Source organism: Hyperolius riggenbachi, chromosome 12 (assembly GCF_040937935.1).
Source record: "Hyperolius riggenbachi isolate aHypRig1 chromosome 12, aHypRig1.pri, whole genome shotgun sequence".
Lineage (NCBI taxonomy): Eukaryota > Metazoa > Chordata > Amphibia > Anura > Hyperoliidae > Hyperolius > Hyperolius riggenbachi.
The window spans coordinates 190,756,826-190,828,914 of NC_090657.1; the positions used below are offsets into that span (position 1 = coordinate 190,756,826).

Below are 72,089 nucleotides of genomic sequence, written 5' to 3' on the forward strand. Positions count from 1 at the left end.
TGTAACAGGAATGCAACGGCATGGGAAAGTGGAGCCACACGTTATCCACACCTTGCATTGCATACAGTATGTTTCACTGCCCTGTTAATGTGGGCAATATGCGGTAAACACAATGCATGAATAACATTGGGATGCCATACTCCATCAGACTGCACAGATCAGCCGCACTGTAAATGTCACATTGCTTTTGCTTTGCAATGCTCCACTGTAAACCTAGCCTCAATCACACCCTTACTGCCAGGGACGTAACAATAGGGGCTGCAAGGGATGCCACCCAGGGCTGTTTTGGGGGGCAGGAGCCAGTAGGGGATGCAGCGCATGAAGGGGGAGTGATGCCCACACACAGCTGTGGGGAGGGGGGGGCAATCCCCCCCCCCTGACCTTGGGCTCCCCTATCAGCGCTTCCTCCTCCGGCATTAATTAGCAGTAGTGGCGGCAGTGTAAAGGGAATGCGGACTTACTCCCGTGTTTCACGCTGGAGGATCTTCTCTGAATCAGCGCCTGATGGCGCTACTTCCTGATAAACAGGAAGTAACGTCATCGGGCGCTGTTACAGAGAAGAATCTCTGGTGTGGAACGTAGTAGTAAGTCTGCGTTCTCTTTCCAGTGCTACTGCTAATTAATGCCGGAGGAGGAAGTGCTGATGGGGGAGCTTTAGGTGAGGGAGGGGGTAGTGGCCCCCCTCCCCACGGTGCCGCTGTGTGTGGGCATTGCTCCCACTTCATGTGCTGCATCCCCTCCTGGCTACACTGAGGGTACCTATCCCTGGCTACACTGGGGGCACCTATACCTAGCTAAACTGGAGGCACCCATGGCTGGCTACACATACCTAGCATAAATGGGGGCACCCATACCTAGCTAAACGGGGGGCACCCATGCCTGGTTATACTGCACGCTCCCATGCCTGGCTATACTAGGGGCAAACATGCCTTGCTATAATGAAGGCACCTATACATAGCTATACTGGGGGCACCCATGCCTGGCTATACTCGGGGCACCCAAGCCTGGCTAGTGGCTATACTGTGGGTACTCATGCCTAGCTGTACTGAGGGCACCTATACCTAGCTATACTAAAGGGAACCCATGCCTGACTTTACTAGGGGCAAACATGCCTGGCTAAACTGTGGGCACCTACACCTGGCTATACTGATGGCACCTATACCTGGCTATACAGGGGGCGGGCACCTATACTGGGGGGTGGGGGCCCCATCCAAAGTTTCGCAGGGGGGCCCAGGGCCCAGACCTGGTATACTCTTTTGCTCCCAAACCATCCAACATTGGACTCCTACATAGCGTTGTCTTTCGCATTGGACTCAAATCCTGATATGATTTGGCAAAAGACTTAAAACTGGGGATTCGTTCAGTGAGTTTGTAAAAAACATCTAATGTTCTGCCCCACCTGCCTCTCCAGGAATTTGTAAAATATAAAGGAAATGCATTTGTGTTGCCCCCCCCATAATGACATCCACAAGCAGGGGTTATTAGCAGAGGTTTGGGTTATCCCCCTCCCCCTCTTTACAAAACCTGTACTGGCCAAAAAACAATTCCAGGTCCAACCCCCATTGTACTTGGCAACATAAATAATTCTGATAGTGTGGTAGTATATGGGTACTCAGGCTGTAAAACCTGGGTTTGAATCACAGTGGTAGCAGTCTTTTACTTGATGCTGTGTAGAGTTGATGATCCATGAAAAATTAAGCTCCTAATATCTGCTTTGCTAAGAAAATCTCTGCCAAAGACTAAAGTGTAGAATACCCAAGTTCCAGCCTTCCTGGCTTTTACCATGTTAAGTCTTTCTAGTTTCTACCAGTGAAATATAATGAGTGAGTTTAATACCTGGACGGACTCCAACTACGCTGCTGAAAGACCTGAGTTGTAACTCCTCTGAGTGGAGGCCTTGTGGCCTTGGACAAGCCACCTATGTCACTGAATAGTATGGAACAGGCCATTGCTTGGTGGTATATACAGCTGACAATTTTTTTTATTGGCTGCTTTGCTCAGGGCTACCCACTTCAGAAGTTCTAAATAAAAAAAATACTTCCTATATCTGTCTAATCTTTACAGCAAATTACTTTGACTGCTCTATCAGTAGGACATTTGGAACCACAGGGCTTAGAACCCACAATTCCACCGTAAGCAAGAGCAGACACCAGTTCCTCTCCACAGAAATTCCCCAGTTAAATAAAAGTAGCATTTTTTTTTTATTTTTTTATTTTTTAACCCTTTCGGTGTGTGTGTAGACTTGATGATCCTTGAGAAGTGTCCTAGCATTTGGTTTAAATTAATAGCAACCAGGAAATGCATTTGCAAGGTGTATTAAAAAAAAAAAAAAAAAAAAGGTTCAAGACTTGGTGGCTTTTTATGAAGTTAAGAATTATTTCTGCTAGTGAAGAATGATGGACGGGCACATATAGTCAGGAGAAGGAGATAGCTCAGTGGTATGGGCAGGGCCGCGCCTGTGCGGGTGCTGCGGGTGCATTGCACCCAGGCGCCTCTCTCTGACAGGCACCGCTCGGCAGTGTTGCCAACCGTCCGGATTGCCCATAAATATACAGTTTATTTAGCCTGCCCGTGAAATCCGGAAGCATTACTGCGGCATCCGCAAAAGTACATCCCTGCGGGGGGCGGGGCGGCAGCCGCAGCATCATTGCCGCACAGCTGACAGAGAAACAGAGCTGGCTGAGAGGGAGAGAGACTCCAGTCCCGCCCCTCTGCTCAGCCATCCAACAGCAGCCCAGCTTTTGTCTGTCCAAGCCTCCCCTGTCTTCCGTTGGCCAGGCCCCACCCCCTTTCTCTACCACATGGACTTCGGAGGAGGCAGCCAGCATTGAAGTGGAGTGCTTCTGCAAATAGAGGTTTGTGCTGATTGAGCCTCCTCTAACGGGAGAGGACTCCTCTCCCCCCTTTATCTGTAATAGCTGCTAAGTTTCTGTGTATCACTACCTTCACCAGCCCCTTTCTGCAACTTGAGTGACCCCATGTGCTGCTAGCAGGCAGAACTGTTCTCCCTGTCTGGAAGTATCTCTTCTCTCCTGGATTCTTCATCATCCCCCACCTCCCACCTAGACTGGCATTCACTTGTCTCTGTTTAATATTCCTGCAGACACTGCTGACACAGGCAGGAATCATGGGGGGAGGTAGGGGTTGTAGATTCGCAACAGTGCATGCTGAGACTTGTAGTGCCTCATTAGTGCATGCTGGTCATTGTAGCTCTTCAGCAGTACATGCTGAGACTTGTAGTGCCTCATTAGTGCATGCTGGTCATTGTAGCTCTTCAGCAGTACATGCTGAGACTTGTAGTGCTTCACTAGCCAATTCTGTATGTTGTAGCTCCCCAGCAGTTTATGCTGGGAGTTGTAGTGCCTTACTAGTGTATGCTGGGTGTTGTAGCTCCTCATCAGTTTATGCTGGAACTTCTAGTACCTTACTAGTGCATTCTGGGTGTTGTAGCTTCTCATCAGCTTATGCTGGGACTTGTAGTGCCTTACTAGTGCATGCTGGGTGTTGTAGCTTCTCATCAGTTTATGCTGGGACTTGTAGTGCCTTACTAGTGCATGCTGGGTGTTGTAGCTTCTCATCAGTTTATGCTGGGACTTGTAGTGCCTTACTAGCGCATGCTGGGTGTTGTAGCTTCTCATCAGTTTATGCTGGGACTTGTAGTGCCTGTCTTACTAGTGCATTGTGGGTGTTGTAGCTTTTCATTAGTTTATGCTGGGACTTGTAGTGCCTTACTAGTGCATGCTGGGTGTTGTAGCTCCTAATCAGTTGATGCTGGGATTTGTAGTGTCTTATTAGTGCATGCTGGGTGTCATAGCTCTTCAGCAGTGCATGCTGAAACTTATAGTCCCAACCTGGTGTATTCTGGGTGCCATAGCTCAACGGTTTATGCTGGCACTTGTAGTGCCTTAATAGTGCCTACCAGAGGTTGTAGTTTTTCAGCTGTACACGCTGGGAGTTGTAGTGCCCAACTAGCACATACTAGATGTTGAAGCTTCTCTGGAATCATGATCAGGCCCGGATTTACATCACAGGCGTCTATAGGCACAGATGTCCTGGCACCCTGGACTTCTCCCTTCATGAACCTACAAACCCCTGCCGAACTGCAAGTGTTCTGGCTGTCCTAGCTGTTACTTCTTCCTTACTTCCCTTGCCTGTCATAGGTAGTTACTGGTACCCCTTAGTATTTGGTAGCCAGAAGTATCCTCAATATTAAGTAGCTATGAGTTCCCCTTAATACTGAGGGTACCTCTGGCTACCTAATGCTAGGTAGCTAGAGGTAGGTGCCCCTGACTGAAGGGAGATCTCGTCAGTGGAATGCCGAGAGACGGTTAAAGGAGTTATCAGGCAACCTAAAGAAAATAAGTGCTACTTACCCAGGGTTTCCTCCAGCCCCAAGCTTCCAGCATGTCCCTTGCCGCATACCCCTCGTCAGGGCGACCTCCAGTTCGACCTGTACTGTGCCTGCGTGAGCGCTGCTGTCAATCACCACCACGTGGGCCGGAGCGGACTTCGCAGGTGCAGAACTACTCCGCTCCGGCCCACGTGGCGGTGATTGACAGCACTGCTCGCGCAGTACAGGTCGAACTGGAGGTCGCCCTGACGTCATCGCCGGGGACCGGGATGGAGCTGTGGTGAACGGCTGCAGGGAGAGCTGCGACGAGGGATGTCCTGGGAGCTTGGAGCTGGAGGAAGCTCCCGGTAAGTAGCACTTATTTGCTTTAGATTGCCTGATCACTCCTTTAGGTAACCTCTCTTTCACACTGTCGTCAGCACTCTGCATAAGGAAGGAGGGAGGCACTCGGGAAGGGGAGTGGGCCGCCTTTCCATCATCAGGCACCTGTAGACACGTGCCTACAGTGCCTTATGGTAAATCCGGCCCTGATCATGAGGGAAGGGACCCTTATGATCTGCACTCTCTGGCCAGCATGAACTGGCGATCCTTAGTTTCAGCTTCCCTCCTGGCACTTATTTTGCTCTCCTTTATTCCTATTTTAACCCTTAACAAGCACTCTGGAGCAGGAGTTTGGGACTCGAGTCATGTGAAACAGTGTGGGTGGGGTGCAATCGTAGAAGGGAGAGGAGTGACAATCTGTCACTGAGTGAAGTGAGGTGGTGAGAGGCAGTGGCGTAGCAATAGGGGTTGCAGAGGTAGCGACCGCATCGGGGCCCTTGGGCCAGAGGGGCCCCGAACGGCCCTCCCTCAACTACCGTATTAGCTCTCTATTGGTCCTGTGCTCATAATAATCACTTCTATAGATACTTTGAATAGTGGTAATCCTTAACAAACTGTTTCCCATCCCCTTCTTGCACCTCTGACACTGTAGTTGCCCTTGGCAGGTTTTGATGCACCGTATCAATTGTTACGTATAGAGTGCTAGGGGGGGCCCATTGTAAAACTTGCATCGGAGCCCACTCTTCCTTAGCTACGCCACTGGTGAGAGGCCTACTGGCTGGGTATTAGGAACACAGGAGCTTACATTCTCATAGCTGCTCAGCATTACATCATTACTTCCATTTGGAAGTCTAAGGAGCCCCTTAGTACAGATCATCTTATAGCTTTGGTAACTCAAAAATTGGTTATGGAAAGCCAATTACAAAAAAGGAAGGACCCCAAATAAAATGTATTCAATAATCCCTGATAGCTGGAAGGTAATTGACAAAATTTGATGTTCTCTTCTGGGTTCATTTTATTTAAAGTGGAAATTGTGACCACCATGATATTCTGTAATTAGATTGTGTTGACGGCCCATAGTAGGGCCTAGTTTAGGCTACAATTATATACATTGATGTTGTCTTACGGCTACTATATGTATAGGTATGGTACCATACTCCCTATATAAACTACATTACGTGGTATCCCTGCATATCTCAAAGTATAATCACAGCATGGTTTGACCTTTCTGCTCTGTCATCCCTAGAAAGCCTTGCGTAGGTACCATGTCTGCCCAGCCATTTAGGCCATGTTAATGGTCGGATGTGGAGCCGCCATCTCTGGGCAATGCATACTAAGCTTTCATCCCACAGGAATGTATCATAGGTCTTTAGGTCTGTTTCTTTTATTTGGTTGTAGGAAGAAGGCCATTTTTATTCTTATTTTTTATTATATTTTACTTCTCTCTATTACTATGGTACTATGTTGACCTGATAGCACTGTTTTCTTTTTGGATGCCATATGAAGTCCTATGATGTCTTGCTTTATTATGGTTGTATCTCAACATTAATGTTGATGTCGATTTGTAATGATTTTTGTAAGATTAAACAAAAAAAAAATCTTTGTTGGGGAAAAAAGAAACACAGGAGCTTGCTGCATTTCTGTTGCTGGGTAGAGCTTACAGTAGTGGCCTGAAGTGACTGCTGGGCTTTGCTGCTCTTAGGAAAGTCCAACTCTGGAGTAGCCTCCCTCTCATTCACGGCGGCTGCAGTCATCGCAATTTTTGATTGGTACATGTGTATTTGAGGTGGAAATGCTGCCGGAATTGTATTTTGGATGAAATGCTGTCATATTATGTGTATTTTAGAGGGAAAACACTGGCAGATTAGATGTATTTTGGGTGAAACACTATGGCGGCACTCAAAAAGGAAAAACAGCACTGGGCACTACGTACATATGCTTCCAGTGAAAAATGTATTTGCAGGTATACATACAGATTTCAAGCCAAAGGGGTAACAGATCTAACAGCTGTTTTGCGGAAAAGTTTATTTATCTTTAGAAAATGGATTGAGTCATTGCTATGCATAGAAAAGGGGTAGGAATGGGGTATCACATGCATGTGTAAAGAGGTGGAAGGTGTGGGTGTGATTAGGCAGGAAATGGGTGTGGTTATGTGGTTGGGCGTGGTTAATTTAGCCACTCCCATAGGCGCCAGAGAAAATCTTGCACCCAGGTGCCAGGCACCCCAGGCTCACCCCTGGGTATGGGTCTCTTGCAGCAGTGCTGAGAAACCTGAGTTCAATCCTGGTGGATGCTGCTAGAGATTCTGACTTTGATCCTGTTGACTCTTTATTAAGCTGACAAGCTGTTCCACTTGTGAAATATGATGGACGAGCATATCTAGTCTGAGAGAAGGTGATAGCTCAGAGGTATGTGTCTCTGACAGCTGTGCTGATAAACCTGAGTTCAATCCTGGTGGACACTGTGTGAGAGTCTATTCTCTTGTCTCTTTATTAAGCTGTCATGCTGTTCTGCTTGTGAAATATGATGGATGAGCACATATAGTCAGGAAAAGGAGATAGCTCAGAGGTATGTGTCTCTGACAGCAGTGTTGAGAAACCTGAGTTCAATCCTGGTGGACACTGTGTGAGAGTGTATCTGCTTGTCTCTTTATTAAGCTGTCATGCTGTTCTGCTTGTGAAATATGATGGACGAGCACATATAGTCAGGAGAAGGAGATAGCTCAGTGGTATGTGTCGCTGACAGCAGTGCTGAGAAACCTGAGTTCAATCCTGGTGGACACTGTGTGAGAGTGTATCCTCTTGTCTCTTTATTAAGCTGTCATGCTGTTCTGCTTGTGAAATATGATGGACGAGCACATATAGTCAGGAGAAGGAGATAGCTCAGAGGTAAGGGTCTCTGACAGCAATGCTGAGAAACCTGAGTTCAATCCTGGACTCTGACAGCTCTGCTGAGACGCCTGAGACCAACCCCTCTGAGTGAAGACCTTGTGGCCCATGGACAAGCCACCACAGCTCCTGAGTCCCAGGTATGACAGGGGTGCCTGTAACATGTGTCAACGACACCAGATAGCCTGGGGCCTCTTCCCCTTACCCCATGTCTATGTGGTCTATCCATCTGACAATATTTGGAGTGGGCTGTCTTACTCAGGACAACCCACTTTCATACTTAGAAAAATTTCCCCCAACCCTTTTTTTTTTTTTTTTTTTTTTTCTTCTTCTTCTTCACCCCGCTTCTCTTTCCTCTCTACCACACAGGTAGGGAGGAAGCTCACCAAATAATGTAACCTTTGCACATTATTTCAGAAATACTCAGCCACCAAGGGGATCGAACGCAGGTCTCCAGCACAGCAGGTCAGACCTCCAACCACCTGAGCCACCAACTCTGGTCATACACAGTTCTCTTCGTCCATCATACTTAACATCTACAAACACGTCAGTATTCTCCAAAGCACAATCTGTATGTTGTCAATCATATTAAATTGACTGCCCCTTATGCACACATACCTTTGTCCTAATTTCAATTGAAATAGTTTATCCATGTTTATAAATGCAACACTCACTCATTGGAAAATGAACTCAAATTTCCCACAGATAAATTCTAAGGTTTCCTCCTGAGCCATTCCATAATAGAAAGTCACGTCTCTCCATTGTAATGTTTAAGGATTACAGATGGAAGACCTGGCTCAGAAAAAAAAACCTAATAAATAAATGTAGAAGGTTTTGAACCCGAGTGAAAATGATGGCAGTCCAAGCTTTCAGCTCCAAGACACTGTCTCTTCTGGAGAAAGAAGAGCTCATACATTTTGGGAATCTCGGTCTCTTCTGGAGAAAGAAGAGCTCATACAGCTCATGCATCTATCAGTAGGGCTGTCCATGCCTGCAGACCAGTAATATAAACTATGTCTGAGATGGACACTGTAGAGGCAGTGAACGTAGTCTGGGATAGCTCAGAATTATAGAGTAGATAGCTCCAGTATAAGCTACCAGAGCCCCTGTTTCTGCGTTCAATGAGGAACTCTAAAAGATTCAGACTTCTTTCCATTTTTCTATGCTGCTCCACTTTCTTTTTGGTTTCTGCAATTCAGGTTTCTTTGACCCTAAACTTGTTTTCCCTCCATCTCACGCTAGGCTCAGCGCATTATAACTAAGTGAAAACAGGATTAAAGCCATTTCCATCATCTTAACACAAAAATATAACCTTGAAATATGACAGAGATGCAAGTATTCTGTGGACTCAGGACTTCATTGAAACATCTTTGGAAGCAGTCACAGGCGGAGGTCTGATTGAAGAGTCACACACACATGGATCTGTTTTTTTCTGCCAATCTTCTCTGCATTCAACCTTCCAGAGCTTGGGAGGATCTACATAGTACTGGCAGGCACTCGGCTGCAAGTATTTTAATATCGGTCTAGAGGATTTAGATTGTGCAAAGTATGGTCTCTACCGTCCCGTTGGAAGGAGAACCTCTGGTGCAGTTTGAAGTCCAGAACGCTCTGGAGCAGGCTTCCAATATCCCAAAACTATACTTTTGCTGATAAAAAAAAAAAGAACTCAATCTCCCCAGTTAAGTACATCAGCTCTGTGCAACTAATTGCCCATACTGGAATATGGGATTTGATGGGGTCACGTCTGAGCACTGCTCTGACTGCACTCAGATGTGACTCTATGGAGGGGCTGCCCGTCCATCTTCGGTACCCAGCACTTCCCAAGCACCCACCAGGTACAGGAGATCAGCTGGCACAGGGTGAATTAACCACCTGACAGCTGTCCGTCTGAGGCCAGTTTTACACCTGGCCAGTGCGTTTGCGCTGCAATGCCCTGGCCCCGTTGCAGAGCACATTGACAGTCATATGCATAGCACCACCACTCGCCCAGTGACATACTCCCTGCTGGATAGGAAGTATGTCACTGGGATTCCCAGGTTTTCTGTTGTTCTGCGCAGGCGCACCACACCGCCAACATGTTTAAAATTTCTGCATCGCCCATTGACTTACATTACTTCTGCCAATAGCTTTGACTTTGCAACAGCTCAGCGGCGGATCGGGCACTTCTGATGCAACATGGTCAGTGTACTAGGCCCCATTGCTGTTGTGTTACCCTACGGTAAAACAGCAACGTAGCACAGGTTTGCAGGGCAAGTGTAAAAGGGGCCTGAAAGAGGCCTTAACCATTTCAGGACCACAGGCTTTACCCCTCCAAAGACCAGGCTATTTTTTGTGAAATAGGCCACTGCAGCTTTAAGGCCAAGCTGCAGGGCTGCACGACACAGCATACATGTGATTCCCCCCCCCCCCCCCCACCCCCTTTTCTCCCCACCAACAGAGCTCTCTGTCAAATTGCCCCCCGAATGTTTGTTTGTTAATGTTTATTTGTCCATTATTTTAATACATTTTCTTGTTTTTTTAACATTTGTATGTCCTGATTGCTAAAAGCCATTAGCCAATCAGCAAGGTCCGTGTCATCACCGGACCTGATGGGGAACTGTCTCTCTTATTGCCCATTAGACGCCAAGTACTGGGTCCCTCCCCTACCACATTCTCACACTATACTGCACTGAGGGGCAGTCCACATCTATCCGCATTTGTGCATAGCGCCAACTAACTGCGCCGCCCACCGCAGTTATTGACGGACCTGATGGGAAATCGCAGTGCGGTGACGTAGGTGGGAGCGGCCTGCCAGGCCGCCCTCACACCCACTCAACTATGCGGCCAATGGGAAAGCCGCAGGGGACCCGCCTACCGCATCACGTATGACACTGTTTACTGCAGGTAATCCCCACGCTATCCCTTGGCGGATGTTAATGCGGAGCTTGCGGGAGAACCCATCAGCAGTGTACATACAATCTTATGCAATAGAATAAGTTAGTATTATCAGCTAATCGAGGAGGACAATTTAGAAAACGCTGAAGTGGTTTCAGGTTAGGGGACACATTCCATTGTATTATTTCAAACATATAAGGCTTGATTCACAAAGCGGTGCTAACAGTTAGCACGCTGGTGAAAAGCCCCTTATCACGCCTAAACTCAGTTTAGGCGTGATAAGTTTAGGTGTGATAAGTTTAGGTGTGATAAGTTTAGGCATGATAAGTTTAGGCATGATAAGTTTAAGCACCAACTGGGTTAGCACCGCAGTGCACAGCTGATCAAAAGTTTTGCGCTAGCAAAGTCTGGTGCACTTCGCATAGAGTTTAATGGTGCTGCTTTGCGCGCGATCTAAACTTATTTAAACTTATCACGCCTAAACTTATCACGCCTAAACTGGCTTTTCACCAGCGTGGTGTAATGGTTATCACGCCTAAAGTCTTTTACTGGGTTAGCACCGCTTTGTGAATCAAGCCCATAAAGATATAAAGCGTAGAGGTAAATATATACAAAAGACAGATCCTCAGATAAATGGAATAAGGTCTAGTTCTCGATCTCGATTGAGATCTTTAGGCCTCTTTCACAGTGTGACGTTAAAGTCGCACATTAAAAGAACATTAAACGCAGAATAACTCACTGCAATGAAAAATCAATGCCCCATTCACAGTGCACATGTTGCGTTGGTGTCTAACGTTAAGTGAAAGTACTGCATGCTGTGCATTATACACATCATTCACTGCGCTGAACTGTTTGCACATGCTCAGTAATGACTTGGAAACATACTTTTCATTGCCTGTATGCGCTACTGTATGCGACCATAACGGGGCATTAAGTTGCGATGCAACTTTTTTAGTGCATTGCGTTGTAATTTGCGTTGCGGCTTTAACGTCGCTTCAAACCGCAACGTCCTACTAGGAAAGAGGTCTTAGGCAAACACCACCTCTTCTAGGGGGCATAACCTGCTCAATGATTTGATACCTAAGTTGGCTGACATTATGTCCTGCCTGGACAAAATGATAGGGATCAGCTTGTTCCACGAGACGTTCTCTGATCGCAGGTTTATGTGCTGAGAGGCGAACTTTAATTTTCTGCGTGGTCTGGCCGACATAGATCATCCGACAAGAGCACTTCAATGCATAGACCACATATGTGGAATCGCATGTAAAATAATCTTTTATTTTGAATTTTGTGCCTCTGAAGGGATGTCTAATCTCACCCCCTTTAATTACAGAGCTGCAATGCACACGATTTAAAGAAAACCTGTAAGGAAAAAACCCTCCCCTGGTGGGTACTCACCACAGGTGGTGGAAGCCTCCTGATCCTATTGAGGCTTCCCCCATCCTCCTCGGTCCCACGGCGGCGAGGATACAGCTCCCCGAACAGCGGGGATGTAAATATTACCCTTCCCGGCTCCAGCGCAGGCGCAGTATCGGCTCTCCACTCGGAGATAGGCGGAAATAGCTAATCACTGTCGGCTCGTTCTGCTGTGCAGGAGCAAGTCTCCTGCGCAGTAGGGTGGACGCGACAGAGAACGGCTATTTTCGCCTATCTCCATGCGGAGAGCCACAACAGCACCCCCGCTGAAGCCAGGAGAGGTAAATAAATCAGCGCTTATCAGTCTTGTCAAGGGAGAATTGCCGGACACTTCGGGGGAGCCAGCGCTGGATTGCCTGCAGCTACAGGGGAGGGGGAAGCCAAATTGGAACCCTGAGGCTTCCCCCTCCCAAGGTGAGTACCCCCCAGGGGAACTTTTTTTTTGTTACAGGTTCTCTTTAAGCATGGAAAAGTGCCCCTGTGGGACAATCCACGACGCCAGACCCTGCAGCATGTCTATCTGCATGTACCAACTTGTTCTAGGAGCTTTTTCATAAGAAAAAATAAGGATATTTTTAAATTGCTGAATATCAGGGAAACCGTCTGCCAATAAGTACCAATGTCTCTGTATAATTTTCGCAATATTAATCGCTCTCAACACTATACCTAGATACAAATGGAATGCATATAGTGTGAGAATGTGGGAGCGGAGGGACCCATTATTTGGCGATCAATGGGCAATAAGTGAGACAGTTTCCCATCAGGTCCGGTAAAGACTCCAATCTTGCTGATTGGCTTATGGCTTTTAGCAATCAGGATTGGTTGATAGCCCATTGTGTTTGGTATATAAATGAATTAATTGTGATTAAATGTGTAGTCTGTATATGCCTGGCTTGAGAAAGGAGCTATGCTCCGAAACGTCACCACTGTGATATTGGCTGTACATGACTTCTGAATAAAATAAAAGAGCTACAATACCACACATTGTGCCGGTCATTGCTTATACTTTGGATGGTAGTCTGTAGTGCTGACAGACAGACCCGGCACGTGGACAACTTCAGCTACCGAGGTGTGCTCCACCATACACAATAACTATAAACAACTTTACAAACAACTACAATTAAAAAAGTTGGAAAAAGACGTCTCGGTGTGCAAACAACTATTATACACACAGAACGACTTGACGGACAACTTGACTAACAACTAAAAGTTTACATATTGTTACTCAACTGGTGAACTAATATGTTCTAGTTAGTAATGTAAAGCCCCATACACATGCTCAAATGTGGTATTTTATGCAGCACAATTATCAAACAACTTTTGTTGTAAAACAAGTTGAAAAAAACAAAAAAAATGTGTGTGGAAATCTGCTGCCAATGAGATTGCATTTGTGGGGAAATGTGCTGCCAATCTCATAGCATTTGTGGGGAAATGTGCAGCTAATCTCATAGCATTTGTGGGGAAATGTGCAGCTAATCTCATAGCATTTGTGGGGAAATATGCTGCCAATCTCATAGCATTTGTGGGGAAATATGTTGCCAAGCTCATAGCATTTGTGGGGAAACATGCTGCCAATCTCATTGCTTTTGTGGGGAAATCTGCTGCCAATCTCATTGCATTTGTGGGCTAATATGCTGCCAATCTGATTGCATTTGGGGAAAAAATCTGCTGTCAATCGCATTGCATTTGTGGGGAAATCTGCTGCCAATCTCATAGCATTTGTGGGGAAATCTGCTGCCAATAAGATTGCATTTGTGGGGAAATCTGCTGCCAATAAGATTGCATTTGTGGGCTAATATGCTGCCAATCTGATTGCATTTGGGGGGAAATCTGCTGTCAATCGCATTGCATTTGTGGGGAAATCTGCTGCCAATCTCATTGCATTTGTGGGCTAATATGCTGCCAATCTGATTGCATTTGGGGGGAAATCTGCTGTCAATCACATTGCATTTGTGAGGAAATCTGCTGCCAATAAGATTGCATTTGTGGGGAAATGTGCTGCCAATCTCATAGCATTTGTGGGGAAATGTGCTGCCAATCTCATAGCATTTGTGGGGAAATTTGCTGCTAATCTCATTGCATCTGTGGGGTAATATGCTGCCAATCTGATTGCATTTGTGGGGAAATCTGCTGCCAATAAGATTGCATTTGTGGGGAAATTTGCTTCCAATCTCATAGCATTTGTGGGGAAATGTGCTGCCAATCTCATAGCATTTGTGGGGAAATCTGCTGCCAATCTCATTGCATTTGTGGGGAAATCTGCTGCCAATCTCATAGCATTTGTGGGGAAATCTGCTGCCAATCTCATTGCTTTTGTGGGGAAATCTGCTGCCAATCTGATTCCATTTGTGGGGAAATATGCTGCCAATCTCATTGAATTTGTAGAGAAATATGCTGCCAATCTGATTCCATTTGTGGGGAAATATGCTGCCAATCTCATTGCATTTTGTTGGGAAATCTTCTGCGAATCTGATTGCATTTTGTGGTTGGCCAGCCCTCCACCATGTGGTTTGGGGAAAAAAACGGCCCTCCATGCCTGCGAAGTTGGACAGCATACTGCTAAGGTCTTGTATATTTGGCCCCACCCATGACCACACCCACATGCTGTTGTGATCGTCCTCTTTTTTGGAAATCAAAATATGGTCACCCTAGGTAACCACACCGCGTCCGCGTGTCACGCACTGCCACCCGTGGGAATAAACAGCTGCCTTGAGTAAACTGCAGCCGGAAGGCACTCAGTGGCTAGCGGACAGGACAACCACACAGGTCTGTTTACCAAGTGAAAAAGGCCTAAGGGAGGGACCACGTGCAGTTCAGCAGTGTTTACCGAAGTGCAAAAATCCTATTTGTAAACACATAATAATCTTCTGCGGGGCCGCTGCCTTTTCAGGAGGCATTCTGCATGCTGTAATCAAGGATGCATGCATTAAAACGTAGGCAAACGCACATAAAGTACGGAAAACCGCTTACAGGGAAGATCCCTCCCATATGCCTGGTACACTCGAATCCATTATTTCTGATATGTCCGATCTGCTCTTAAATTGAAAACAGGATCGATTTTCAGAGTACTGTACATAATCAATCCTGTTCTCAATCAGGAGCAGATTGGACAGGTCGTAAATGATTGATTCAATCAGTCTGACAGAAAATTCTGACAGGAAATTGCTTTGTGTGTACCAAGCATTAGCATGTGTACACACATCCAGTTTTGATTGGCCCATTTTACCACCTCCATGTAGTATAAGAGCTTATCTACACAATCTGCTCATAGTATTCACAATCTGTCACTGTCAGCCCTCATACTACACAGAGAAGGTAATATTGGCAAATCATTGGCCAATCATAACGAGATATGTGTATGCCTGCAATACTGCAGCAAACGACCTTGAGCTACGTAAAAAAAACATCATTCCCCTGTAAAGCCTGGTACACACTTTCAATTATGATTGGACAATCACTTTATGTAGTATGAGGGTTTACCTACTCAATCTGCTCATAGTAGTCAATATCTGTTTACTCTCATACTACATCAAGGTGGTAAAATTGTTCAGTGATTGGCCAATCATAATTGAAAGTGTGTACCAGGCTTAAGACTTGTATACCAATTATAGAGGTCAAAGCTTTTTATCAGTCTTGTTCTGTAGAAGGACAGTATAAAACGCCAGCTCATTTTATCCAAATAGTTTATTCGGTACACATTGTGAATTGAAATTACAAACTATGTACACAGCCCGATCCTATCCAAACACCAGTTTAACCACTTTGCTACCGTCAGTGAAAGCAGCTCTCAGTACCGGAGCATTTTTTGCCTTTGGGAGTGTTACATTTCCACAGCTTATAATTCTTCTGTACTTTTTCCGAAATAGATATTCACTTGCAGTTGGGGAGAGGGTTGCCCTCTAGGCCCCCCTGCAATGGCAGGGGTTGCAGGGGCGATTGTTAGGTCCATGCCATTATATGAATGGTGTTATCTGGAGAAATGTTCACTATTGGAATGTGCACATCAGAGCGAGATCGAGTGACAATGACAGGTCTAAGGTGATAACCACAGCCAATTCTCATATACAGCTATCAGGCACTAATAATCCTTTGTTGCAGCCACTTTAAAAAGAAAGTTCCAGTCTTGTTAATGAGAAGAAATCTTGATGTTCCGTATACAGTATAGCTGCTTCACAAGCTGGAGAGGAGACGGTACAAGTGGCTGTACAATCAGCTGACATTAGCGATCAATCGCAATCTGCCTTTGCCTGACTGCTGAGTTTTACCCACAGGCCTCCAGTGAGTGCACTGCTCATAGTTCATCCATGGAACAGGCAAAGGGCAAACAGACACCCAGAAATGTGCACAGTCTTTGTGCTTTATCCATCTGCAGAAAGTAACAGCCGGAACAGGACCCTCCAGTCTGAAGCCACCATTGCTGTACTCCACTTTGGGAATCTCATCATGGACAGATGGCTCCTATGTGATCGCAGGTCTCCATCTACTGGTGGGACACACAATCTGAAGATCCTGTGGAAACAGCATGAGAGGTGTGAGGAACAGGCATGTATTCTACTCAGTCCCGGAAAACAAAATCATTATTTCACAGTAAATTCTATAAGCCTGTCTTTAAAGCAGACCTGGACTCAGAAATTCCACTCTGCTCTAAAAGATAAGCAACAGCATAACATTTAAAGAAGAACATTTGTTACAGCTGATACAAAACCTGCAATAAATGTAGTGCATGCCTACTTCCTGCTTTCATGGACGCAGACAAAGGGTTAATATCCTGTGTTTACAAATTAGCTGCTCTGTCGAGGAAGACAGGTCATACAGCCGAAAGATCAAATTACAGCTTGTGATTAGTCACACATGAGGGGGGATTAGACAGGCTAAACTCTCTGAATACATACAGGGTGCATTTCGCTAGGTTTTCCTTCTGTCCTGTGCAAGAGTTCAGGTCCACTTTAAAAAAGGCATACAAAAAGGAAATGTTTTTAGATTCAATGTTCAATAAAAATTAAACCATCTAATTGAAATCAGCTCCCAAAAAGCCAGCAGTGGTGGTATTCCAATTAATATCAAATCAGATTTTTACCAAAATTTCACACATATCAAGTAATTCATGGTAGTCAAACAATATTCTTGTATAACTTGCTTTACTAGTAACCCAAGTTTCATTCTATTACTACTATGGTGTGGCTGGGTTATATCTAGTGGTGTAGAATCAGGGGGTTGCAGAGGTCTCGACCGCACCGGGGGCCCTTGGCCAGAGGGGGCCGCCGTAGGGCCCTCCCTCAATTGCAGTATTAACCTTTTATTGGTCCTGTGCTGGTAATGCTCACTTCTATAGATGCTTTCAATGATACTAATCATTACCAAGCTGTTCCCCTTCCCCTTCTTGCACCTCTGACACTGTGGTTGTCTTTGGCAGGTTTTGGTGCGCCGTCTCAATTGATATGTATAGAGTGCTGGTGGAGGGGGGGTATGTAAAGCTCTCACCAGGGCCCATAGCTCCTTAGTTATGCCACTGGTTGCATCAGTACTGTGTTTATTGCAGCCCAGTTTCTAGGGGCGAGTGGGTAGCCACCTGGGGACCAGTGCCAGAGGGGGGAGCAGCAGGCCCAGAGACAGAGCCGGCCTTTGGGGGTGGCAAGTGGGGCAATCGCCCCAGGCCCCGCGTCTGAGGAGGCCCCGCACCCTCTGCAGTGCTGGGGAGAGCGGGCAAAACTCACGTGTCTCCGATGCTCCAGCTACCATCTATTTACTCTCTCAGCATTTGTGTATTGGTAACAGCGCCCCCTATGACGACGTGACCGCATGTCACCACAGGGGGGCACTGTTACCAATACACAGATGCGATGCTGGGAGAGGAAATAGATGGTAGCTGGAGCATCGGAGACACGTGAGTTTTTGCACTCTCCAGCACTGCAGCCACCTTGCTATCTAACCTGTACTGCGGGGCACCTACCTATCTATTCTATACTGCAGGGCATCTACCTATCTAATCTATACTGCAGGGCATCTACCTATCTAATCTATACTGCAGGGCATCTACCTATCTAATCTATACTGCAGGCTGGCACCTACCTATATAATCTATACTACAGGCTGGCACCTATCTAAATTATACTGCAGGCACTTATCTAATCTATACTGCAGGGCATCTACCTATCTAATCTATACTGCAGGGCATCTACCTATATAATCTATACTGCAGGCTGGCACCTACCTATATAATCTATACTACAGGCTGGCACCTATCTAATCTATACTGCAGGCACTTATCTAATCTATACTGCAGGGCATCTACCTATCTAATCTATACTGCAGGGCATCTACCTATCTAATCTATACTGCAGGGCATCTACCTATCTAATCTATACTGCAGGGCATCTACCTATATAATCTATACTGCAGGGCATCTACCTATATAATCTAGGCTGACCATGCGTCCTCTTTTGCCCGGACAGGTCCACTTTTTCAGACCTGCCCAGGCTGTCCTACCGGATTTCTGAAATGTCCGGTGAAGTAAAGAGAGCCGAACACACTTGCAGAGATCCATTGGGCTGAGATGAGCCGAACACTGCGAGCCAGCGACATAAGAACCGCTTGCAGAGATCCACTGAGGCTGAGATGAGCCGAATACTGCAAGCCCAAGCAGCAGAAGAACCGCTTGCAGAGAATCTCTGCAAGCGGTTCTTCTGCTGCTTGGGCTCGCAGTATTCGGCTCATCTCAGCCTCAGTGGATCTCTGCAAGCTGTTCTTCTGCAGCTTGGGCTGCAGGAGAAGTGAGCTAGGAAGTGCCGACAGCTAGGGGGAGGAGGCGGAAACAAGCCAGCGGCAATAACACACAGGCTGTGTGACTCAAAGCAAGTCATCGGAATGCTGGGGATAAGATAAGGAAGCCTCAGATGGGAGGGGGAGAAGAAAAGTGGACAGCCTGACACAGGACAGAGAGAGGAGGCTGAGATTGGAGGGGGGAGAGGTGAGCTGACAATAGAGGGAGAAGCAGAGTGCAGCCTCAGCCACTACTAGTGTTCTGCATGCTGTGCACTGTGTAGAAACCTCCAAGCCCTTGCCAGCCACAGTACTTCAACACAAGCTGGACACTTGTTAGACACCCTGTATACATGCTTGTTATATGCTATTAAACCTGTAATGTCTTAAAAAAAAAGTCCCTTTGTCTCCTGTTGCAGCCAAGTTTTATTCTCGCAAGTCGATGTCCCTGGCCATGCGCATCTACGTTTGCGTTCCCTTCTCCATGAGTGTCCTGCGCGGGTGCAGTGCAAGGTTTTCTCATACTGTGCAGGATGCTCTTGGTGATGGGAGTGCGAATGAGGACTTTTGTGTGGCCAGGGGCAGTGGACAATGACTTGCAAGTCCGAAAGAACAAAACTTAGCTGCGGCGGGGGACTGGTGGATCGTTCAGAGACGGTGTGTGCCCACGGAGGCTGCAGGGGGCTGGCAGAAGCTCCAGGTAAGTGAAACTTTTTTTAAAGACATTACAGGTTTCCTTTAAAGGAATTCTGAGATGTTTAATAGTTTTGTTTTCGTACTTACCTGGGGCTTCCACCAGCTCCATGAGGTGCGTGGACTCCCTTGCCTTCCTCTCCAGCCACTCTGTTATCTTATTATCCCCTCCAATAATCTGTCCAGTCGCACTCTTTGCGTTGGTGACTTGGTCAGAGGAGAACGAGGGAGGTATATTTAGGCAGCCGCACGCAGCATGGGGGAAAGAGCATTTTGTGGGGAAATGTGCTGCCAATCTCATTGCATTTGTCTGGAAATGTGCTGCCAATCTCATTGCATTTGTGGGGAAATGGGCTGCCAATAAGATTGCATTTGTGGGGAAATGTGCTGCCAATAAGATTGCATTTGTGGGGAAATGTGCTGCCAATCTTATTGCATTTGTGGGGAAATATGCTGCCAATCTCATTGCATTTTGTGGGGAAATATTCTGCGAATCTGATTGCATTTTGTGGTCGGCCGGCCTCCGCCATGTGATCTGGAAAAAAAAAACGACCCTCCATGCCTGCGAAGTTGGACAGCACACTGCTTAGGTCTTGTATATTTGGCCCCACCCATGACCACGCCCACATACTGTTGTGATCGTCCTCTTTTTTGGAAATCAAAATATGGTCACCCTAATATAATCTATACTGCAGGCTGGCACCTACCTATATAATCTATACTGCAGGGCATCTACCTATCTAATCTATACTGCAGGCTGGCACCTACCTATATAATCTATACTACAGGCTGGCACCTATCTAATCTATACTGCAGGCACTTATCTAATCTATACTGCAGGGCATCTACCTATCTAATCTATACTGCAGGGCATCTACCTATCTAATCTATACTGCAGGGCATCTACCTATCTAATCTATACTGCAGGGCATCTACCTATATTATAATCTATACTGCAGGCTGGCACCTACCTATATAATCTATACTACAGGCTGGCACTTTTCTAATCTATACTGCAGGCACTTATCTAATCTATACTGCAGGGCATCTACCTATCTAATTTATACTGCAGGGCATCTACCTATCTAATCTATACTGCAGGGCATCTGCCTATCTAATCTATACTGCAGGGCATCTACCTATATAATCTATACTGCAGGGCATCTACCTATATAATCTATACTGCAGGGCACCTACCTATATAATCTATACTACAGGCTGGCACCTATCTAATCTATACTGCTGGCACCTATCTAATCTATACTGCAGGCTGGCACCTATCTAATCTATACTGCAGGCACCTATCTAACCTATACTGCAGGCTGGCACCTATCTAACCTATACTGCAGGCACCTACAGTGGTGTGAAAAACTATTTGCCCCCTTCCTGATTTCTTATTCTTTTTCATGTTTGTCACACTTAAATGTTTCTGTTCATCAAAAACCGTTAACTATTAGTCAAAAATAACATAATTGAACACAAAATGCAGTTTTAAATTATGTTTTTTATTATTTAGTGAGAAAAAAAACTCAAAACCTACATGGCCCTGTGTGAAAAAGAAATTGCCCTTTGAACCTAATAACTGGTTGGGCCACCCTTAGCAGCAATAACTGCAATCAAGCATTTGCGATAACTTGCAACGAGTCTTTTACAGCGCTCTGGAGGAATTTTGGCCCACTCATCTTTGCAGAATTGTTGTAATTCAGCTTTATTTGAGGGTTTTCTAGCATGAACCGCCTTTTTAAGGTCATGCCACAACACCTCAATAGGATTCAGGTCAGGACTTTGACTAGGCCTCTCCAAAGTCTTCATTTTGTTTTTCTTCAGCCATTCAGAGGTGAATTTGCTGGTGTGTTTTGGGTCATTGTCCTGCTGCAGCACCCAAGATCGCTTCCGCTTGAGTTGACGAACAGATGGCCGGACATTCTCCTTCAGGATTTTTTGGCAGACAGTAGAATTCATGGTTCCATCTATCACAGCAAGTCTTCCAGGTCCTGAAGCAGCAAAACAACCCCAGACCATCACACTACCACCACCATATTTTACTGTTGGTATGATGTTCTTCTGCTGAAATACTGTGTTACTTCTACGCCAGATGTAACGGGACACGCACCTTCCAAAAAGTTCAACTTTTGTCTCGTCGGTCCACAAGGTATTTTCCCAAAAGTCTTGGCAATCATTGAGATTTTTTTTAGCAAAATTGAGACGAGCCTTAGTGTTCTTTTTGCTTAAAAGTGGCTTGCGCCTTGGATATCTTCCATGCAGGCCGTTTTTGCCCAGTCTCTTTCTTATGGTGGAGTCATGAACACTGACCTTAATTGAGGAAAGTGAGGCCTGCAGTTCTTTCGATGTTGTCCTGGGGTCTTTTGTGGCCTCTCGGATGAGTTTTCTCTGCGCTCTTGGGGTAATTTTGGTCGGCCGGACACTCACTGAAGGATCATCACTGTTCCATGTGTTTGCCATTTGTGGATAATGGCTCTCACTGTGATTTGCTGGAGTCCCAAAGCTCTAAAAATGGCTTTATAACCTTTACCAGACTGATAGATTTCAATTACAGTACTTTTGTTCTCATTTGTTCCTGAATTTCTTTGGATCTTGGCATGATGTCTAGCTTTTGAGGTGCTTTTGGTCTACTTCTCTGTGTCAGATAGCTCCTATTTAAGTGATTTCTTGATTGAAACAGGTGTGGCAGTAATCAGGCCTGGGGGTGACTACAGAAATTGAACTCAGGTGTAATAAACCACAGTTAAGTTATTTTTTAACAAGGGGGGGCAATCACTTTTTCACACAGGGCCATGTAGATTTGGAGTTTTTTTCTCACTAAATAATAAAAACCATCATTTAAAACTGCATTTTGTGTTCAATTAGGTTATCTTTGACTAATAGTTAACGGTTTTTGATGAGCAGAAATATTTAAGTGTGACAAACATGCAAAAGAATAAGAAATCAGGAAGGGGGCAAATAGTTTTTCACACCACTGTATCTAACCTATACTGCAGGTTATATCTAATCTATATTGCAGCCACCTTGCTATCTAACCTATACTGCAGGCACCTACCTATCTAATCTATACTGCAGGCTGGCATTTATCTAATCTATACTGCAGGCTGGCACCTATCTATCTAATCTATACTGCAGGCACCTATCTAATCTGTACTGCAGGGCACCACCCTACCTACTCTATACTGCAGGCACCTATCTAATCTATACTGCGGGGTACCTACCTAACTAATCTATACTGCAGGCACCTTCCTATCTAATCTGTACTGCAGGGCACCTACCTACCTATCTAATCTGTACTGCAGGGCACCTGCCTGTCTAATCTATACTGCAGGGCACCTATCTATCTAATCTATACGGCAGGCACCTATCTAATATATACTGCGGGGTACCTACCTAACTAATCTATACTGCAGGCACCTTCCTATCTAATCTGTACTGCAGGGTACCTACCTACCTAATCTGTAATGCAGGGCACCTACCTGTCTAATCTGTACTGCAGGGTACCTACCTACCTATCTAATCTGTAATGCAGGGCACCTGTCTAATCTATACTGCAGGGCACCTACCTATCTAATCTATACTTCGGGGCACCTACCTATCTAACCTATACTGGAGGCACCTACCTATCTAACCTATACAGAGTGTGGGCTTCCACAACGTGTGTATCCACAGCATATATCTCTAGGCCCCGCATATGACACTTGCCCCAGGCCCCGCGTACTCTAAGGCCACCTCTGCCCAGAGAGAAGAGTCGGGAAGAATGCAGGGCTGTGAGGGAATGGGGAGGAGCTTCTATGTTCCCTCCCTGCGCTAGTGTTGGGCGAACAGTGTTCGCCACTGTTCGGGTTCTGCAGAACATCACCCTGTTCGGGTGATGTTCGAGAGTTCGGCCAAACACCTGATGGTGTTCGGCCTTTTAAGTTCGGGTTCGCCCCGAACTACTAAATGGCCGCGAACAGGGCCGAACAGGGCCCTGTTCGGCCGAATACTGCCCCCCTATGGGGTCGCAGGCATAAGGGGGGAGCATGCCCCAATCATGGGGGGGGTCGGAAATTCCCCCCACCCCCTCCGCTAGCGCTCCCCCCTCTGCCCGCTACCCCATACAAAAGTTTAATGAAGTAAAACAGTACCGGTCCGGTGGTAGTGGGTGGCTGGCAGTGGGCGGCACTGTTTAGTGAGTGACTGAGGAGGAGGAGTCCGGAGAGTGACGCGTTGAGGGAGGCCGGGCAGCGGGCGGTTCAGCAGTAGTACCGTACTACTGCTGAACCGCCTGCTGCCCGGCCTCCCTCAACGCGTTACTCTCCGGACTCCTCCTCCTCAGTCACTCACTAAACAGTGCCGCCCACTGCCAGCCACCCACTACCACCGGACCGGTACTGTTTTACTTCATTAAACTTTTGTATGGGGAAGCGGGCAGAGGGGGGAGCGCTAGCGGAGGGGGTGGGAGGAATTTCCGACCCCCCCGCGACCGGGGCATGCTCCCACCTTATGCCTGCGACCTCATAGGGCCCCCAAAAGCGGGATGTTCGGGGAGTTCGGCCCGAACATGCCGAACATCGCGGCCATGTTCGGCGAACTTTCCCGAACCTGAACATCCAGGTGTTCGCCCAACACTACCCTGCGCACGTATTGTAATGTTGCCAGTGAGCTGGGGGCAGGGTGAGCCGAATGACAGCTCTCCCTGCTGCTGCTCTAATTCCCAGAGGTGTTCAATACTATTCCTCCTCCATACTGCCCTGTCTGACCACCCTATACTGGGCTAAGTATCTGTTTGCACTATTGCCTGCTCTGCACTTTATTCTATAGGCTGTTCCAACATTTTTCAGTCTGACATTAGACAGACTTTATTCACCTTCTTAGAGGTGCCACTTTGATTTATTTATTGATTGAATTTATGCATATGTGTTTTGCACAAAATATTTAAGATGTGGTCTGTGATGTAGGTCTATATGTACACTATATATCGGGTTTGATTTATTGTACTACTTGCACATCACTGAACCTGGATTCATCCCCCTGTGGGCTTAAACTTGAGCTCCCAGAGGGAATATATTTCAGATTATACCTTCCCTTCCCATGTAATAACCCCACATGCTTGGCCTGCAAATTTGTCAATCCCACTACCTCATTTTCATCTATAGTTATCGTATTTTCCGGAATATAAGACGCACTTTTTCTCCCCCAAAAATGTGGAGAAAAAGTCCCTGCGGTCTCATCTGTCCCCGGGCTTCTTCCGCTCCTAGCTGGCTCCCTGTCAAAGATAGAGTAGTGGCAGAGCAGCTCACCTCAGCCAGCGATTCAAGTGCTGGCGATCTGCAGACATATCCTCTGTCACATGGCTGCCTCTAGCGAAGGCTTTTGTTGATGACGCGTCATCAATAAAAGCCTTCACTAGAGCCGAGGCAGCCACGTGACACAGGAGATGTCTGCAGGTTGCCAGTACTGGAATTGCGGCTGAGGTGAGCTGCTCTGCCGCTACTCTATTTTTGACAAGGAGTGGAGAAGACCACCTGGGAGCGGAGGGTACCAGCCGGGGATGGAGGAGACCACCCCGCGCTGGGAAAGGAAGCCACGCTATTTAATTTTAAACAGGGAGCTGAGGAGACAAGGGGTGAGGGGCAGGGGGACCAGGGAGAGTCAGTGGGACAAGAAGGGGACATGGGGACTGGGAAAAGGCACATGGGGACCAGGAGGAAACATAGGAGGAGACACAGGGGGGAATAAGAGGAGACACAGGGGGACCAGGAGGACACACAGGGGGACCAGGAGGGAACACAGGAGACACAGAGGGACATAGGAGGAGATACAGGAGGACCAGGAGAAGACACGGGACATGGGAACCAGGACGGGACAAAGTGGGACCAGGAGGGTACACAGGGGGACATTAGGGGGCAAAGGAGGACACAGTGGGACACACCAGGGACAGAAGGGGACACACAGGTAGAGCAATGGAGGACAGAAGGGGACATAGGAAGACACTAATTCGGGGGAGAACAACTGGAACATGGACGCACCGGGTTTAGTATATTTTTTTTTTCCCCTGGATTTTGCCCTCTAAACCGAGGTGTGTCTTATATTCCGTAGCGTCTTATATTCCGAAAAATATGGTACTGTAATGATCCGCTCAGCTGTCTGCATAGACAGACAGCTGTTTGCATAGACAGACAGCTGTTTGACCATTCCTTAAGTCTGAGGGCTGCAGGTCTCTGGAAAAGAGACCTGTCTTTGCTTTGCTGGTTTCAGACCTGTTCTGCTGCTGAGGAATTTGCATACATTCATTATGCAAATCACCTACCTGCCTCCTTTGAAGGCTGGCAGTATAAATACCATGTTCTCCCAGAATCCTTTGCTGGTCATCCTTCATGGTTTGTTACTGATGAACTCTCCTAGAGTATCAGCCCTGTTTGTTTGCTAAAGTTTATCTTAGAGTAATTCTTGGGACTGCACTAGGCAGCTCCTCTAGTGCAGTCAGGTTGCCTTATCTGTTTTGTCTGTGTTGCCTCTCTGCTGCAATTGTCCTGTCGCCAGCGGTGGTCGACAGGAAACCGTTCTGCTTATCTAGGACTAGAGCTGGTATAATGGCACCACCTGGTGGAAAAACATATATATATATATACACACACATTTTTCACAATCTATAATGAAACCTGTTATGTGGCATATACTGTATATTGCACTTGTTGTATAGACCCTAAGAAAATATAAATATACTGCAAGTGACATGAGCAGGTAAAATAACATAGCAGAACATGAGATAAGGTGCATGTGCAATGATAATAAAGTACATCATGTTATCATCTACATATGAATAAATACATTATTATATTTTCCTTTTAGGTTATAAAGAACAGAATAAATGCCCGAATTGAAACATTATAAATATAGCATTGAAAGAAGACAATACATATAATTATTAGTTCTAGAGCAAGGATATAGAAGCATATATAAAAACCAAAGAAAAGTTAATAGAAAATTAAAGGTACTCCAAGCACCTCTCATGGGCATGCCTTTAAAGGAAAGGTTCAGGGTAACGTGGAAAAAAATAAAAATCCATATCCACTTACCCGGGGCTTCCCCCAGCCCGTGGCAGGCAGGAGGTGCCGCTCCAGAGGCTTCCGGTCGTCTTCGGTGGCCGACCTGACCTGGCCAGACCGGCTGCCAGGTCGGGCTCTTCTGCGCTCCACGGACGGGCTCTTCTGCGTCCCACGTCAGGCTGTACTGCGCAGGCGCAGAACTACTGCGCCTGCTCAGTACAGCCCGGAGGACGTCCGATGACGTCAGCGCGCCCGCGTGGGACGCAGAAGAGCCCGTCCGTGGAGCGCAGAAGAGCCCGACCTGGCAGCCGGTCTGGCCAGGTCGGGTCAGCCACCGAAGACGACCGGAAGCCTCTGGAGCGGCGGCGAGGGCACCTCCTGCCTGCCACGGGCTGGGGGAAGCCCCGGGTAAGTGGATATGGATTTTTATTTTTTTCCACGTTACCCTGAACCTTTCCTTTAAAGGCATGCCCATGAGAGGTGCTTGGAGTACCTTTAATTTTCTATTAACTTTTCTTTGGTTTTTATATATGCTTCTATATCCTTGCTCTAGAACTAATAATTATATGTATTGTCTTCTTTCAATGCTATATTTATAATGTTTCAATTCGGGCATTTATTCTGTTCTTTATAACCTAAAAGGAAAATATAATAATGTATTTATTCATATGTAGATGATAACATGATGTACTTTATTATCATTGCACATGCACCTTATCTCATGTTCTGCTATGTTATTTTACCTGCTCATGTCACTTGCAGTATATTTATATTTTCTTAGGGTCTATACAAAAAGTGCAATATACAGTATATGCCACATAACAGGTTTCATTATAGATTGTGAAAAATGTGTGTGTATATATATATATGTTTTTCCACCAGGTGGTGCCATTATACCAGCTCTAGTCCCAATTAGAGTTGGGCCGAACGGTTCGCCGGCGAACGTGGTTCGCGCGAACGTAGGTGGTTCGCGTGCGGGTACCGCACGCGAACTTTTTGCGGAAGAAGTTCGGTTCGCCCCATAATGCACTGAGGGTCAACTTTGACCCTCTACATCACAGTCAGCAGGCCCAGTGTAGCCAATTAGGCTACACTAGCCCCTGGAGCCCCACCCCCCCTTATATAAGGCAGGCAGCGGCGGCCATTACGGCCACTCGTGTGCCTGCATTAGTGAGAGTAGGGAGAGCTGCTGCAGTCTCTCATATAGGGAAAGATTAGTTAGGCTTAACTTCTTCCTGGCTGCATACCTGTTCTGTTCAGTGAGCCCTCAGCCCACTGCATACCTGTACTGTGATCCTGCCACTGCATACCTGTTCAGTGAACCTGCCACTGCATACCTGTTCAGTGATCCTGCCACTGCATACCTGTTCTGTTCAGTGAGCCCTCAGCCCACTGCATACCTGTACTGTGATCCTGCCACTCCATACCTGTTCAGTGATCCTGCCACTGCATACCTGTTCTGTTCAGTGAGCCCTCAGCCCACTGCATACCTGTACTGTGATCCTGCCACTGCATACCTGTTCAGTGATCCTGCCACTGCATACCTGTTCAGTGATCCTGCCACTGCATACCTGTTCTGTTCAGTGAGCCCTCAGCCCACTGCATACCTGTTCAGTGATCCTGCCACTGCATACCTGTTCAGTGATCCTGCCACTGCATACCTGTTCAGTGATCCTGCCACTGCATACCTGTTCAGTGATCCTGCCACTGCATACCTGTTCAGTGAACCCGCCACTGTATACCTGTTCTGTTCAGTGGACCCGCCACTGTATACCTGTTCTGTGAACCCGCCACTGTATACCTGTTCTGTTCAGTGGACCCGCCACTGTATACCTGTTCTGTTCAGTGGACCCGCCACTGTACTGGGTGGCCACACTACTAGACCCTCGGTACAGGCACAAAGTGGCGGACCTGTTACCAACTCACCGGAAGGTGGAAAGGATGCAGCACATGCAGAACCAGCTGTCAACTATGCTTTACAATGCCTTTAAGGGTGATGTGACAGCACAACGCCAGCAAGGTACCACTGCCACTAATCCTCCTCCCGTGTCCACGCAGTCAAAGACAGGACGCTCCAGCGATCTCATGGTGATGTCGGACATGCGGACGTTCTTTAGTCCAACGCCTCGCCGTAGCCCTTCCGGATCCACCCTCCACCAACGCCTCGACCGGCAGGTAGCCGACTACCTGGCCTTAAGTGTGGATGTAGACACTGCTGTGAACAGCGATGAGGAACCCTTGAACTACTGGGTGCGCAGGCTTGACCTTTGGCCAGAGCTGTCCCAATTTGCCATCCAACTTCTCTCCTGCCCTGCCGCAAGTGTCCTCTCAGAAAGGACCTTCAGCGCAGCTGGAGGCATTGTCACAGAGAAGAGAAGTCGCCTAAGTCACAAAAGTGTTAAGTACCTCACCTTTATCAAAATGAATGAGGCATGGATCCCGGAGGGCTGCTGCCCGCCCCAAGACTAAGTCAGTCCCCGCACACACAGCATCTCTGCCTGCACGCCGTGTGACTGGCTGACTGGCCTGCCCCAAAAAGACTAAGTCGCTCCCAGTCCCTCCACACAGCATGTCTGCCTGCAGGCCGCTTCACTACCTTCTCTGCCACCACCAACAGGGTCCGGGACTCCAGGCGGATTGCTGAATTTTTTAGGCCGCTGCTAGCAGCGGCCGCTGTAATAATTTTTATGGTGCGTGTACATGACTGCCTAATTTTTCTGGCTGCACTGAGGGCAGCTGCAACAACAAAAGAAAAGGCATGTACATGCGCCCATTCCCCTTCGTGATCATTACCTTGCCGTGGTGAAGGGGCTTGCGTATCACAATGAAGCAATGACCGGCGCCTAGATGAGTGTCTCGGGGGGCACACAAAAGATAATAAGGTCGTTGCTTCATTGTGGTCAGACCAAATTTGATCAGCTGGACAGTCACTGTTCTGTCATTCAGCTACATCAGCCAGGCCGACCATATGGGCTGTAAAGCCACCAAAACCTGCACTCTCGCCATGGTGCGCACCAGTCCAGCACGGCCGTCACTAGTACAAACAGCTGTTTGCGGTGCGTTACACGGTGAGTTTGGTGTGTCAGTGTGAAGCAGTACCTTAATTACACTACCTGATTGATGTATACACATGCAAGATGTTTTAAAGCACTTTAGGCCTGTCATTTAGCATTCAATGTGATTTCTGCCCTTAAAACGCTGCTTTGCGTCAAATCCAGATTTTTCCCGGGGACTTTTGGCGTGTATCCCACTCCGCCATGCCCCCCTCCAGGTGTTAGACCCCTTGAAACATCTTTTCCATCACTTTTGTGGCCAGCATAATTATTTTTTTTTTCAAAGTTCGCATCCCCATTGAAGTCTATTACGGTTCGCGAACTTTAACGCGAACCGAACGTTCCGCGAAAGTTCGCGAACCCGGTTCGCGAACCTAAAATCGGAGGTTCGGCCCAACTCTAGTCCCAATCCATGTATGTACACATTTATTATTCTCATACAATACTCCCCACATCACATTCTCTACCTCCCCTCTTTATCCACCGTCCTATATTAATTCCCCTCATGTTATCATTAACATGTTTTTTACATGCCTTTTTTTATTCTCTCCCCCACCACCACTTTTTCCTCCCCTGGCATAATTCCCCCTTTCCTGGTAATTTTTTCATTATCCACACATTCCCTTTGCCCTTAGTTTAGACCTGTTTAGGTAATGGCCCTTGTACACTCCACACTTTGGCCGTGCATGCGTGCAATATTATGCATGCGCATCTATGCATGGCGACCCGCCCACCACCAGGAGCATACAGGTCATGGACATCCGCACATATGGCAAATCTGGACTGCTAACAACTCCCCCCCCCCCCCGGCCGCCCGCTGCCCCCTCCCCCTGGCCGCATACCCGTGCGGCCAGCAGGAAGGGAGCAGCGCAGAGAAGAGGGAGAGCTGTGGGCACAGTGGGGAAGGGGCCCATCTCCCCCCTTCCCTCACCTTAGGGCTCTCCCTTCCTTGCTCTCCCCTCCAGAACTAAGTCTTGTGAGGTGGTTGGCAGCGGGCGGAACTTACCTCCGTCTCGCTCCAAGCGCCAAAAGTTCTGGTGCTGCTGCTCTGGTCTGGACCAGACCAGACTAGCGGGAAATCCATCCGCCGCCTGCAACGAGACAGAGGTAAGTTCCGCCCGCTGCCAGCCACCCGCACAAGACTTAGTTCTGGAGGGGAGAGCGAGGAAGGGAGAGCCCTAAGGTGAGGGAAGGAGGGGGGAGATGGCCCCCCTTCCATGCTGTCCCCACGGCTCTCCTTCTCTGCGCAGCTCCCCTCCTGGCTACTTATTCTGGGGACATTGTACACATATACCCCTGACTACATATACTGGACACATATACCCCTGACTACATATACTGTGCACATATACCCCTGGCTACATATACTGGGCACATATACCTCTGGCTACATATACTGGGCACATATACACCTGCCTACATATACTGGGTACATATACCCCTGGCTACATATACTGGGTACATATACCTCTGGCTACATATACTGGGGACATATACACCTGCCTACATATACTGGGCACATATATCTCTGGCTACATATACTGGGCAGATATATCCCTGGCTACATATACTGGGCACATGTAACCCTGGCTACATATACTGGGCACATATACACCTGCCTATATATACTGGGCACATATACCCCTGACTACATATACTGGGCACATATACCCCTGACTACATATACTGGGGTTCTCTATACCTCTGGCTACATATACTGTACACATATACCCCTGACTACATATACTGGACACATATACCCCTGACTACATATACTGTGCACATATACCCCTGGCTACATATACTGGGCACATATACCTCTGGCTACATATACTGGGCACATATACCTCTGGCTACGTATACTGGGGACATATACCCCTGTCTACATATACTGGGCACATATACCCCTGGCTACCTGTTCTGGGGACATCTATACCACTGGCCACCTATTCTGGGGGTACCTATAGACCTGGGGCTACCTATTTTTGGGGAACCACTGCTGTCAGATTGAGTGTATTTTGGGGAACTGCTGCCAGGTGAGAGGTGTCTACCATATTAAAGGGGCATTCTGTCTATTTATGTGAAATGCTGTCTATTTATGTGCCTCATGACTGCTGAATTTGTCTTGTTGGGGGCCTCATGGTTACTGAATTGGTCTTGTTGGGGGCCTCAAGATCGCTGAATTTGTCTTGTTGGGGGCCTCATGATTGCTGAATTTGTCTTGTTGGGGGCCTCATGATTGCTGAATTTGTCTTTTTGGGGGCCTCATGATTGCTGAATTTGTCTTGATGAGGAGGGCCTCATGATAGCTGAATTTGTCTTGTTGGGGGTCACATGATTGCTAATGCGAGACTATGGGAAAAGCTGAATCATCATCATATGAGACGATCGCATTAAACCTACTTTTTCAGCTTTTTAAAACAGAAAATGAAACTGGGAGGTACTAAAAAAAAAGAATACATTTTTCAGGAGTAGGATGGATGAAATTGTTTATCTTCACAGTTTATTTTCAACTTGGATTTTCCATAATGTTCATGTATGAGTTAAAACGTTTGTATTTAGTTTAAATTGCTGTTGGCACTTTGCGATAAATAAGTGACTTTTGGGTTGCAGTTGGGCACTCGACCTCCAAAAGGTTCGCCACCACCACTTTCCTAATCTAATGTCCCACCATTGCTAAGTTCATGAAAACTTGTCTCCACCCGCGACCACACCCACATTTTGGTCCATGACCACACCCATTTTTCATCGTGGCGCGCGTATGTAGCACCATTTTTTTGGCGCCGCACACAACGTCCCCCCAAATTTTCAGCGCGGCGCCCCACTTCTCCCCCCCCCCCTTCTTGCAACCCCCCCCGGAAAATTTTCTGCGGACGCTCATAATTTAGGTGCGCTTGTGCATGGCTCTGCGCTTCCCTTACTCCTGCCTTCATCCAAAATGGCACCCACCGCCTCAAGCATGTTTCTACACAGGCGCGTGATGTCATGAGGTGCACCAACCACACCACACTGATGACATATTGGGGGAACCTGCCCACTTATTGGTTAATTGGCCCCATCACATAATATATAAAGCGCTCTCTGGTGAAAAGATATTCAGAGGGGCTTGGTTTGATCTAGTCCTACATTTGGTAAGTCCCCATTTTCTTTGCTTCCTTGGTTTATTTGTCTGAACTTTTATACTTTACTTTGTTTGATGATTCACCATATCTGCACTTGTATTGTGTTGATTCACTGCAGGGCCGGTTTAAGCAACAATGGGGCCCCAGGGCAAAATAAACCTGGGGGGCCCCCCAACAGATACCCCGGAACAAAAATTGGCATTAAGGGACCTTTTTTGCAGCTGGTATAGTCAGGGTGTGTTATTCGGTCGGAGCTCCACATTCTGGCTACCCCAGCCTGCATGGGGGACAAGGGGTTAAAAAGTTTCAGGAGGGGGGGGGGCCCCCACATAATTTTTTTTTTAAAAATTACCACACTCTAAACATAAAAAAAAAATTGGAAAATAGGTAAAAATGCCAGAGATCTTCATACAGCCATGTTGCGGCTGTATAGTGATCCCTGGCCAAAGCGCTGCAGCTGCGTATGGACCCCCTGGAAACTCTGTCAGGAAATGTATTGCTCTTTCTTTTGATACATGTAAAATTACACTACTGTTAGGTTTGCTACTAAAAGTGACATTTACCGCATTTAAAAGTATACTTTTTTCCTTCGAAACTTTAAAATCGATTTTCTCAAAAACTATAAAGGTCTTTTTGAAAAAAAATGTTTTCCTCTTGTAGCCACTGGGGGCCCCTACAAGCTCTGGGGCCCTGGGGCAATTGCCCCCTTTGCCTCTATTGTAGCGCCGGCCCTGATTCACTGTATGCAATAGCAACTTTTTTCAATATATAGCCTAGTCAAGTATACATGTTCTTCACAGTCAATCACATTCTTATTAGCATCCCAGTCCTTAGCACATCATTTTTAGCTAGCTATGTACATTATTGGATATCATGGGAACATGATCATGACATCATTGTTGCATTTAATCGATTGACTACAGTTACACTTTTACTATACAAGCCTTACTTAGCCAATTGTCTTTGATCCTCAGTTATATGCTCTGTTTAATTGCCTCATGAAGTAGGGTCATTCCTGCGAAACGCGTTGTACTGAACCTTGGAGTATGTAAATAAAATTGCTTTATTGAATAATGTCAACATCATCTTGTGTCTACTTGGAGGAGGTAAGTCCACCGCTACCTCCTCTATTTTTAAATTTTTTTGAACTGCTTTTATCCTTTTGTCCACCCTTGGTGGATTGGGTGTTTTTCTGATCCACGGAGAGCAATTTATTCTGGGGATCACTGAAACACTAAATTACCCTTGCACAGGGTGCGCTCTATAGTATTAGTGCTATACCAGCACCGAGCTTCGCTCTCCCTCTCCTCGGGTGCTCCATATCCAGAGCTAGTAGAAAACGAATAGACCGGCACCATCCAATGTATTAATGCTCTTTTATTTTCTTAATTCAGCATGACAGCATAAAAGGCAACGTTTCAGGGCAGCCACCCCTTCATCAAACTAAGCTGTCTGTGTACAAAGTTAATCTGACATCTACTTTCTTTATATACCCAGCACATTTCAAAAGTGACCAATCACATAAGGATATACAAATATACATCAATCACATGGCCCTAGTATATATGGACCTGATTGGAAACTTGTATGGTCACAGCTTATAGGTTCATATGTCTGTCCATCCTATCCACTCCCTCCCCCTCACAAATGGAAACTCACCCGCAATGCCTCCTCAGCCAGATCGCGCTATACAGTGGTTTCGTTATATTGATGATGTATTTTGTGTGTGGGCGGGGGCCACATCCGACCCATTCTCAATTTGTTGGTGAGTTAATGGGGAGATGCTCTGATATTAAACTGACAGTTCACAGTTCACAGTTCTACTGAACAGGTCAGTTTTCTGGATACACTGGTGATGCGTAAGGATCGACGATAGGTCACGGATCTCTATACTAAGCCCATGGATGTAAACTCCCTAATGCATTTTGGGTGTTTCCATCCGTGGGCCACTAGGAGATCCGTGCCAGTTGGACAGTTTCAGAGAGTAAATAGGATAGTTGAGGATGAGGCAGTCAGGTCACAGAGGATCAATGAGATGCATTATAAGTTTATCCAAAGAGGTTACCCGGATGAGATAGTCAAAACAGCAAGAAACAGAGCATAGAGCAGTTACCCAGAAAGAGGGAATAGGCGCAGAGATGTCAGTGAGCTAATACCATTTGTCACTAAACATAATACTGAGAGTGAAAATATAGCAAAGCTTATTAAACGACGTTGGCGTTTACTCACTGACAGCTTTCCTGGAATTACACAGTTCAAGAATCCCCCTCTTATTTCATATAAGAGGACACCTAATTTGCGGGATCAGTTGGTGCGAGCTGATTTTGATTCTTTTACTGCTAGTGGTCAGTCAAAATCTAATCGCAGGGGCACTTTTCCGTGCATGAACTGTGTTCATTGCAATTCGGTTATCAAGGGTGATCAGATTATGGACCCTTACAGAGGTACCAAATTTAAGATTCATGGTTGTTTCACGTGTGACACAACCTATGTTGTCTATGTGCTTAAATGTCCATGTGGATTTCTATATATACTTGTCACATAAACATGCAATTAGAGAAAATTTGACTGACCAAGCAGTGGCATATCATTTTAAGCAGGCTAATCACCCTGTTAGCCAACTTAGATTCATGGTTATCGAGCAGGTCGGGCCCCTTAGGAGGGGTGGTGACAGGCTGAAGAAGCTGCTGTATAGGGAGGCATTTTGGATTAAGAGGCTTGATACGATGGAGCCTCAAGGTTTAAATAGAGAATTATATTTGTTATCCTTTGTTTAATTTATTTTGTTTATTTGTCTCCATCGTATCAAGCCTCTGTAAATCCTTGGATCTTTGATTCTATGCTTGGCTGACTCTATATGAGATTGATTTCAGCTTCTGCATGAGTGTACATAAAATAGATGCAGTCTAATGTGCTGTTTCCATATTGCTCTGTATCACTTGCTCACTCTGATACGTTAAATTTCCTTTATTTCTTTGTTTCGGTCCCCTCTAGATATATATATATATATATGCTTTGCCTTTATGATAGGATCTATGGACGCTTTGTCCGTGTATAGGAGGTCTCCTCCCGTTGGCCGCTTGCCTGCCATGCCTTCTTTGTTTACATCTAAGCCGCGCACAGCGGTGGTTTTTCCGCCGACTGCGTCTGCTGTTGCTGGGGAGATGTGGGAGGCGGCGCATTGGCGCCGCCTTCCTACGTCATGCGGGCATGATCCCCATCAGGTCCGCCGGTGCGGTGGCCTGGTGGGAGTGACGGCCAGCGCGACCTGGCTGAGGAGGCATTGTGGTGAGTTTCCATTGGTGAGGGGGAGGGAGTGGATAGGATGGACAGACATATGAACCTATAAGCTGTGACCATACAAGTTTCCCATCAGGTCCGTATATACTAGGGCCATGTGATTGGAGTATATTTGTATATCCTTATGTGATTGGTCACTTTTGAAATGTGCTGGGTATATAAAGAAAGTAGATGTCAGATTAACTTTGTACACAGACAGCTTAGCTTGATAAAGGGTTGGCTGCCCTTAAATGTTGCCTTTTATGCTGTCATGCTGAATTAAGAAAATAAAAGAGCATTAATACATTGGATGGTGCAGGTCTATTCGTTTTCTACTACAAAGGCCCCAGGGTGCAGCTGGCTCTGCCGAGACACATCCACAAGCAACTTAGAGGAGTGCTCCACTGCCCTTTTGATCCATATCCAGAGCTAGGGTGCAGCGGGTGAGTATTAGAGCATACCCTCACCTCCTCCGGGCAATAGAGGTCCAAATCCCATCTGTCTTCAATTGTTTTTCTGATCGCTGATTGTGTTTCACATTTCAATCATGATTGCATGTCTAGAAACAGCAGAGGGCAAAGCCTAGGGTCTGCCCTATTCAAGTGGCTGTCAGCTGCTATTCTGGGATGACAATATTTTTCTTTACATGCCTAGCCTGAAAAGGACATAAAGTGAACCAGAGACGAAGCACCCTCATGTATTTTACCATATACAGCAGTGGGAACATTCGAGAAAATACCTACCCTGCTCTCGGTTTAATTTTTCCTTGCTCAGCTTGCTTGTTAGCAGTCCTGATCAAATCCCCGACTGAGCATTCAGTCTGGCTTTGCTCAGAAATCATTATACCTGAGTCTGTCTTCCCTGATGTCTTTTCAAGCCCAAGCCTGCTCCCTTCTGGCTCTGCTATAATGACTCAGCTATAATGATTCCTGAGCAAAGCCAGACTGAATGCTCAGTCGGGGATTTTATCAGGGCTGATAACAAGCAGGCTGAGCAAGGATAAATAAAACAGAGAGCAGGGTCGGTGTTTTCTCTAATGTTCCCACTGATATATATGGTAAAATACATGAGGGTGCTTTGTCTCTGGTTCACTTTAAGTCAGGCATCTCACACAGAGGTATGAAATCTGGCCTGAAAGGTACCATTTGGCTTGCTGCTGCCAGAGAGAGCCTCCAGCACAGCTGCAACCCAGCAAGAGACCAGACATAGAGGAGCCACTATGGGCAGATTTAAATTAACTGTATTGTATGATTTTTGCCATTTTAAGAAATATCATACTCATGATCTATATGAAAATTATATCATTTGATTTCTACCGTCCCACTGGACGTTTTGATGCAGCTTTCAAGGAGCTGTGGTAAGCTGCAGCCCAGTTATTAAACTTCTCAGGAAAAAACATGTCACACACTATCCATGTCTGGTGTTAACGTGATCCATATTCTTTGAAGTTGCAGACTTTGCTGTTATTATTTATGTGCAATGAACAGGGCTTGATTTATAGAAATGTCAAATATTCGGGATCCAAAGTTCCCTCCAAAAGAAAGGGACGCCCCAGCCCAAGGGCTGGCTCTGAGTTCTGCTCTTAAGAGCTGGGTCCTATGTAAGTAAAGGACTGAAATCTGATAAAGCTCCTCTATTTAACACCATCTATGGATTGAAGCTAGCAAGAGAACCCACAGCTAGTTTCCTGAATTCTGAAGCAAAGGATCATTGAATTTCTTGGATTTCCACACAAAGGACATATTTCTTACAAAACGTTGAGTATTCATTTTCTTTGTTTTACCCTTTTATATTACCTGTGGCTATCATCACTAAAAACTTTACTTTTAATAATTTTCTGTATACATTCATTATTTATATTTTATTTACAATACAAGACTTAAGGTCATTTTTTGGGCTAAATATCTATTTGAGCACCACAGAAAAAAATCCTAGCCTCAGTAACGTTTCGCTACCTGAAGTATTGTATTACTTCAGCCAGACTAGAGTGTTTTAACAATTATTTCACAGATTTAGAATAGTCAGTGCAGGTCCTCTGTCCTTCCACAGAGGTGGTGGCAGCCTTGTACCAGCAATATTGTGTATCAAAGTGTTTGTGTCGCTCGCACGCTCCCTCCTGGCCTGTCTGTTGCCCAATTCCAGCGGTTTCAGTGCATCGATTGAATCCACGATATTGGATTGTCTGTGCATTGAAATAGATAGGGAGGTATTGAGCAGTCCGGCTACTAGAACGCGTGTGAGACCGGACAGAGATGACAGATGGGACATGGATCTCTAAGGGCTCTTTCACACTACAGGCAGCAGTCAAAGGCTAAAACGCTGCGTTTTGGCTGCAGGCGTTTTCAAGGCGTTTTAACGCCAATACATTACAATCAATTGTAATGAGAAACGCAGCGGTAGGCCCAGAAAAAGCGCCTGGGAGCGTTGAAACGCACCGCTCCAAAACGCGGCGTTTAGTGTGAATGTTAAAATGAAAGTCTATGGACTTTCTTTTACCTAGGAAAACGCCAACTTCGGCCGTGGCGTTAAAACGCCGAAAAAGCCCTCTGGTGTGAAAGGGCCCTAATGCCTGGAGCTTGGTGGGATAGGATTAGAGATGGCCCGAACCTCCAATTTTCAGTTTGCGAACTTCCGCAAAAGGTTCAGTTTGCGCGAACTTTCGGAACCGCAATAGACTTCAATGTGGATGCGAACTTTGAAAACTAGAAACCCTTATGCTGGCCATAAAAGTGATGGAAAAGATGTTTCAAGGGGTCTAACACCTGGAGGGAGACATGGTTGACTGGGATAGACGTCAAAAGTTCTGCAAAAAAATTTAGTTTTCACACAAAGCAGTGTTTTAAGGGCAGAAATCACATTCAATGCTAAATTGCAGGCCTACACTACTGCATGTGTATGCATCAATCAGGGAGTGTAATTCTCCCTCTCTACCCCTCCTCTGGAGGAGGAGGATCTTGTCGTCCAGGGATTTGTAGGATGTCAAAAGCACATACATTGGCCAGGAATCGAACCCAGGTCAACTGCTTGGAGGGCAGCTATGTTCACCACTATACTACCAACATTACAGGCTGAAGCCAGCCTAGCTGGCCTGGGAAGGATGAAAAGCTAGGTGGCCATGCAACCATTCCTGCAAACATAAAGCTTACTTGTGTCTTACAACACATTGGCTTAAGACTTTACCAAATCCAATGTTCCAATATGGGGAAGCTTCTCTGTTTGCTGTTTTTTTTTTTTTTTTTTAAGTGTGGTGTCAGAGTTCACTAATCTCTTCAACTACAAGAAAGGCCCAGGAGTAGTCTTAGCTACTGTAATATCTATGTTATGGCAGGTCCCTTATTACACTTTCTCTTACAGGGCTATGGAAACCGTTTTGCCCATGCGATAAAACGAGGTGCAAAAATGAAATCATGCCTAGCAGAGGTTGGTTTTGATCCATCAACCTTTGGGTTATGGGCCCAGCACACTTCCACTGCGCCACTCTGCAGTCTGCTTACATTTGTATACAATCTTCAAGTTTAAGAAGGGTACATAAGTTGAAATAGTTACACTACAATCTATGTTACAGCAAGGCCCTAATGACACTTTCTCTTAAGGGAGGAGGGAGGAAGGAAGGTAGGAAGGGGAGAGGAAGGGAGGAGGATAGGAGGAGGGAGGAAGGGAGGGAGGGAGGAAGGAGTTGTGGGGAGCTATATAAGGAATAACAATCAGCCAGGAGCAAGCTAATAAGTGTACAAGAGCCTAACTAAGCTTCCCCTAGCAGAGTCTCTCAGCAGCTGTCCCTTCACTAATTACTGTAGGCAGAAGAGTGAGTAAAACAGCCAGAGAACCTTGCCTTTTATAAGGTAGGGTGGGGCTCCAGGAGCGAGTGTAGTCTGATTGGCAGCAATGTGCCTGCTGACTGTGATGTAGAGGGTCAAAATTGACCCTAATGGAGCATTATGGGGGCGAACCGAACTTCCGCAAAAGTTTGCCTTCGCTGGTGAATGTAAACCACCCAAAGTTCGCCTGGAACCGTTCGCGGGCAAACTGTTTAAACCATCTCTAGATATGATCCCACCAAGAAGCCCAAGGTAAGTGAAACTCTTTTGCTTTGCAATGGTTTAGGTTCACTTTAAAGTATACCAGAGCTGAGAAAATATAAAGGTTTTATACATACCTGCGGCTTCCTTCTGCCCCATGGACATCAACCGCTTCCACGCCGCTGTCCTCAGCCTTCTCCTGCTTCGATACCTGGTTTCATAACTTCAGCCAATCGCAGGCATTCTGCTCAAAAGAAGTGAGAGATACGTAGAGGACGCACTTCTTTTGCACAGACTGGCCACGACTGGCTGAAGTTACGGGACCCAGTACCGAAGAGGGAGAAGACTGAGGACGACAGTGTGGGAGCGATCTGCGCTTATGGGGTTGAAGGAAGCCCCAGGTATGTATAAAAAACTTTAACCACTTGCCGATCAAGTGATTTCCCATTGAGCTGTGCTGGGTGGGCTCTTCAGCCCCCAGCACAGATCGTGTTGCAGGCAGGGCGATCAGACTTCCCACCTTTATTCCCCGCTAGGGGGATGTCCTGCTGGGGGGGTATGATCGCTGCTGCTCTGCTGTGCCTTGCGGGGGGGGGCTCCTCAAAGCCCCCCTCCGCAGCGCTATTCCCCCCTCCCTCTCCTTCCCTCCCTCTCCCTGGCTCTGTGGGCGGTACAGGATGGCGATACATCCTGTACCGCCTCTGATAGGCTTCAGCCTATCAGACGGCGGCGATCCCCGGCCTATCAGAAGCCAGGGTTCGCCGATCTCCTTTACGGCGCTGCTGCAGCTGCAGCGCCGTACAGAGTAAACACCGGGGATTTCTTCCCCACGTGTTTACATTTCGCCCGCAAGCCTCCGATCGTGGCTTGGACACCCTCCGTGAACTGACATGGAACGGCCGCTCGAACATTTCCATGGAAACCCGCAGACAACCAGTTTACGCCAATCGACGTTAGCTGGTCGTCAAGAGGTTAATATCTTCTCAGCTCTGCTTTCCTTAAGGGGGGATGTGCAGGAGTACTATCGCTTGCAGGGATTAGGATTCCATCTCTCAGGTGATAGTATGAAGGCGGAGTGCTGTTAGCAGAGAAGTTACTAGCCTATGGGCTAGCAATGTGTAATGTACTGTTGCTACAAAGCAGCGAGGCAGAACAACAAACAGTGCACACAGGAATGGGAGGGTAAGGAGTAGAGCAGTGGGCTTGTCTGAGATAATCTGGCCAATTGCTGGCTGCTATGAAAATTTTATCTGAATAATCCCTATATTAGTATAACATGGTCTCAGATATAAAAAGACTGCAATACCGTTAAATATGAACTCCCACATACAAAGCTTTTACCCTTACTTTCAGCTCGCTATCAAGTACTTTCTGCTTGCAGAGTATCCATAAATGTTGGTTTGTGATGGCCATGAGTAGCTTGGAATACAAGATACCTCCTAAAGACCTAAACATATGATATTCAAGTCCTAGAATATGATTCCCATGGCCACAATGACTTACCTCGGGGGAAACTGCAGTGGGCTTTTCCGGGCCTTTACGTTCTTTGCAGAGATTTCTACAAGAGGACGCTAAGAAGACAAAACACAAATTTACTTCATTGTGAGCATAGAGGTCTGCTTCCAGGCCCAACACACAGGAGACAGAGAGAAGCTTGAACTAAAGCTGTGCATGCACAGACAATTTTGATTGGCCAGTTTAACTTTTTAACTTTCACTCTTTGTTGATTAAAAACACCACATGGGCATGGAGTTTGACAAAGGATAGTCATCCAAAACAGAGCTTGTTACCGGCCGCTTTTAATACGTTTAATGTTGGGCACACACAATGCAATTTTCTGCCCGATCGACGGGTGATCAGATGGGAAGTTGCACCGTGTGTACATGTCCAAAGTGCAGCCGATTGATAAAGCAATCGATTTGCCAATTATAGGTGCACAAAATCAATCACTTTATCAATTGGGAGCTGATCGGACATGTCAGAAATAATTCCGCATGCGATTCCGCATAGGTGCATGGGTGTATGTACAGTGTGTGGGTACGTGCGCAGACCATCTACACACAATACGTAAGTGCACAGTGTATGTGTGTACAGTGCATGGGTATATGTACAGTGTGTGGGTACGTGCGCAGACCATCTACACACAATACGTAAGTGCACAGTGTATGTGTGTACAGTGCATGGGTATATGTACAGTGTGTGGGTACGTGCGCAGACCATCTACACACAATACGTAAGTGCACAGTGTATGTGTGTACAGTGCATGGGTATATGTACAGTGTGTGGGTACATGCGCAGACCATCTACACACAATACGTGAGTGTACAGTGTATGTGTGTACAGTGCATGGGTATATGTACAGTGTGTGGGTATGTGCGCAGACCATCTACACACAATACGTAAGTGCACAGTGTATGTGTGTACACTGCATGGGTATATGTACAGTGTGTGGGTACGTGCGCAGACCATCTACACACAATACGTGAGTGTACAGTGTATGTGTGTACAATGCATGGGTATATGTACAGTGTGTGGGTACGTGCGCAGACCATCTACACACAATACGTAAGTGTACAGTGTATGTGTGTACAGTGCATGGGTATATGTACAGTGTGTGGGTATGTGCGCAGACCATCTACACACAATACGTGAGTGTACAGTGTATGTGTGTACAGTGCATGGGTATATGTACAGTGTGTGTGCACGTGCGCAGACCATATGCATATAATATATAAACACATATGTGTGTGTATGGTGCATGGGTGCATTTACAGTGTGTGGAAGACAGTACAACATGTGTTTTTAGCATGGTAGCAAGTGTAATGTGCATGCACTGAGAATCCCATGTAAAAGTAAAATGGATTATTCTCGTTTTTTCCTTTTCCGATATTAAAAACAAAACACAAAAGATTATTCAAACTAAAAGCAACTTTATGAAGGAGTCACACTCACTTGTTTTCTAATGTCGTCCATGGCCTGCATGATGCATTTGGGGAGGAGGCCATGACTGTAGGCCAAGATGGCGGATTGTTTCAAGGATATGCTTAGCATGCTCCTGTAACAGCAAACAGTGACAGTGCATTAATGTAATCCCAGAATTCTACAACATGACAACACCAGAGGGCAGAGCCGGGACAAGGTCCTTCAGCACCCAAGGCTGAGACACCAAAGTGCACCCCTCCATCCCTCCCTCTCCAGCCGGCACACACTGATTGCTATTAGACTAAGAGGCGCCCCAGGGCTCCCAACCTCCACAACACATGAATCTCTAGTTATCTGGCTTGCATTCACTGCCATGTATCCCCTTTTCTTGTTTCTTTCTGCTTCAAACACAATAGGGGAATGATAGTTGAGTGAGTTGAGTGCCCCCTCCTACACTGTGCCCTGAGGCTGGGGCCTCTCTTGCTTCTGCCTGGCAGCTGAGTCGAAACAGCAAGCACTAGCAGCTCAGAACTTCCAGGTACTTTGCCTGCAGTTCTTACTATTCCAAGATGAATCAGGAGAAATTCTTAAAGGATACCTGAAGTGACAAGTGACATGATGAGATAGACATGTTTATGTACAGTGCCAAGCACACAAATAACTATGCTGTGTTCCTTTTTTTATTTCGCTGCCTGAAAGAGTTAAATATCAGGTATGTAAGTGGCTGATTCAGTCCTGACTGACAGGAAGTGACCATAGTGTGACCCTCACTGATAAGAAATTCCAACTATAAAACACTTTTCTAGCAGAAAATGGCTTCTGAGAGCAAGAAAGAGAGAAAAAGGGGAATTTCCTATCAGTGAGGGTCACACTGTAGTCACTTCCTGTCTGAGTCAGGACTGAGTCAGCCACTTACATACCTGATATTTAACTCTTTCAGGCAGAGAAAGAAAAAAAGGAACACAGCATAGTTATTTGTGTGCTAGGCACTGTACATACACATGTCTATCATTATGTCACATGTCACTTCGGGTATCCTTTAATTTATGGGATGGGAAACTTTACCTTACAAAAAATGGCTTAAAGCACCCCTGAACAGACATGTTACATGATGAGATAACCATGGGTATATATATTACAAGGGTTTTGGTGTGCCCTGCCCTTAGGGTGACAGTCCAGGACCATGTGCTATGCGAACATGTCGAGAAAGATAAATTCTGTTGCTATGGAGGAGGAACAACGGTGCATCACATGGCTGAGTGTACTCGCATCCAAGGACTACATCTCCCGGCATGCATTGCGGGGGTCTCATGACTTTGCCGGGAATTTCAAAATGTGGCACAGCTATGGCCTCTCCTGGGGAAGATGGCCGATCCCATATGGAGAGCGGGGCCAGGGGAGCAGCACCCTATAGCTAGGTAATGACGCTCATCCCAACCCACCAATGGCACACTCCATTACAAACCTCTCTTATGGGGATGTTCATTTTTTATATTTTTAGTTCCAGGTGTTGACTAGAGATGGCCCGAATGGTTCGCATGCTAACTTATTCGCGTGAACTTCGGTGGTTAGCGTTTGCGATCGAACGCAAACTTTATGGCGGTTCGACCCCGCCCCCTACACTACATCATTAGGGTCAACTTTGACCCTCTACATCACAGTCAGCAGGCACAGGGTAGCCAATCAGGCTGCACTCCCTCCTGGAGACCCCCTCCCCTTATAAAATGTAGGCAGCATCAGCCATTTCACTCACTCATGTGGCTGCAGTAATTAATGAAGGGAGAAAACCTGGCTGCTGACTGTAAGGGATAGCGGAGATGCCGCCGCAGAGACAGGCGGCATGGCCACTGCCACGCAGTTTCATGCTGGTGATCTGCCTGGTCCTTCTATTGCACATAGATTGAGGGCTACGCGTGCGCCAGGCGACAGGACCTTTATGCGAATAGAAGGGGAGTCAGCTGATCTGCCAAGTCAGCTGACTCCAACAGTACTTCGGATTGGCTGAGTGGCTGGGGCGGCGCTGCGGAGCAACTTTGTATATATAGTACCAGACTGTCAGTTGCTTCGTGTCTGCTGTTGCAAATGCTTGCGTGTGAGAGCTCAGACCTTAGTCAGATCCCAAAGTGTGCTAGAACCAGCTGGAGCTGGGGATCCACACTTAGCCAGATTCTGTTGATAGCTTAAAGTACTAATTACATTATATTATCTGTTATGACCTTCTGCTTTCATTGACTATTCTCCTGCTTGCTGACTCTGTACCTCTGCCCATCTGATTCACGTTGCCGACTCTGCCTGAACTCAACACTGAATCAGCCTTCTGTCTTTGTACCTTAATCTGTCCGTACGTTGCCTACTCTGCTTGTCTGACCTCTCTATCCTCGCCAGTGGGCCTAGCCACTGGTGAGGGATCTGTAGCATTCACCTGCCCCTCAGGGGAAGCTTTATTGCAGTACTGTCTGTAACACCTGCTCCTCAGGTGTCCAATAGCTGTAGTATAGTCTTAATCACCTGCTCCTCAGGTGATCACCTTTTGCAGCACTGTTTGTAACACCTGCTTCTCAGGTGTCTACTGGCTACAGTACTGTCTTAATCACCTGCTTCTCAGGAGATCAACCTTGCAGCATTACCTGTAGCACCTGCTCCTCAGGTGTCCTTTAGCTGCAGTACAGCCGGACTTGCCTGCTCCTCACCAGGTGATCCTTTGCTGCAGCATTGTCTGTAGTCACCCGCTCCTCGGGAGACCTCTTCTTCCTCATTACTGTTGCACCAAACACTACTCACATTGGTAGTCCTGTGTCTGGCTATACTAGCATTACTGGTGATTCTGCAGATCACCACATAATCAGGTATAGCATCTGTATTATTGGTGATACTGCAGATCACCAATAATCAGAAAATATGTTTACCTGACACCAATCGTTACACTGACATAGGAAAAGCTTAGTTAGGCTCTTGTGTTAGGCTAGTTAGCTTGCTCCTTCTCGCTGATCTTATTGCTAAAAAGCACTTCTCATCCTCAACAGCTCTTTTGAGAGCTAATGTTGTTCTTGTGATATATTTTTTTTATTTCTTTTTTTTGTGTGTGTCCCACAGACACCTGTGTTGCATATACAGCCTTGGTAATTCCTACTGTGCCACTGCCAGGCCCAGCACATTCAGTGACTACCTGTGTGTGTGACAGGCAGCTTCACATTTGTAATACCAATAACTGCATACCCACCTGTTGTTCAGTGCACCTACCTACCTACGTGACCGCATGCAGTGTCACTGCACCTGTTCATGGTACCTGTGTGTGTGTGTGTGTGTGTGTGTGTGTGACAGGTGCACATTTGTAATACCAATAACTGCATACCCACCTGTTGTTCAGTGCACCTACCTACCTACTTGACTGCATGCAGTGTCACCGCACCTTTTCACGATACCTGTGTGTGTGTGACAGCTGCAAATTTGTAATACCAGGCATTGCATAATTGTTCACAGTACCTGTGTGACCGCACACTGTGTAATATACCACTCTGTGCATACCTGCTACCTGCACCTGTGTGACAGCTGCACATTGTATTGTAATACCAGTCACTGCATACCTTTCACTGCACCTGTGTGACTGCACATTGTATTAGTCAAGTCAGTGCGCATTCCTTTCACTTCAGCCCCCCCACCCAAATATGGGCAAAACAGGTAGAGCCAGAGGTTGTGCTGTTGTGATTTCGTGCGGCCCTGGACCAAAGTACACAGTGTTAAGAAGGTGCGTGCCATCAACCCCCAAGATTGTCAGGACGTAGTTGACTATTTAACACAGAACACCTCATCATCCTCAGCTTCTGCACGGAAGTGTGACATATCTTCCTCCTCCTGCTCGGATTCTGGTACCCCACTTAACACTCAGTCGGCCGCCACCACCACCACCAAACTGCCATCACCACAGGGCTCAGCGGTGTGGAATTTTTTTTGTGTGTCTGCCTCAGATGAGAGCAATGCCATCTGTACTCTCTGCCACCAAAAATTGAGCCGTGGAAAGACCAAGACCCACGTAGGGACAACTTCCTTACAAAAGGCACATGATGACAAAGCACAAACTGCAATGGGATGTCCACCTGAGAACAAGCAGCACACAAAAGCAAAGCCACACACTGCAGTGGTAGATACCAGACCGCAATTATTTCTCAAAAAAGGCGATACCCAAACTGTACCGTGATGTTGAAGCAAGGCAAGTGGTGTCATCTCTGGCACACAGCATTGGGTCAAGGGTCCATCTGACCACGTGGTTTGCAAAGTACGGTCAGGCCTGCCCGAAGACTAAGTCAGTCTCCACACACAGCATCTCTGCCTGCACGCCGTGTGACTGTCTGCCCCAAGACTAAGTTGTTCCCCACACAGCATCTCTGCCTTCAGGCCGTTTGACTCCCTTCTCCTCCACCACCAGCAGGGTCCAGGACTCCAGGCGGATTCCTGAATTTTTAAGGCCACTGCTAGCAGCGGCCGCTATAATAATTTTTCTGTTGCGTGTACATGCCTGCCTAATTTTTCTGGCTGCACTGCAGCTGCAACAACAAAACAAAAGGCCTGTACATGTGCCTATTCCCTTTCATGATCATTACCTTGCCGCGGTGAAGGGGCTTGCATATCACAATGAAGTAATGACCGCTGGTTATAGGAGTATCTCAGGGGGCACACCCACGATAATAAGTTTGTTGCTTCATTGTGGTCAGACAGACCAAATTTGATCAGCTGGACAGTCACTGTTCTGTCATTCAGCTACCTCAGCCCGGCGACCATATGGGCTGGAAAGCCGCCATCACCTGCACTCTCATCATGGTGCGCACCAGTCCAGCACGGCTGTCACTACACAAACATAGGGCTGTTCAACAGGATTCCGGATATCTGGGTAACCCAGATATCCAAACTTTTTTACGCTATCCGATTCGGATTCGGATCCTGGATTTTTTTAAAAATCTGGGTAGCTATCTGTGGATATTTGGCCGCATAACGCAAATATCCGGGGATATTGTGAATATTTGGATCCGAACTACTGTAACTAAGGAGATGACGTCCTGGAGCCAGTGGTGCTCAGCAGAGCTCGAATATTCGAGTAGCTCAAATATTCGAGCTCTTTTTCAGCTATTCGAGCTCGAATACCGAGCTCGAATAGCTGTAGCTATTCGAATGGGCTATTCGAGTGAACTCGAATAGCCCACTCACTATTCGAGCTATTCGAGCAAACAGCGCTATTCGAGCTTGAATACCAAGCTCGAATAGCATCATAGCCCAGATTGATGTCCTTAGAGCCAATCAGAGGGCTCCCAGGCCCTCTGACGGCAGCCAATCACAGAGGGGGACCCTGGCCAGCCCCTACCCTATAAATAGCGGCCGCCATGTTCGGTTTTTCCATCCTTGCCTGACTTTGTACAGAGAGAGATCTGCTCCTTTGTGCTTTGGCCTAGCAAGAGCTCTATAGTGGTCAATTACCTAGCGTTTTTGCTCACATACACCTCCTATACACACCTATATTGTTGTTATTTAGATAGACATTGTATTTTAGTTAGTAGCTTGTGTGTTACATAGAGACAGGCAGCTGCTGCAGGCAAGCTTACACAGCTTTAGGCCTCAGGGCCTTGCCTGTGTGGGCAGCTGTCCTCCTGTCCTCTGTTACTTTATTTCTCATCTTATCTATACCAGTGTTTCTGCTGTCCTTTACTACTGAGTGATTGTATTTTGTAGTTATTATACTGTAACTGTACTAGGACACTCACTGTCACTATTTAGCTCCTGCGTGTGTGCGCGCACAGTACACACTATTTCCTTCTGATTACTACTGATTATTGTAATTTCTAGTTGTACTTACTGTTACTACTTACTGTACTAGGGAACCTCAGTCACTGTTCACAGGCTAGCTCCTGCGTGTGTGTGTGTGTGTGCGTGCACTGTCTGTACAGTACACACACTATTTCCTTCTACTTAATCTGATTACTACTGATTATTGTATTTTCTAGTTAGTGTACTAGGGGACACACTCACTGTTCACACTTACTGATTACCGATTATTGTATTTTGTATTAGTACTGTACTAGTAATCACTTAGCGATCTAATCACTTAGTGATTAGTGTCACCTCACCCACCAACCCACTCCATTAAAGTACCCCACTTTTTCACCCGCCCTTTTAAAAAACTTTTCTGTTTACGCCCAAAACATCTAAGATGTCTGGAAGTGGCAGCCAGCGCGGTTTGGGCAAGGGGAAGGGCAGCAAGGGAATCAAGAGGAGAGGGAGCAGCATTGTGGCAAGCCGCGGCCGCGCCACCATGCACAGTTTCGCAGCAGCAGCAGCTGCGTCAGTGGCTAAAATTCCGCCTATAGCCACTGGCCGTGGACGCCTTGGGCGCCGCCCAGCAGGAGCAACTCACGCTGCAGAGACACAGCAGCAGCAGCGTGTAGTACCTGCTCCTATTTTCCTCCAGCCGGGTCGGAAACGTCTCATTGAGGAAAAGGATGCAGCCACTGTGGTGCAACTGATGACGGAGGATGAGCAGCCCGCCATCAGCTCTGCATCCGAGGCCTGCCCTCCACCCTCACCACCACCACCACCCCTGTTCGCAGCAGCCGCCCAGCAGGGCCTGGGGAGGAGGCCAGTTCACCGTCACAAGTTGGCGACCTGTCACTCAGCAGTATTTTTACCCCAGGCACCATCAGGTTATTGTCTGCTGTTGTTGGCGATTTGGAGGAGGAGATGCTGATGGGCACTATGGGGGATGAGGGATTGGACAGCAAGACTGTGGCGACAGTCAAGCAGCCCATCCATGCATCAGGAGAGGAGTTTGGGGGGTCATCATCCCAGCAGGACATGATTCAGGAGGGGGAGGAGGATGATGATGATGATGACGGTGACAAAGACTGGGTGCCGCCACCACCAGCACCTGGGGATGTCATCATCAGCAGCTCTGAGGAGGAGGAGGATGCGCTTGTGGGCCTTGCAAGGAGCCTGCTGGTGTCTCAGGCTCAGCAGCAGCAGCATCTGCCAGTACCACCACCAGCCGCCCCCAAGCCCCCCCCCCCCCCCCCCCACCACAGGGAGACAGGCAGCAGTGGCTCCAGGCCGTAGGGGGTTGTTCTTGTCACCAATCTGGCGATTTTTCACAATGCCCACAGTTTTCAGCAAGTACGCCACTTGCAACCACTGTCAGCGGAAGTTGAGCAGAGGTGCAGACCCCTTAAAGTTCAGCACCAGCTCGCTCATCAACCACCTTGCTGCTAAACATTTCCACCAGCATGAGGAGTTCCAGAGGCTGAAGGCATCTGGTGCTGGCAGTGGCACCACACCAATCACTGCACAGCCTTCAGCAGCAGCAACAAGAACAGCAGCCACCTGCCCTCCTGCTCCTCCAGCAGGAGTGAGGAAACGCACTGCTGCTCCCCCCTCTGCAACTCCTGCCGCCGACACTGAGGCCTGTTCTGGCAGCCAGTCCTCAGTGGCCTCCTCTGCTGTGTCCGCTGATTCCCATGCTAGCAAAAGGCCACGCCAGAGCCTTTTGAGCGAGTCCTTCCAGGGGGTGGTTAGGACTCTGCCTCCCAGCAGCCGTCGCGTGCGTCAGCTGAACGGCTTGCTGGCACGGGCCATGTGCTCCCAACTCCTGCCGTACACGCTCGTGCAGGAGGGGAGCGACATGCGTGCGCTGCTTGCTTGTGCAGCCCCAGACTGGCAGCTCCCCAGCAGAAACTACTTTGCCCACAAGGCCATTCCTGCACTGCACCGCTTTGTGATGGCCAATGTGGAGCGAGGGCTGGAGCACGCGGTTGGTGAAAAGGTCCACGTCACCATGGACTCCTGGAGCAGCCCCTTCGGGACAGGCCGCTACCTGTCCTTCACTGTCCACTGGGTCAGCTTGGTGGAAGGGGGTGAGGATTGGAGAGCAGCAGCGGGCACAGCAGCAGCAGCAGCAACACAGTGGGTGGTGCCACCCGGCAGGGTCAGGGGAACTGCAGCAGGTTCGTCCGATCCTCTGCCATCCTCCGGCACACCTGGCCAAACCCCCCGCCTCAGCAGCAGCGTGAAGGCCCACCACTGCCAAGCGCTGCTGCAGTTGGTCAGCCTTGGGAAGACCAAACTGACGGCAACCCATGTGTTGGCCAAACTCCAAGGAGCAGGAGAGGATTTGGCTGACCCCCAGAGGCCTCAGAGTCGGAGAGGTGGTGGCCGACAATGGGGCCAATCTGGTTGCCGCAATTGACAGGGGAAACCTGACCCACATCCCCTGTCTTGCCCACGTGCTGAACCTGGTGGTGCAGAAGTTCTTGCGCACCTACCAGGGGATGGGCGAACTGCTGGAAACGGCAAGGAATGTTGTGCGCCACTTCCGGCGCTCGGCTGCAGCCTGTGCGAGCCTGGAAGACGTGCAAAAGGAGCTGGAACGCCATCGGCTGATCATTGACGTTCCAACTCGCTGGAACTCCACCCTGGCGATGTTGGAGCGTCTGGTTGAACAGAAGCACGCTGTCAACCAGTACCTTGCCCTGGCCACTGTGTCCGCCGCTCAGAAAAGGGACAAGACCAGCAACATCCCGTCCATCGTCCCCGATGACGACTGGAGGCACATGCAGCAGGTGTACTTGGTGCTGGCTCCCTTTCTGCAGGCCACTAACATGGTGAGCAGGGACCATGCTATGGTCTGCGAGTGGGTGCACCTGGTTTGTCTGCTGAACAGGGCCCTCAATGCTTTGCTGGAACAGGGAGCGGCAGCCTTGGACCAGCAGGAGCGGCATGCAGCTGCACAGTCCACCTCTGAGGGGGAGGAGGAGGAGGACTTGGTGGAGGTCCCTGACCATGCTGCTGATGAGGGGGATCAGCACAGCGCAGCTGAGTTGGTGCGGGGGTGGAGAGAGGATGAGGCTGAGGAGGCAGAGGAGGAGGATGAGGACAGCACTGCCGTCGATGTGCCAGCACACGTGGCCCGCCTCTTCCCAATGGCAGCGCACATGCTGACGTGCCTGCGCAAGGACCCCAGGGTGATCCAGATGAAGCAGAGGGAGGACATCTGGATCAGCATGATGTTGGACCCGCGCCTCAAGGGGAAGTTGAGCCAGTTCCTGCCGCCTGCAGGAGGAGAGCCAGCACAACAAATAAGGAGCTTGCAGCAGGCCCTTGTTGAGCGCTTGGAGGAAGCCTTCCCCCAGCCTTCCACCCCCACTGTCCAGCCAGCACAGAGGCAGCAGCAGGTGCCTGCATCCAGCAGCAAGCGCCCCACAGACCTGCTGTCTCTCAGCAACGAGCTCTACAGGACTGTAGAGGCTCCGGCAGCAGTGACTAGAGAGGAGGTGCATGCAGCAGCATCCTCCTCCGGTCACAGCCAGCGCCTGACCCGCATGGTGGCTGACTACATGGGGTCCTACAGCGGGCTTGACAGCGATGCCCCTGTTGATCCCATGGAGTATTGGGTCAAGTGCCTGGAGATCTGGAGCGAGCTGGCGCAGTACGCCCTGGAAGTGCTGTCCTGTCCCCCTTCCAGCGTGCTGTCCGAGTGCTGCTTCAGTGCAGCTGGTGGCGTGGTCACCGAGAAACGCTCACGTCTGTCTCACAAGTCTGTGGACAGACTGACGTTTCTCAAGATGAACCAGGCGTGGGAGGAAGGCGAGTTCCTGGCCCCTGTTGTCGGCGAGAGGGGGACATGAACTGGCTGCCGGAAGAACCATCGTTAATGTGCCTTACCACCCTTTACTATCTCCTGGCTCCTGCTCACTAAGCCAGCCTGGTTCACTTTGACTATTACGTCGCCTGCAGCCACACATTTTACATCTACAGTGGGCTGCTGTGTACTGCCCTTCTGCTGTCTGTCTGTGTTTCCCACTGCCAAGGGTACACAGATTTACCTTCTGCTGCCACTCTGCCACCAGCTATTACGTCAAACAATAGCTGCCCCTGCTGCCTGTATTTACCTTTAAAAAAAAAAGAAAAAAAAAAAGTTTAATTTTTCTGAGGTGCCCGGGTTGAAAACTGTGTTGTCCCAGTGGTGTATTGGACACGATGTGGGCTGCACGACCGCTGTCTGGGACCTCCTGCTGTGTTTATTTACGCCCTGGTATCACCGCTAGGTACCAGGGCTATTATGTCACGCTGCCTGCCTGCTGCCACACTCACACTACTCCTCCATTCCTCCTGCTGCTGCTGCTGTCTGTCTGTGTTTCCCACTGCCAGGGTACACAGATTTACCTTCTGCTGCCACTCTGCCACCAGCTATTACGTCAAACAATAGCTATATCTGTGTAATTTGCTATAAAAACAAAACAAAAAAAACATTTAAAAAAAAAAAGTTTAATTTTTCTGAGGTGCCCGGGTTGAAAACTGTGTTGTCCCAGTTGTGTATTGGACACGATGTGGGCTGCACGACCACTTTCTGGGACCTCCTGCTGTGTTTATTTATGCCCTGGTATCACCGCTAGGTACCAGGGCTATTATGTCACGCTGCCTGCCTCATTGACTGCCTGCTGCCACACACTCATCCTCCTCCTCCTCCTGCTGCTGAATTTACCTCCTGCTGTCTGTGTGTTTCCACTGCCAGGGAGCACATACAATGGCGCTTCCAACATGCGTGCGCCACCAGCTATTTGTTACACTCAAAAATAGCTGCATTTCTTTAAAAAAAACGATAAAAATATATATACTTTTTATTAATACTTTGTGATATTATTTTTAGAGGTGTCCGGGTTGAAAACTGTGTTGTCCCAGTTGTGTATTGGACATGATGTGGGCTTCACGACCGCTGTCTGGAACCTCATGCTGTGTATTTACGGCCTGGTACCACCGCTAGGTACCACAGCCTATTATGTCTCGCTGCCTGCCTCATTGACTGCCTGCTGCCACACAATCATCCTCCTCCTCCTGCTGCTGAATTTACCTCCTGCTGTCTGTGTGTTTCCACTGCTAGGGAGCACATACAATGGCGCTTCCAACATGCGTGCGCCACCAGCTATTTATTACGCTCAAAAATAGCTGCATTTCTTTAAAAAAAATAAAAATAAAAGAGAAAAAGAAGAAGAAGAGATAGAAGAAGAAGAGATAGAAGAAGAAGAGATAGAAGAAGAAGAGATAGAAGAAGAAGAGATAGAAGAAGAAGAGATAGAAGAAGAAGAGATAGAAGAAGAAGAGATAGAAGAAGAAGAGATAGAAGAAGAAGAGATAGAAGAAGAAAAAGAAGAAGAAAAAGAAGAAGAAAAAGAAGAAAAAGAAGAAGAAAAAAAAAGAAGAAGAAACAGAAGAAAAAGAAGAAGAAGAAACAGAAGAAGAAGAAGAAGAAGAAACAATTGAAGAAGAAGAAGACACAATTGAAGAAGAAGAAGACACAATTGAAGAAGATGAAAAAACATTTGAAGACGAAGAAGAAACATTTGAAGACGAAGAAACAATTGAAGAAGAAGAAGAAACAACAATTGAAGAAGAAGAAGAAACAATTGATAAAGAAATGTAGGGGGGAGAGCGCCACTGGATCCTGAAGTGCCAGGAGGTCTTAGAAATTGTCCCAGGTGTGGGTGGTTTTACAGATTGGGGCCAGCTTGGCCCGCAAAAGATGGGACTTGATGTAATTTCTGGCCAAAAAACAGGGCCAGCTTGCAACGTGGGTCCTCCCAGTGAACAGGCAAAAGCGCCCCTGGATCCTGGAGTGCCAGGGGGTCTTGGACATTAACCCAGGTGTGGGTGCGTGGAGGCTTATGAGATTTGGGCCAGCTTGCCCCACAGCAAGCTGGTTGGGGTTAGTGTTATAGGGGAAACAAAGAAGAAAATGATTCTTTGATGCTTTCCATGTAAGACTATAAGGAACAACAATAACAATAATATTTTTATAGTGCTTTTCTCCCTGGGGACTCAAAGCGCTGTGACCCTGCATTATGGGGAAGGGATAGGTTTGAAGACTGTTTCTGTTAGGAACCAGCATGGCTCTTGAAACTTGGTACGCAGGTAAGGGGCATATTGACTCACAGGCACTCTAATTTTGGGGTCATTAGCACCCCCAGAAGTGAAGATACCACATCTCAAAAAAAATGAAGCTAGGGTTGGAGGCCTTTTCTTTTAGGAACCAGCCAGGCACTTGAAACTGGGTATGCAGGCCAGGTAGAAGACAAAATCACCCTGTGCCCTGGAATACTGTCTACCTATGCCCCACCATACTACATTAGCCTGTGCCTTGGCATACTGTCTGCCTGTGCCCCAACATGCTACATCCACCTGTACACTGGCATTCTGTCTACATGTGCCACAACACACTACATCAGCCTATACCCTGGCATACTGTCTACCTCTGCCACAACATATTATATCAGTCTGTGCCCTGTCATACTGTCTACCTGTGCCTCGACATTCTACATTAGCCTGTGCTCTTGCATACTGTCTACCTGTACCCCAAAATTCTATATGCATGATAATCTGAGTGATCATACGAGATAAGAGCACTAGAGACCCTGAGAAAAAGTCACCATACACATTGACAAAGGGGGGTAATATGGTGTCAATGGACAAATGCATGAATAATCAAATGTGCTTTAATATCCTTAAAGCGGAACTGAAAACATTCGTAAAACTAACAGTTTCACTTACCTGGGGCTTCCCTGTCCTGTCATGCGCCGGTCCTCCACGATCCCCCGTTCTCCCACTGCCAGGTAGTTTCGGTTTCACAAATGGGCCACTGCGTCTGCGCGGCTTTGGCCACGCATATCCTTCTTTGTGTTCCTGTCCGCAATAGCACTATTGCAGAAGGCAGCACAGAAAAAGGATACGCTTTGCAGGGCTGTGCAGGCGCACTCTTCTCTCAACTTAAAAGTCGAGGAACAAATCTAGCTGGCGGCGGGGAATGGAAGATCGTTGAGGAAAGCTGTGGGACAGGCCAGCTGCAAGGGGCTTGCAGAAGCCCCAGGCAAGTGAAAATGTGTGTTTTGATAATATCTTCAGCTCCACTTTATCGACACTCAACAGTATGCAGTATTGAAAAAGAACTCACTGAAAGATCATTAGAAGTGTCTGAAACTAATTTTGAAGGGTGGTTTGGAACAGGGTTCCCTGTGTTTAGATGATTATACACGACTCAAAAAATCAATTGCACATCCCATATTATCACTTTTTATGCACTCCCTAAGACACACAAAATTGTGACTCCCCCCCCCAGGGAGCCCTATCGTATCAGGTAGAGGGAACCTCGCTGATGAGATCAGCCAATCTGTCGATCGATTTCTGCGCCCATTTGTGAAAGCCTTTTTCCTCCTATTTGTGAGACACAAAAGACGTCCTCATACGTCTACAGAACATGGAGGTGTCTGAGACCACTATGTTAGCAAGTGTAGATGTAGAGTGCCTCTACAGTAATATACGTCATGAACTAGCCATTGCAGCAGTCTGGAGGCAAACAACCGACTTCTTAAATTTTATACTTATTCACAATGTCTTTCTGTTTGGGGGCACTTCTACCATCAGCAGAGGGGCAGTGCTATGGGCATACACAAATTGGTTCCTGGGCTGGTGGGAGGACACCCTTGTTTTTGGTCAGGATTTGATATTTTACATGTCTCACATATCATACTGGGGGCAGTTCATAAAAAATGTGGTAATTCTATGGAATCCATCCCATACAAACATATTAGCCAAGTGCTTTCCAAAGGATTAGAATTTTTAAAAGCACTCAGAATCGTTCTTTGGGCACCAGCTCTAGATGAGGATAAGAGAGCGAGTGACAGTGAGAGATGAGTGATCAAAAAATGATGTAAATGAGGAAAATAGCTGAGATTGATGATTATGAGTCAGGTTGGCTGAGAAGGAATGAGAGTGGCTGAGAAGGAATGAGTGTGTAGACAAGGAGAGTGGCTGAGAAGAAATGAAAGTGGAAGTAATGAAAGTGACAGAGAAGGAATGAGAGCGGCTGAGACAAAGTGAGGATGGCTGAAAAGGAATGAGGGTGGCTGAGACAGAGTGAGGCTGGCTTAGAAGGAATGGGAGTAGCTGAGAAGGAATGAGAGTGTAGACAAGGAGAGTGGCTGAGAAGAAATGAAAGTGGAAGGAATGAGAGTGGTTGAAAAGGAATGAGAGCGGCTGAGAAGGAATGAGAGCGGCTGAGAAGGAATGAGAGCGGCTGAGAAGGAATGAGAGCGGCTGAGAAGGAATGAGAGCGGCTGAGAAGGAATGAGAGCGGCTGAGAAGGAATGAGAGCGGCTGAGAAGGAATGAGAGCGGCTGAGAAGGAATGAGAGCGGCTGAGAAGGAATGAGAGCGGCTGAGAAGGAATGAGAGCGACTGAGAAGGAATGAGAGCGACTGAGAAGGAATGAGAGCGACTGAGAAGGAATGAGAGCGGCTGAGAAGGAATGAGAGCGACTGAGAAGGAATGAGAGCGGCAGAGAAAGAATACAAGTGGCTGAGACAAAGTGAGGGCAGCTGAGAAGCAATGATAGTGGCTGAGAAAGAATGAAAGCGTCTGAGCAGTAATGATAGTGGCTGAGACAGAGTATGAGTGGCTAATCATTGGGTATTTTCCCTTTGCGGTCAATTCTCTACAATTACTAGAGAAGGCAGTAATTTTTGTTTAGTTTTTTTGAGGTACCATCGAAGTCTTCAACCCATCAGAAGTTTCAAGAGTCATTGCAGCTGATTGTTATATGCTGCATGGCCACGACAAGAGTGACTTAGAAAGAGAGGATGGCTGAGACAGAGTGAGTCTGGCTGAAAAGGAATGAGAGTGGCTGAGAAGGATGCAAGTGGCTGAGAAGGATGCAAGTGGCTGAGAAGAATGAGAGTAGCTAAGAAAGAATGAGGGTGGACGAGACAGAGTGACGATGGCTGAGAGGGAATAAGAGTGGCTGAAACAAAAAGTGAGTGTGGCTGAGAATGTATGAGAGTGGCTTACAAGGAATGAGAGTGGAAGGAATGAGAAGGATGAGAGTGGCTGAGAAGGATGAGAGTGGCTGAGAAGGATGAGAGTGGCTGAGAAGGATGAGAGTGGCTGAGAAGGATGAGAGTGGCTGAGAAGGATGAGAGTGGCTGAGAAGGATGAGAGTGGCTGAGAAGGATGAGAGTGGCTGAGATGGATGAGAGTGGCTGAGATGGATGAGAGTGGCTGAGATGGATGAGAGTGGCTGAGATGGATGAGAGTGGAAGGAATGAGAGTGGCTGGGAAGGTATGAGAGTGGCTGGAAAGGTATGAGAGTGGCTGGAAAGGTATGAGAGTGGCTGGAAAGGTATGAGAGTGGCTGGAAAGGTATGAGAGTGGCTGGAAAGGTATGAGAGTGGCTGGAAAGGTATGAGAGTGGCTGGAAAGGTATGAGAGTGGCTGGAAAGGTATGAGAGTGGCTGGAAAGGTATGAGAGTGGCTGGAAAGGTATGAGAGTGGCTGGAAAGGTATGAGAGTGGCTGGAAAGGTATGAGAGTGGCTGGAAAGGTATGAGAGTGGCTGGAAAGGTATGAGAGTGGCTGGAAAGGTATGAGAGTGGCTGGAAAGGTATGAGAGTGGCTGGAAAGGTATGAGAGTGGCTGGGAAGGTATGAGAGTGGCTGAAAAGGAAAGAGTGGCTGAAAAAGAATGAGAGTGGATGAGACAGAGTGAGGGTGGCTGAGAAGGAGTGAGAGTGGATAAGAGAGTGAGTGACAGTGGGAGAAAGTGATTGAATATGAAAGTAATATAAATAATACACTTACCTCAGCATCTTGTCTTCTTACTCTTTTCATGAGATTAGATAGCCTGTTACTGGTACCCAGATATTCGTCTTTAGCTCTGTAATGAACTTCAATGCGTCAATTACTTGGTATAGAAGTCTGAAAAAAATACAAAATAGTAAAAAAAATCAAAATAAATAAAAAAGTAACCTAATTTATAGAAATACCAGGTTGAATCTTTTTCAATAACTCAGACCCTTTGATGTTCTTTCCATACTCTCTGGCTTATTTTTGTCATATTGTCTCAAAAAAAGCACAATTTCACACAGATAAACACCAACTCTTCTTCCCCCAAAAAATTAAATAGTAAAATAAATAAATAAATAACATCTACTTCTCCTTCTATGTTGGATATCTGATGCGGAATTGGACTGCCAGGAAAAACAGATTACATTATTAACTGGATATATAAATTCCTTACTCAACTGCTAAGTGCAAAATACATGCTAATTGTTTTACTTCATTCTCTTCATTCGCTCTGCAAAAACGCTTACAGAGGCACTTTATACAAAAACGAAGCACGCAGGTAAGCACCGGGAGGGTAAAAAAAAAAAATCTTCATTACAGCAGTATTGTGGCTGTTCTGGCAATTTCAGCTGTTCAGCAGGAATGCCACATTACCGCAACTCGGAAACTTTAGACCAATCACAGAACTCAGAAGCACTAGGCCAATCAGTGAATGCAGAATTTTTCGGTGAAAATTGAATTACTGCAGTAATTTTAGACCCATCACAAGACTCAGACACTACTGAGTCCTGCGACCATGGCCGGATTTCAGGCAAGGCCACATAGGCCATGGCCTAGGGCACCAGGAAGCAAGGGGCGGGTTGCAGGCTGGCACACTCATGCAGTCAACCTGCCAACATGTGAACCACAGTAATTGGGTAAGTGTCTGGAACTCAGGGAGTGAAGGGGCATCATACATGGGCAGCTTATTGTCTGTGACCTGAGCTGTCACTCATCGCTTTTCGAGTCCAACTCCACCCTCCACCAGCTCCAACCTATCAGAGTGGAAATTATCCATTTGGTCCATAAGTGGAATAAAAATTATTAACCATTCCGATCATTTCAGATATAATGGATCCACAAAACAGACCGATAAAACAATTGACAGTTGGTCGTTTGTAGTAAAATTGCATCGTTAATAAGCATCTTTAAATACATTGATTACTGGGATCAATAAAAGTGTGTGTGTGTTGTGTGTGTGTTGTGTGTGTGTGTGTTGTGTGTGTTGTGTGTGTGTGTGTGTTGTGTGTGTGTGTGTGTTGTGTGTGTGTGTGTTGTGTGTGTGTGTGTTGTGTGTGTGTGTTTGTGTGTGTGTGTGTGTGTGTGTGTGTGTGTGTTGTGTGTGTGTGTGTTGTGTGTGTGTTGTGTTGTGTGTGTGTGTTGTGTTGTGTGTGTGGTGTGTGGTGTGTGGGTGTGTGGGTGTTGTGTGTGTTGTGTGTGTTGTGTGTTGTGTGTGTTGTGTGTGTGTGTTGTGTGTGTGTGTGTGTGTTGTGTGTGTGTGTGTGTGTGTGTTGTGTGTGTTGTGTGTGTGTGTGGGTGTGTGGGTGTGTGGGTGTGTGGGTGTGTGGGTGTGTGTTGTGTGTGTGTGTGTGTGTGTTGTGTGTGTGTGTGTGTGTGTTGTGTGTGTGTGTGTGTGTTGTGTGTGTGTGTGGGTGTGTGGGTGTGTGGGTGTGTGGGTGTGTGTTGTGTGTGTGTGTTGTGTGTGTTGTGTGTGTTGTGTGTTGTGTGTGTTGTGTGTGTGTGTTGTGTGTGTGTGTGGGTGTGTGGGTGTGTGGGTGTGTGGGTGTGTGGGTGTGTGGGTGTGTGGGTGTGTGTGTTAGGGCGTTAGTTGTTTGTCAGGGGGCAGCTGGCGATAGTGGCCTTGGGTGGTAAAAAGTACAAATCCGGCCCTGCCTGCGACTGGTTTAAAATGTCCGTGTTATTCCGAATTCTGTGGTAAACTTTCAGATAGAATTTCAGATTTACATGAAATTTTGCATTGCAATTTTGCAAAATGACTGCTCATCACTACAGTGGGATGCACAATGAGGGGGATATTGGAATGCAGAAAGTAATAGTGAGAGGATACGCTGGAATACTAAGACAGGAGGGGACATTGAAATGCTATGTATAGATGACAGTTTGGTGGGGCAAACAAAGTTTGCAAACCAGTGTTTGCAAATCCCCAAACATAAAAACACTCAATATGGGGTTCCCTGTCTGCCCACAAAGTCTGCTGCATGTAATTCACCCCATTCCACCGTCATGATCTCCCACCATCACCAGAGCACAGAGAATGAGATAGGTGGGCTGTCCAGTCACCACCTGTGACAATCCAGCCCAGCGATCCCGTCGATATCTGCTACCTTTAGCGTACGCAGGAAGTACGGGTGCAGACGGACAATGAGACCGGCTGCTGGATCGTCAGAGGGAGAAAGGTTAATGCGAAAGAGCGTGCCAATCCCGTCTAATCTGCTCCTGTTAGCATACGCAGGAAGTACGGTGAACAAACTGACAATAAGGTTTGATCGCGCAGCTGCCGACAATATGTAATGGAACAATTATCCACCAATCCCGGATTACTAGTCGCTGTTGCCATGCAGGTCTCATGCACTAGAGACTGCTGGAGGCAAATTTACTGTGTGCATAGTAAACAGTTAATATTGGTTGGAGGTGCCCATACATGTACAATCCCGGTTGTACGTACAATCGGTAAACTAAAAATATCTATTTCGTGCTGGAAATCGGGTAAATACACTGCTACCACTGTCTGGTTGTATGGAGCAGACAGTCTCCAATGCTATCATAATACGGTAGCCAGCCCAATCACGTTCGACATGCTCCAGTCACCGTTCGGGTAATAGTCACTTTCGACGGCTTACAGACTGTGAGCAATGTGAAGTTAAAAAGAGGTTACTGGGTCCATATATGATGCAATCTCGATTATATCCACTCGAGAAAACTAAAGTTATTGAATTCGCACAGGAAATCTGGTACTAGCTCATCCCAAAAAGGAAGAAACGGTTATTTACAACCTAGCTAGCAAATCAACAATTTATAAGCAAATAATATAACAATGCGGTAGTATGACTGACTCTTCAGAGGGCAGATTTGTTATAGCAGCAATCAGATGACCAGAACAGCCACAAGTCTGAACAATAAAACTTGTTAGTTTTATTCTAAAACTACATACAAACACAGCTTACTTTAGAACATATTGATTTGAGAGAAATAGAGAGAAGAGATGAAAAGAAACAGAAGGGGCTTGATTCACAAAGCGGTGCAAACTGTTTAGCACGGGTGTGCTAAACAGTTAACACGTGAAGTGCCGTTTGCGGACTTCTGCATGCGCAAAGTGCCGCGATTCGCACGATCAAAGACTTTTGCACGCGCAGTTTGTAATTGCGCATGCAAAAGTCCGCAATCGCGCAAATCGCGGCACTTTGTGCGCGCAAAAGTCCGCGAACGGCACTTCATGTGCTAACTGTTAAGCACACCCATGCTAAACAGTTTGCACCGCTTGGTGAATCAAGCCCAATGCCTGGATATACAGTTCAAATACCATTATTGGTAGTCCATGCGGCAATCGCAAGTCTTTGGCGTAAAGTCCAAGATGGCGGTTTTGGCCCATGTCCTGTTGGCTGATCGATTTGATGTTAATATGACGTCAGATGAAAGGGGTAGGGTCTAGAGATTTCTGGGCTCTCTGTAGTTATAGCCCCCATTCCAGCATGGAGGGGTTAGGGGGCATGGATCACACACCTCTTTGGAACAGGAGATATGCCCGCCCCTCTCATGGACACAGGAATATACCTGAATCATGATAGGTGTGCTCATCTGAAAACCATACAGGTTATGTTATATCTAGTAACATTTTTAGGTTTGTCAGAATTTATCAAGAACGTTGATACCAAACTTGGGGCGGGGGGGGGGGGGGGAATCAGACCCCTGGGGTATTAGAGGGTTATTTTAAAACAGTCTTACGCTAGATCTGGGAGTCCGATTGGTCCGTAAACCTCTCAGAACCAGCGTCCTGCGGAATCCCACAACCTGTGCAGATTTGATGGGCATAGAGATTTGCTATGCCATGAATTATGAAGGAAATAAGGAAATATGAATAACATATGAATATTGGGTATCTCAGGGCCACATGGGGGGTCAGCTGGGATATGGATTCTCTTTGACCCTTCAGCTGAGGTAATCCTGAGAGAACCCCCTACTGTGATCGGTTCCTACCAGTCTGGAGAAGGAGGCTTTTTATTAGCTTCTGTCCACCTAATCTCTGATGGATGAGCTATAAACTTCTCAGGGGGTGCTTGGGAACCACTTTCACACATAGGTGAGGGGTTTTTGTAATTAGAAGCTACCAAAGAGCCAAGGAGCAGAGAGAAAAAAAGTGGATTTTAACCAAAAAAATGTCACTCTGGTTGCTTGCAATGAAACTTGCATGTGCGTTTGTGACTTGAATGGCGCACGTGCAGTTTTCTCGGGAACCATGTGCGTCACACCACCTTTCAGAGCATAGAGAGCTGGATGGGTGGGCTGCCCCATCACCGTCCTAGAAGCATAGAGAGCTGGGATGGGTGGGCTGTCTAGTCACTGCCCTTGGGTCATATAGAGCTGGATGGGAGGACTGTCCAGTCACCACCCTCAGAGCATAGAGAGCTGGATGGGTGGGCTGTCCGGTCAACCTCCTCGAACCATAGCCAGCTGGATGGGTGGGCTGCCCAGTCATTGCCCTCAGAGCATAGAGAGCTGGATGGGTGGGCTGTCTAATCACCACCCTTGGATCGTAGAGAGCTGGATAGGTGGGCTGTCTGGTCACTGCCCTCAGATCATAGAGAGCTGGATGGGTGGGCTGTCCAGTCACCACCCTCAGAACATAGAGTGCTGGGTGGGTGGGCTGCCCAGTCACCGCCCTTGGAGCATAGAGAGCTGGGTGGGTGGCTTGCCTGGCCATTGCCCTCGGAGCACAAAGAGCTGGATGGATGGGCTGTGAGTTTATTTTTGCCAGTCTGATCACAATTGTCCGATCGCTTGAACAATTTTTCCCTAAAAACTGGACCATTAGTGGCCAGGCCACCTTTAAGGTTGCCACTATCGATCCATTTCCTAGCAAAAAAAAAAAAAATCATTCAAGTGATCAGATAATTCTGATCGGAAGTCAAATATTGTTATATATTGAACACCATCAACAAGCCAATTTGCTTCCCATTTATCACAGCCAACCATAAAATACAAATTTTGGTTTGACGATGGGTGGATCGATTGTGCCCATCAGTGGACAATATTTACAACCAATCTGATCACATCGATCAGAATTATCTGGTCGCTCAAATGATTTTTTTTGCCAGAAATTAGATTGTGTAATGCTGGGGGTCATACTTTCTGACCACCCAGCACAACAAGGCTAAGAGCTGGATAATGGAAGAGGCTACACAGGCTGCCCAGAGCAACTGCAGCTCTGGGCTACCAAGATCGCTACAAATAAGATGCAATGGCAGCGCAGTGCGATGTTGCGCTGCTCTTGCGATAGCATGAATTCAGACAGATACAAAACAGGACTATAGATTTGAGAGTAACTAGTAGCAACCGAAGCTCACAGTCAGCCCACAGAAATAGAGCAAGCAGGCTAACAAAAGTCACCAGCAAGCATCCACACAGGCAAGACTACAGGAAAAAATGTAACTAATAGCAACACAACTATGCTAGCTAAGCACGGGTGATCACGATAAGCACAACCTACCAAAATGTGCTAAACTGACTAGCTAACACAGTAACTGAAAAATCTCCATAGCTTGAATAAAGAAAATAACAAACGATTCAACTAATGGATAAATATATAAAAGCAAGTGTGCATATATATTTATCAAGAACTAGCTAAGCACAAGTAATGGTAATTAACAAGACGGACAACAGACAGACGGAATGCTCAGCCAATCTAGTCGCTGTTTCAGCGACGGCGACATTCACACTGAGATAGACAAGGCTAACAGGTAGGAGCGAACTAATGGCAACCGCTGCTATAGTTCATCCTCAAGAACAAGGCTAGAAGGAATACTACGAGTCACCAACGTGGTGCTGGCAGAATCTAACTATCAGGATCAGAAGGATTTCACTGAGCCCCCACAGGTCAGCAAACATCCAGCAGACATGACAATACAGAGCAAGGCATTATACATTTACAATAACAACTTTCACAGCATAGACCCAACAACAACTCAGAGAGCTGAACGCTATGATGGGCGAGGACAAAAAGGGGAGGCAGACTTTTATGCCGGCATTGACCAATGGATGCAAGCATGCAAACATCCACACATGGTAGTCATCCAATCCTGAGCTGGCTTGATTACCATTTGCTAGCTGGTTGTGAATGCAAAGGACTCTCATAGGAAATACATGCAGTATTATGTAACAACATGCCTGTAGGAAATCCAGGGCTATCTGGCCACAGCTCAGCTGCAACAAGCAATTGGTGGAATTATGACAGCATCCTGAGCTGCCCAGAACTGCAGAGCAATTGCAAATTACTTTGGCCTCTATTCATAAAGCATTACGGCATGCGGTAATGCTCAAAACAGCTGACTTTACCAACCAATCATAAGGCCTCTTTTCTACGAACTGTTGACAGGCAGTGAAATGCCTCTCAAACTCTCACAACTGCTCGCTGCTGCTTGGTAACTGCTCACTGCTGCCTGGTAACTGCTCCATACTGCATGGTAACTGCTCCATGCTGCATGGTAACTGCTTGCTGAGCACATAGTTCAATAGTTTGTGGAAAGGAAGTCTAAAAGCTGTTTCTGCATGAAAAGCTACAATTCCTGAGCAGTGCGGGAAATTACTGCCTTATGCGGTGATTATCACAACACATGTCACTACATGTCAATTCATAAAGATTAGAGCAGGTGGAATGGGAACAGAGAATACAGGCTGTTTAGATAATGCGATAAGCATGCGGATAACAGCCAAGCTAATAGAGACAGACCTCCCAGACAGCAGCAGAGAGAGCAGAGAATCCCAAAATACCAAGGTTGTGTTTTTTAACCCCTTGGGTACCTGTTTTCAGATACATTTCACATCAGAAAGCCTGCATGTGTAACATTTCTTGAAGTTCTTCTAAGCTGTGGCAATTAAATAGATTGTTTAGAAAGACTAATAGACAGATTCAGTGTAGATTCAGGGCAAGGAGAGGCAGTTTAAAAAGAATGCACATGTAAAGGGATGCTGGGGCTGCCTCTTCTATAAAACTCTGTCTCTGCACAGAGAAAATGTATCAACTCAGCCAGCACCGCTAGTTTAATTCGGGAATTACCTGACCTTTCATGGCAATAGTAAATTTTTTTTATGAATTAGCACACAAAAGTCTAAAATACCGATGCAGTGTTTTCCCTCCAATATTTTTTTTCCACAAATGTTTTATGAATAGAGCCCAATGTGACTCATTGTGAATGCACAACCAAATGCAGGCTGACAAGCCAGAACTGTCCATTTGCGGCTCCACCACAATGGACAGAACACGCCACAGGAGGAATCCTTACAGATTGTTTTTGGCCACGTTTAGGGTGCATACACATTTACATTTTTATTGTCCAATCATTACCCAATTTTACCACTTCCAGACACCTTACCTTAAAGAACAAGCGACACCCATGCTAACCTAGAAATAAAACCACATATATAAGTAGATAAATACTACCTCTACTTACATAACAGATGTATTGTGCTATCCACGTAATGATTCCTGTGAATTTTACAAAAGGAAAAGCAGAAAATCCTTTTCTAGGCAGTGGCCATCTTGCCAAGCTAATGCTGACATCATATCCTCCCTGACTCTTGTTTCCCCTCTCCCTTCTCTTGCTCATTGTGTATTCATTAGCTGTCCTCCTCCCAGAGTCTTTTTTTTTTATTTACACATCCAGTCACCTCAGCCTTGCTTGTAAACACAAGTGATCAGCTAGGCAGGGAAATAAATGGAAGAGGAGGAATACATTATAGATAAAAAGAACTCCCAGCATTCAAAAGAACTCCCAGCATTCAACTTTTTGGCACTGTTTGGCACTAGGGCCAGTGCTCCTATAGTATGTAATAACTCCAAACCACAACAGCAGAAAAAAGTTTTGAATGCAGGATTAGCATCTTTATCACTTAATACACTCAGACCAGTTGCTGTTGAAATTTGATTTTTATGGTGACAATACCGCTTTAAGGAGAGTGACGTTTAACTAAAGCTTAGCAAACACTTTCAATTATGATTTTCCAATCATTGACCATGTAAGGTGTCCATATATCAGGTGACTTTGGAAGCTGATTGACCACAATGGGCTCTATTCATAAAAAAGTTGCGGCGAAAAAACTCCTAGAGGGAAAATACCGCAGCGGTATTTTACACTTCTGGGTGGTCATTCAAAAAAATCTTGCCAGCTGCGATGCAAGAGCGGAGATCTCCCGCTGAAAGCTGGCAGTAAGCTGTCGGAAGGCATGCGGAAACACTTCAGCCGGCAGAGTCCCTCCGTGCACTGCTCTCTCTGGGAGGTCTGTCCCATTCACTTGTATGTAATCCGCAAAATCAGAGGAAGCGGTATTTCCCGTCCACATACCGCTTCCTCTAAACTTTATGAATGGCCATTTTGTTACTTTTTTCTAGATAAATCTAGAAAAACACTGGAGAGGGCGGAAATTTCTTGCTCTGCTGGGGGATTGTAGATTTTCATGCGGGAACAGCTTTTATGAATGCCCACTTTGCTAAATGGACGGGAAAATCCGCTGTTTTGAGCGGAAAACTTGCGGTAACCTTTTATGAATAGAGCCCAATATGTAATTATTATTATTATTATTGAATTGGTTGAAAATCGATGCCGCCTAGTGCAGGCCCGACCAACAATGTGACCAATTGTGGGCCGAAATTGGTCACGTTACACGATCGCACCAATTGCAAGGTGTCAGGCCGAAGTTGGTTGGTCAGGTGTGCGGCGGTATGGCCTCTGCCCCCATGTATAAATGTGCCCCCCACTGTGTGCATTTATACATTACCGGTCCTGTGTCAGCCTCCGCGTGGGGCCCGTCCATCCCCCGGGTGGCTCTGCCGCATACACAGCAGGCACGTGCACAGGGGGGTGCTCTGGGTGCCCAGGCACCCCCCTTTTTAAAATCTTCAAAAAAGGCCCCTCTCGCTGCGCAAAATAAGCTCCGCCCCGACCGCGATAAGCCCCGCCCACCCGTGGAAAGCTCCGCCCCCGCCTGGGACACTTTCAAGTGAAGAGGCCTAGACAGGAATCCTAGTGTGGCATACTGACCTCTCCCTCCACCTAGGACCCATACTGACCTCTACCTCCCCCAGCACCCATAGTGACCTCTCCCTCCACCTAGTACCCCGTGACCACTCCCTACCCAGTACCCACAGTGACATCTCCCTTCACCTAGCACCCACAGTGACCTCTCCCTCCACCTAGCACCCACAGTGACCTCTCCCTCCACCTAGCACCCACAGTGACCTCTCCCGCCACCTAGCACCCACAGTGACCTCTCTCTCTTACCCAACACCCACAGTGACCTCTCCCGCCACCTAGCACCCACAGTGACCTCTCTCTTACCCAGCACCCACAGTGACCTCTCCCTCCACCTGGGACCCATAGTGACCTCTCCCTCCCCAGCACCCACAGTGACCTCTCCCTCCCCAGCACCCACAGTGACCTCTCCCTCCACCTAGCACCCACAGTGACCTCTCTCTTACCCAGCACCCACAGTGACCTCTCCCTCCACCTAGCACCCACAGTGACCTCTCCCTCCACCTGGGACCCATAGTGACCTCTCCCTCCCCAGCACCCACAGTGACCTCTCCCTCCCCCAGCACCCACAGTGACCTCTCCCTCCACCTAGCACCCACAGTGACCTCTCTCTTACCCAGCACCCACAGTGACCTCTCCCTCCACCTGGGACCCATAGTGACCTCTCCCTCCACCTAGGACCCATAGTGACATCTCCCTCCACCTAGCACCCACAGTGACCTCTCCCTCCCCAGCTCTAGCAGTGATCCTGCCTACCCGGAACCCACACTGACCTATCACTCCCCCAGCACCCACAGTGATTTTTCCCTCCACCAGTGGCTACCCTCCTGTCCCCTGTAGCACCCACAGGGACCTCCCATCCCAAAAGCTCCGCCCCCGCCTGGGACACTTTCAAGTGAAGAGGCCCAGACAGGAATCCTAGTGTGGCATACTGACCTCTCCCTCCACCTAGGACCCATACTGACCTCTACCTCCCCCAGCACCCATAGTGACCTCTCCCTCCACCTAGTACCCCGTGACCACTCCCTACCCAGTACCCACAGTGACATCTCCCTTCACCTAGCACCCACAGTGACCTCTCTCTTACCCAGCACCCACAGTGACCTCTCCCTCCACCTAGCACCCACAGTGACCTCTCCCTCCACCTGGGACCCATAGTGACCTCTCCCTCCCCAGCACCCACAGTGACCTCTCCCTCCCCCAGCACCCACAGTGACCTCTCCCTCCACCTAGCACCCACAGTGACCTCTCTCTTACCCAGCACCCACAGTGACCTCTCCCTCCACCTGGGACCCATAGTGACCTCTCCCTCCCCAGCACCCACAGTGACCTCTCCCTTCCCCAGCACCCACAGTGACCTCTCCCTCCCCCAGCACCCACAGTAACCTCTCCCTCCACCTAGCACCCACAGTGACCTCTCCCTCCCCAGCTCTAGCAGTGATCCTGCCTACCCCGGAACCCACACTGACCTATCACTCCCCCAGCACCCACAGTGATTTTTCCCTCCCCCAGTGGCTACCCTCCTGTCCCCTGCAGCACCCACAGGGACCTCCCATCCCAAAAGCAGCACCTACAGTGACCTCTCCCATTGCCAGCGCCCACAGTGGCTTCTCCCAACACCCAGCATCCACTCCCTCCTCCAGTAACCACACTGACTTCTCCCAGCACCCACAGTGGCCTACCCTTGCCCCAGCACCCACACTGACCTCTACCTCCCTTAGCAGCAACTATGCCATTCATAGCAGCACCCATAGAGACCTCCCACCCTCTGCACCCACAATGACCTCTACCTCCCGAGACCCACAGTGATCTCCCCCAAAGGACCCACAGTGACCTCCCTTTCCTCCAGCATCCATACTGACCTCTACCTTCCACAGCACCCACAGTTACTTCTCCCCCCAGCACCCACAGTGACCTACCCTTCCCCATCAACCACACTGACCTCAAGCTCCCCTAGCAGCAACTATGCCATTCATAGCAGTACCCACAGTGACCTCCAACTCCCTGCACCCACAGCAATCCCACCAATATTCAGCACCCACATTACACTCAACCAGTAACCCCCACTATAGCAAGCACCCAGCACCCAGCACCCTGCACCCAATACTCACATGCGGCCTCAATATGGCACTTAGTACTTGCATCAAACAGCCACATGACACCCAATACCTGCACCCCTTTACCCTATAGCTGGCACCCAGTACTCAAACCTACATGGCACAGTACTTGCACCCAGCTCTGACATGTCACTCACACCTGCCCACAGCCTCCACATGGCACCCACTCACATAAGCAGTACTAGCACCCGAAGTACCTGCACTCAGAACCCACGTGACACACAACACCCACCCAGAGCTAGCACCCAGTACAGGCATGGCACCAAGTATTTGCACCTATGTGATACCCAGTACCTGCACCCAACACCCACATGTTTCATCTGCAGTAGTTCCAGTTGCACTAAGCCTCCACTTTGTGCCCAGCACCCACACCAAGCACTCACATATGACATCCAGTACTTGCACCCAGAACTCAAAAGGGACTGAGTACCTGCAATCAACACCTACATGATGGTTGATACACACCCATACAGCCAGAATCCACATGACACCCTGTGCCAGCACCCAGAACCCACATGGCACCCAGCATCTTCCTTTAGCACCCGCATGACAACAAATACCCCAGTAGCCAGCACCCATCACCCATATGTCACCATGTACTCACTCCCAGTACCCACTTGGCACTCAGTATTTGCACCTAAGACCCACATACCCCCATAATCAACACCCACATGGCACAGTACTCACACGTCACCAAGTTCCAAAGCCATTATATGCACCTAGTACCCGTCCATGGCCAGCACCCAAATAGTACCCAGTACCCATCCTTGGTCCGAACCCATATGAGACACGGTACTCTCCCATGGCACACATCCAGACCACACATGGCACTCCCTACTCACTCATGTACAACACTCACATGGCTCCCTGTACCAATTAGCACTCATATGGCACCCACTATTGTTTATCACCATCTGCTACTCATTCAGCACCCAATACAGCATAGCACCCACTGCAAATAAACACCCAATACAAACTGGACCTTGGTAACCAAAGCAGCTTGACACAGACTTTACTTTGGCATCTCGGCACCCACTGCAACTTACCACAAAGTGAATCTTTGTGTCTTACCATCTACTGCATCTTGGCGCCCACTGCACCTTGGCACTTACTGCAGTTTTGCATCTACTAATGCTTAGCAACCACTGCATATTGGTAAACACTTCTTTGCCTGAAAAGAGGCTTGGGTGCTGATCAAGAGGGACAGAGGTCCCAATAATGAAAGGTGAGTCTGTGCCTCCACAGTGGGCTCCACTGTGCCCACTCTAACCCACAGTGGGCACCTATCATTGCTGATTTGAGGGTGGTAGCACCAAAAGAGTTGGAAGGACACACAAAGTCTGCCTGATACTGCTATAAAGGTGTGTGTGTGTGTGTGTGTGTGGGTGTGTGTGTGTGTGTGTGTGTGGGGGGGGGGGGGGTGTTAAGACTGCCTTATTGCTTTCTGGAGAGGGGGTGTTACATACACAATTTAACACGATTTATCGATTTCAAATTTGAGCACAACAAGCTTGAGGATCTTCTGCATGGCCCTGCCCCTTCCTGCAGCACCCACACTGACCTCTACTTTTCCCATCAGCCACCCCTTCCCCTCATAGCTGGCAACCAGTACTCACATTCACATGACACCAAGTATCTGCACCCAGGCCTAAAATTGCACCCAGTACTCACACCTGCACACGGCACCCACTATCTGCACCAAGTATCCACTTAAGCCGTACCCGCACCCAAAGTACCTGCATTCAAAACCAATGTGATGCCCAAAGCCCACCCATAGCCAGCACCCAGTACAGGCATGTCACCAAGTATTCGCACCCATGTCACACCCGGTACCTGCATCCAGCACCCACATGACATCCAGTACATGCACCCAGACTTTACATGGCACTAAGTTCTTGCAATCAACACCCGCATGACACTCGATATCCAACCATAGCCAGAACCCACATGACACTCAGTACTTACACAAAGAACCCACATGGCACCCATCCTCTGCATTCAGCAGCATGACAATCAATACCCCCCTAGCCAGAAATTAGGAGGGGGGGGGCATGCGGGGGAAGGCATTGACAGGCCCCTTTTTTAAATTTGAGCACCCCCCACTTAAGGACCCTCTGCACGGCCCTGCTGGCGGCAGCACATAACGTGTGACACTGTGCGCCGCCACCAGCGTGTATGCAGCAGAGCTACCCAGAGGACATCAGGACACCACGTGGAGGCTGACACAGGAAAGGTAATGTGTAAATGCACATCTTGGGGGGCACATTTATACAATTTATACATTAGGGGGCAGCGGC

General features: G+C 47.4%; 1 protein-coding gene across 1 annotated transcript; it reads right to left on the reverse strand.

Moving 5' to 3' along the window:
* Positions 1–16,110: 16,110 nt before the first annotated feature.
* LOC137542211 (phosphatidylinositol 3,4,5-trisphosphate-dependent Rac exchanger 1 protein-like) lies at positions 16,111–42,809 on the reverse strand. Its single transcript, XM_068263957.1, has 3 exons — positions 42,765–42,809; positions 41,316–41,383; positions 16,111–16,359 (listed from the first exon to the last, which is right to left on the reverse strand). The coding sequence occupies exons 1-3, from the start codon at positions 42,792–42,794 to the stop codon at positions 16,209–16,211; spliced, it is 249 nt and encodes an 82-aa protein (XP_068120058.1). The 5' UTR covers positions 42,795–42,809; the 3' UTR covers positions 16,111–16,208.
* Positions 42,810–72,089: the final 29,280 nt, after the last annotated feature.

What these genes read in the sequence shown, in the direction of transcription:
- LOC137542211 (XM_068263957.1), bottom strand. Translation starts at nt 42,794, where the DNA reads ATGCAGGCCATGGACGACATTAGAAAACAA. An exon ending in TGGACGACATTAGAAAACAA is followed by an intron (nt 41,384 to 42,764) that starts GTGAGTGTGACT and finishes TTGTCTTCTTAG; the next exon opens with CGTCCTCTTGTAGAAATCTC. An exon ending in CCACTGCAGTTTCCCCCGAG is followed by an intron (nt 16,360 to 41,315) that starts GTAAGTCATTGT and finishes CTGTTTCCACAG; the next exon opens with GATCTTCAGATTGTGTGTCC.